Source organism: Lotus japonicus, chromosome 4 (genome assembly GCF_012489685.1).
Source record: "Lotus japonicus ecotype B-129 chromosome 4, LjGifu_v1.2".
Taxonomy (NCBI): Eukaryota; Viridiplantae; Streptophyta; class Magnoliopsida; order Fabales; family Fabaceae; genus Lotus; species Lotus japonicus.
Genome location: NC_080044.1, coordinates 20,035,338 through 20,107,426, shown reverse-complemented (window position 1 = coordinate 20,107,426; position 72,089 = coordinate 20,035,338). Strand labels below are relative to the sequence as shown.

At 39.2% G+C, this 72,089-nt stretch overlaps 2 protein-coding genes and 1 pseudogene across 2 annotated transcripts; 2 read left to right on the top strand and 1 right to left on the bottom strand.

Moving 5' to 3' along the window:
* Positions 1–18,122: 18,122 nt before the first annotated feature.
* LOC130712439 (probable histone H2A variant 3) lies at positions 18,123–18,701 on the top strand (annotated as a pseudogene).
* Positions 18,702–21,449: 2,748 nt separating this feature from the next.
* Positions 21,450–25,070, bottom strand: LOC130709873 (G2/mitotic-specific cyclin-2-like). The gene is made up of 11 exons (XM_057559004.1): positions 24,856–25,070; positions 24,604–24,730; positions 24,437–24,493; positions 23,832–23,877; positions 23,640–23,741; positions 23,433–23,558; positions 22,938–23,027; positions 22,610–22,831; positions 22,428–22,526; positions 21,991–22,169; positions 21,450–21,896 (listed from the first exon to the last, which is right to left on the bottom strand). Exons 1-11 carry the CDS (start codon positions 24,911–24,913, stop codon positions 21,749–21,751), a joined length of 1,254 nt encoding a protein of 417 aa, XP_057414987.1. The 5' UTR covers positions 24,914–25,070; the 3' UTR covers positions 21,450–21,748.
* Positions 25,071–41,961: 16,891 nt separating this feature from the next.
* LOC130710480 (ubiquitin domain-containing protein DSK2a-like) lies at positions 41,962–48,411 on the top strand. The gene is made up of 8 exons (XM_057559763.1): positions 41,962–42,367; positions 44,111–44,851; positions 45,030–45,250; positions 45,337–45,447; positions 45,889–45,947; positions 46,807–46,835; positions 47,429–47,518; positions 47,843–48,411. The coding sequence occupies exons 1-8, from the start codon at positions 42,145–42,147 to the stop codon at positions 47,989–47,991; spliced, it is 1,623 nt and encodes a 540-aa protein (XP_057415746.1). The 5' UTR covers positions 41,962–42,144; the 3' UTR covers positions 47,992–48,411.
* Positions 48,412–72,089: the final 23,678 nt, after the last annotated feature.

Below are 72,089 nucleotides of genomic sequence, written 5' to 3'. Positions count from 1 at the left end.
ACCTTTTCTTTTTCTAACCTCCATGAATTTTCTATTAGATTCAGAGTTATTGGAGGGAGAAGAATCAGCAACATTGATTGGAAAGGATACAGGTGTAAAGGCTGTTTGAAGAGTCTGTATCTGTGGTTCTGATAGCAGGACGTTCTGATGCTCTGGGAACAGAGTGATCAGACGTTCTGGGTTGTGGTTCTGTTTGGGTTGGCTCGGGGTGGTCATGGATGATGGGTTCAGAAGATAATGGGTCGTATGGAATGGTAATGAGAGAGGTTGGATCTTCTGACCTAGAGGGTTGGTTCTGAAGTAAATTCAGAGAGGTGCTTCAGTAGGGGAAGGTTGAAAGAAGGAAGATCTTGGGGAATGTGGTGGAGTGGTGGTTTGTGCGGCTGGCTGGGATTCAGGAATAGGAGTGAGGGGATTTGAGGAGTGTTTGAGCATAGCAGAAATAGGGAGTGCATCAAATAAATTCAAATCATCATCAGAAGCAAGTGCAGGCTTACTTGAATGTGCTGATGATCTAGTCACTCTGGCAGGAGGTTCAGTCCTTCTGACTACTTCAGCAGCTGGTTCCACCCGAGTAGGCTTCACCACGATTCTGACCTTCTTCTGCTTCTTCTTAGGAGGACCATCCTCACTATCACTATCATCACCATCATCAGGCTTTCTCTTCGTCTTCTTGACCAGAGGGACATCAGATTCTTCAGAGGATTCTTCCAGAACCATCTTCCTCTGAGCTTTCTTCTTGGGAGGAGAAGGAAACTCTGGAGCTGGCGGCAGTCTGCTGAAGAAATCATCAAGATCAATTTCGAAGCCTTGAGCCCTTAGGTCTTCGACATAGCACCGGATGGCTTCAGGATTGTCTGCCTGAGTCCACAGTGGGTAGTCATTCAGAGGCATCCGTCTGCTTCTGATCTCAGAGGATGTGTCTTCACGAGCAGGAGCAATCTTCTTCTGGACCAAACCCATCTTCTTCAGAGAGTTTGCAGTGAAGACATCACTGACAATTGTGCTCAGATCCTCTACACATCCAGCATTAACCAGATCTTGCACCAGGTTGCTTTCAATGAGAAAGTCTGAGAGCAGCCTCCCAAAAGGGATATATTTGATCGCAGACTTGATGGAGGCGGTGGTGCGAGACTTCCGGATGCATTCCTTCAAGTAGGAGAACAGGAAGTAGGGAAGGCAGATCTTCTCCTGATCTTGGATGAAGAACAACATCACCTTCTGGTTGAAGTTGATGTAGTCTGGAGAATTGCCCTTCGGTCTCTGGTTTATACAGTTGAGTAGGATCTTGTGCCAGATCCTGAGTTTGGGTTGAAGGTCCATCACCTTGTAACTCGTCTTGCCCGGTTTGAAGGTGGTGTACAGGGCCTGGTTGATTTTGTCTTTGGTGCTGGGTTTCAGCTTCGACTCTGTGAATTGGAACCGATACCCATAAGCAGTGTCTGCACCTAGCAGATTCACGAATGACTTCTCAGTGATGATGATCTTTCTTCCAAGAATGTGAGAAACCACCTAAGTATCATCGCAGTCGGCGTGCTTCCAGAATTCCTTTACCAGCTTCTCATACACCGGTCCTCGAAGTCGGTTGAAGTAATTTCCCCAACCTTGAGCTTGGACTTCAGGACGAATATCATACCCATTTGCAGCCAGGTTGTCGAGGTCGAATCTCCATTCTGCCAGGACTTGAAGTTCCTCAGGAGCAAATACGCAGTGAACGGCACAGCCCCGTTCTGCAATTGGAACGATCTGCTCTTGAGCTTGAACTTGTTCTTGTGTCGGATTCTCAGAGCCCCTTTGACCCGTTGCTAGACCAACTACCATGTGAGGGAACTGAGGTGCATCTGCAGTAGATCTTCTGGTTTGTCTCACCATTTTGAAGTGGTTGAAGGTTTGAGGTAGAAGATGAAGGTTGAAAGATGAAGAGAGATCGAGAGAGAAATCGAGAAAAGGCGGTTTTGAAAAGCAGAGAGAGCGAGAGCGAAAACCGGAAGTGAAGAGAACGTGTGTGTATAGTGGGTTTTATCAAATAACCGTTGTTGATTCAAAAGCACTTTAAGATCAACGGTTGAAAATTAAAGATAGATAGTAGCAGTAAAATACACAAATCACACACAGGAGATAAGCATATCTACACGCAATCATAACAGACTGTCACACGGGCACAAGGAACTATGCATCAGAAATTCTGACACACATGTTGTTGTCTCAGCGTCAGAGTCAGTACCAGTGGGTACACACACTCTGATTGAATTACCTTCTGGACTAGACATCTTCTGATCAAGAAGTATCATAGTCAGAGGTTCTGATCCATCTTCACTCTGGACAAAAGTCCATGTTTAGATTTTTCAGAATAAAATTAAATCTATCCTCTGCTAAGGGCTTTGTAAAGATATCTGCCCATTGATGGTCAGTATCAACAAACTTCAGAAGAAGTACGCCCTTCTGTACATAATCTCTAATAAAGTGATACTTTACCTCAATGTGCTTTGCCCTTGAATGCAAGATAGGATTCTTACTTAATGAGATTGCAGCAATGTTATCACAATAGATTGGGATATTGCTCTCAAGGATCTGATAATCCTCCAGCTGATGTTTCATCCAGAGCATCTGAGTGCTGCATATTGCTGCTGAGATATATTCTGCTTCTGCAGTTGATAGTGCAATGGTTGATTGCCTCTTGCTTGCCCATGAGACTAGATTGCTTCCCAGAAATTGACAATTTCCAGAAGTACTTTTTCTCTCTGTTCTGTCTCCAGCATAATCAGCATCACAATAACCTGAAAGCTTATACTCTGATGTTTTCTTATACATCAAGCCAAGGTTAGTGGTGCCTTTCAGATACCTTAGGATCCTCTTAACAGCAGTTAAGTGGGTTTCCCTTGGATCTGATTGGAAGCGAGCACATAAGTGAACACTAAATAATATGTCTGGCCTAGATGCAGTTAAGTATAGAAGTGAACCTATCATGCCACGATAGAGCTTCTGACATACTTTACCACTTTTATCTTCTTTCTCCAGAATGCATGTAGGATGCATTGGAGTCTTGGCCACTGTAGATTCCAGCATATTGAACTTCTTCAGAAGTTCTTTAGTGTACTTGCTCTGATGGATATATGTTCCTGCTGGTGTTTGATCAACTTGTATTCCCAGAAAGTACTTTAATTCTCCCATCATACTCATCTCGAATTCAGCCTGCATCATCTCAGAAAATTCTTTGCATAGAGATTGATTAGCAGAACCAAATATAATATCATCAACATAAATTTGCACAATTAAGATATCATCTTTATAAGTCTTGCAAAAAAGAGTTGTATCTACTTTACCCCTTACAAACTCATTCTCTAGAAGGAATGAGCTGAGTCTCTCATACCATGCTCTGGGAGCTTGTTTCAGACCATAGAGTGATTTCTTCAATTTGAACACATGGTCTGGTTTCTTCTCATCTTCAAAACCTGGGGGTTGATGAACATAGACTTCCTCTGAAATATAACCATTTAGGAAGGCACTCTTTACGTCCATCTGAAGTAGAACTATGTTGTGATTTACTGAGATAGAGATCAATAGTCTGATTGCCTCCAGTCTTGCTACTGGAGCAAATGTTTCAGTGTAGTCTATTCCTTCCTGCTGGCTGTAGCCTTGAGCAACTAGCCTTGCCTTGTTTCTGACTACATCTCCTTTCTCATTCAGCTTGTTTCTGAATACCCATTTTGTTCCAATAACATGAACATTCTCAGGCTTCTTCACTAAGCTCCAAACATCGTTCTTGGAAAATTGATTCAATTCTTCTTCCATGGCCAGAATCCACTCCTTGTCCTGAAGAGCTTCATCTATGGACTTGGGTTCAATTAAGGACACCAATCCTTTCAGACTCAGCAAGGTCTCTTCAGAGGGTCTGAAGGCAGATCTGGTTCTGACTGGTTCGTCTTTGTTGCCCAGAATCAATTCCTTAGGGTGAGCTGCAGTGATTCTGCTCTTCTTCAGAGTTTGTGAGTTAGAGGGACCAGCTTCTTCCTCTGGTTCATCTTCCTCTGGCTCAACTTCCTCTGGAGCTTTGCCTTTGTCAGAAACATTAATGCTTAAATCTGCAAACTTTTCAACTAGCTTTGACTGGTCAGAGTCAAGCTTATCATCAAATCTAACATGAATAGATTCTTCAATAGTCTTAGCATCAGTATTATAAAATCTAAAACCTTTAGATCTATCAGAGTAACCAAGTAATAGACACTTAGAAGACTTAGCATCAAATTTATGCAATCTATCCTTAGAATTGAGAACATAACAAACACAGCCAAAAGGATGAAAATAAGAAATGTTGGGTTTTATGTTCTTCCACAGTTCATAGGGAGTCTTATTCAGAATTGGTCTCACAGAGATTCTGTTCTGAATGTAACATGCTGTATTTACTGCCTCTGCCCAAAAGTGCTTAGCCATGCCAGTTTCTTGGAGCATGGTTCTAGCCATCTCCTGAAGAGTTCTGTTCTTCCTCTCAACAACACCATTTTGTTGAGGAGTTCTGGGACAAGAGAAATCATGTGCAATTCCATAGGAATCAAACAGACTCTCAAACTTGTCATTCTCAAACTCTCCACCATGGTCACTTCTGACACGCACAATCCTACAAGCCTTCTCGTTTTGCACTTGAGCAATGAAGGTAGAGAACACAGCATGAGACTCATCCTTGCGGGTTAGAAACTTTACCCATGTCCAGCGGCTATAGTCATCAACGATAACCATCCCATATCTCTTGCCACCTATAGACTCAGTTTTCACTGGTCCAAACAGGTCGATATGCAGAAGTTCCAACGGCCTTGAGGTTGAGACAACATTCTTTGCCTTGAAAGGGACTTTTGTGAATTTGCCTTTCTGACATGCTTCACAAAGAGCGTCTGAAGCGAACTTCAGATTGGGTAAGCCCCTGACAAGGTTTAGCTTGCTCAGCTGAGAAATCTTTCTCATACTGGCATGCCCTAACCGTCTATGCCATACCCACTGCTCTTCATTAACAGACAGAAGGCACTTCACATTCTGAGCCTCCAACTCAGATAATCTGATCTTATAAGTGTTGTTCTTCCTCTTGCTGTTAAACAGAACAGAGCCATCGATCTGACTTACAGCCCGGCAGGACTTTTGATTGAATATAACATCATAACCCTTGTCAGCTAATTGACTTATAGACAATAAGTTATGTGTTAAGCCGTCTACCAATAAAACATTATCAATGCATGGACTACTATCTACACAAATAGTACCAGTACCAATAATTTTACCCTTTTCATTTCCTCCGAAGCCAACTTCGCCTCCAGGCTTAAGTTTCAGCTCTCGGAACATACGCTTTTCTCCCGTCATGTGACGCGAGCATCCACTGTCCAGATACCATGATTGGTGTTTCAGTGGAGCTATCAAGGATATCTGCAACATAGATAATCTTGTCCTTAGGTACCCACTTTCTGGGTCCTCTTTTGTTAGTTACCCCAGAGGTTCTGATCACCTTGGGTGTCTCAACATAATATTTTAAAGGAATATTTGCATGATATTTAGTCATAGAGAAAGATCCCTTTTTAAGAGGGTTTTTAGCAACCTTAGCAGGTACAGGATCAGGCAATATGGTACCAGAGGGAACAAAGCATTCATATAAAGATTTAGCTTTAGACACAGAGGGCTCATTTCTAATTGGTTTAGAATAGCCAATGCCATGCATTCCATTTCTGCTTACGCCATAGATCATTGAAGCCATTAGGCTTCTATCCACGCTTTTAGCTAGGAATCTTTGAAAAGACTTTTCATACTTAGATTCATTTCTACAATCAGAGGCATCACAGGCAACAATTTCTTCTAACTTCGCAATCTGGTTCTTAAGCACAGAGTTAGAATTTACCAAAGCATGATTTTCATTTTTCAAATCAGAAATAATTTTCTCATGTTCAGAAGGAGTCTTGGAAACAGCAGATAAGTTCTTTTTCAACTTTTTATGCTTAGACAATAAAGAGTTATACTTATCCATGATATCAGACAAAGCATGTTTCAGTTCAGAGGTAGAGAAAGAAGCGAATACCTCATTTTCATCGTCTGAGTTAGGATCTCCTTCTGATTCTGAGTCAGAGTCAACAGCTTCCTTTGACTCTGCTCCTTTGTCTTTGACAATGGCCATGAGTCCTTGGACTTCACCATCAGAGTCAACATCCTCTGACTCTAATTCATCAAATGTCACCATCAGACTCTTCTTGGTCTTGAAGTGCTTCTTTGGCTTCTTGTCCTTCTTCAATTTTGGACAGTCACTTTTGTAGTGCCCTGATTCTTTGCACTCAAAGCAAGTGACTTCCTTGATTGATGACTTCTTCTGACCTGAGGATTCAGACTTTCCTCTTGCCTTTCCAGAGCCTTTGAACTTGCTCTGCCTGTGCTTCCAGATGCGGTTGAGTCTCTTGGAGATCAGAGTCAGCTCATCTTCATCAGAATCTTCTGATGCTTCTTCAGATTCTTCTTCTTCAGCTTGAAGAGCCTTTGACTTCTCAACCTTAGCCTTTTCAGATTTGGATTTCAAGGCTATGGACTTTTTCCTCAGATCTTGCATCTCTGAGCGCTTCAGCTCATGGCATTTCAAAATGCTGATGAGTTCTTCTAAACTCATATTCTCAACGTCTCTCGTGAGCTCTATTGAAGTCACCAAAGGCATCCAACTTTCAGGAAGACACCTGATGACCCTTATGACATGATCTTTTGTTGTGTAGCTCTTGCTGAGAGGTCGTATGCCAGCTACAAGCAATTGAAATCTGGAGAACATTTCTTCAATGGACTCATTTGGCTCCATGATGAAGGATTCATACTTTTGGATCAAAGACAATGCCTTTGATTCTTTGACTTTCTTGTTTCCTTCATGAGACATCTTCAGAGATTCAAAAATGCCTTTAGCAAACTCACGATCTGTAATCTTCTGGTACTCTTCATAGGAAATAGTACTTAGAAGAATTGCTCTTGCTTTGTGATGTTGTGAGTACAGCTTCTTTTGATCTGCAGTCATCTCTGACCTTGGGATCTTCTTGCCATCTGCATCAACTGGACGCTCGTAGCCATCCACAATAATATCCCAGAGATCTGCATCGAAACCCAGAAAGAAACTTTCCAGTCTATCTTTCCAATATTCGAACCTTTGACCGTCGAACATAGGAGGCTTTGCATTGTAACCATCTCTTTGAGTTTCACTGGTGGTGGCAGCCATTGGTTTTCACACCGGCCCGGATCACTGAACACTGTTAGGTGTGGTAATCAGAACTTGCGCTCTGATACCAATTGAAGGTATGAAAAACGGTAGAAAGGGGGGGTTTGAATAACGTTTTCAGAACAAAACTTCCACCTTAAAGATTTAGACAAATCTTTCGAGAACTTAAGTGCTAAAGATAAGAGATAGAAAAGCACACAAGGATTTTATCCTGGTTCACTTGATAAATCACTCAAGCTACTCCAGTCCACCCGTTAAGGTGATTTCTTCCTTCTTCGAATGAAGGCAATCCACTAATCAGGTAAGAGTTACAACTGCACTTGAAACCTACAAGTGACTAACAATTACACTGACTTAGCTCACACTAAGATTCACTCTCTTAGTCTTCTCTAGGATCCGATCAACCTTGATCTCCTAAAGGAACTAAACAAACTGTTTATCAAAGAATTGTTTACAAGAGATTTGCTTCTAAAAAGCTAATTGTAAACTCAATGAATTTCAGATGAAAGAAAGCTTAGAATATTTTGAATATGTCTAGCGCGTGTGTATTACTTCTTCTCTTTCTTTCTAGCCGCTTCTTTCAATCTTCAGCCTCTATATATACTCCAAGGATTAGGGTTGAGCGTTGCATGGGAAATGCTACCATTGGAGGGCAGTTCTGGAAAATCCAGCTTCTGCTGTGGCTGAGAACGTTAGGTAGGTCGTCAGGAAGGTACACTTGCTTTTGTACTTGAATAGCGACTTGACCTTTTAACCTAGGAGACTTCTGATCGGAGGAATACTTCATATTGGAACTTGTGAAGCCGGTTGATCAGAGTCAGAGGGAAAGCACAGATCCTCTGACCATTGTATCTTCTGATTCTGAACTCAGACGGAAGAACATGGCCTTCAGAGTTTCTTGCTTCTGGACTTCAGAGTTTCCACTATTCAGCTTCTGCAACTTCAGAGTCTTCTACACCATCAGAACATCTGAACCTTCAGTGTTTCTTGGTTATCAGAACTTCTGGATCTTCAGAGCTTTTAGTGACTGATTCCTCATCAGAGTTTGTATAACTTCAGAACTTCTGAAGCTTTTCCACTGTTCATACTGAACATGGTGAATGCGAAAGCGTTGCTTGGGTTACTCTTTATACACAGTGCTTCTGATTTGTGTGAGATTGAGTTGAGGTCAGAGCCTGTAAATAGCACACTCAGAGAAACACGTTAGAGTACCACAATTGTTCATATCAAAAGGTTAACTTGTAATCATCAAAACATAGAGTTGTACTACTAGATCAAAACTTGATCTTACACATGTTTCAGTTCAGAGGTAGAGAAAGAAGCGAATACCTCATTTTCATCGTCTGAGTTAGGATCTCCTTCTGATTCTGAGTCAGAGTCAACAGCTTCCTTTGACTCTGCTTCCTTGTCTTTGACAATAGCCATGAGTCCTTGGACTTCACCATCAGAGTCAACATCCTCTGACTCTGATTCATCAAATGTCACCATCAGACTCTTCTTTGTCTTGAAGTGCTTCTTTGGCTTCTTGTCCTTCTTCAACTTTGGACAGTCACTTTTGTAGTGCCCTGATTCTTTGCACTCAAAGCATGTGACTTCCTTAAGTGAGGACTTCTTCTGACCTGAGGATTCAGACTTTCCTTTTGCCTTTCCAGAGCCTTTGTATTTGCTCTGCCTGTGCTTCCAGATGCGGTTGAGTCTCTTGGAGATCAGAGTCAGCTCATCTTCATCAGAATCTTCTGATGCTTCTTCAGATTCCTCTTCTTTAGCTTGAAGAGCTTTTGACTTCTCAGCCTTAGCCTTTTCAGATTTAGATTTCAAGGCTATGGACTTTTTCCTCAGATCTTGCATCTCTGAGCGCTTCAGCTCATGGCATTTCAAAATGCTGATGAGTTCTTCAAAACTCATATTCTCAACATCTCTCGTGAGCTCTATTGAAGTCACTAAAGGCATCCAACTTTCAGGAAGACACCTGATGACCCTTATGACATGATCTTTTGTTGTGTAGCTCTTGTTGAGAGGTCGTATGCCAGCTACAAGCAACTGAAATCTGGAGAACATTTCTTCAATGGACTCATTTGGCTCCATGATGAAGGATTCATACTTTTGGATCAAAGACAATGCCTTTGATTCTTTGACTTTCTTGTTTCCTTCATGAGACATCTTCAGAGATTCGAAAATGCCTTTTGCAAACTCACGATCTGTAATCTTCTGGTACTCTTCATAGGAAATAGCACTTAGAAGAATTGCTCTTGCTTTGTGATGTTGTGAGTACAGCTTCTTTTGATCTGTAGTCATCTCTGACCTTGGGATCTTCTTGCCATCTGCATCAACTGGACGCTCATAGCCATCCACAATAATATCCCAGAGATCTGCATCGAAACCCAGAAAGAAACTTTCCAGTCTATCTTTCCAATATTCGAACCTTTGACCGTCGAACATAGGAGGCTTTGCATTGTAACCATCTCTTTGAGTTTCACTGGTGGTGGCAGCCATTGTTTTTCACACCGGCCCGGATCACTGAACACTGTTAGGTGTGGTAATCAGAACTTGCGCTCTGATACCAATTGAAGGTATGAAAAACGGTAGAAAGGGGGGGGTTTGAATAACGTTTTCAGTATAAAACTTCCACCTTAAAGATTTTGACAAATCTTTCGAGAACTTAAGTGCTAAAGATAAGAGATAGAAAAGCACACAAGGATTTTATCCTGGTTCACTTGATGAATCACTCAAGCTACTCCAGTCCACCCGTTAAGGTGATTTCTTCCTTCTTAGAATGAAGGCAATCCACTAATCAGGTAAGATTTACAACTGCACTTGAAACCTACAAGTGACTAACAATTACACTGACTTAGCTCACACTAAGATTCACTCTCTTAGTCTTCTCTAGGATCCGATCAACCTTGATCTCCTAAAGGAACTAAACAAACTGTTTATCAAAGAATTGTTTACAAGAGATTTGCTTCTAAAAAGCTAATAGTAAACTCAATGAATTTCAGATGAAAGAAAGCTTAGAAGAATTTGAATATGTCTTGCGCGTATATGAATGCTTCTAGCTGCTTCTCTCAGTCTTCAGTCTCTATATATACTCCAAGGATTAGGGTTGAGCGATGCATGGAAAATGCTACCGTTGGAGGGCAGTTCTGGAAAATCCAGCTTCTGCTATGTCTGAGACTGTTAGGTAGGTCGTCAGGAAGGTACAGTTGTTTTTGTACTTGGATAGCGACTTGACCTTTAAACCTAGGAGACTTCTGATCAGGGGAATGCTTCATATTGGAACTTGTGAAGCCGGTTGATTAGAGTCAGAGGGAAAGCCCAGATCCTCTGACCATTGTTTCTTCTGATTCTGAACTCAGAGGGAAGAACATGGTCTTCAGAGTATCTTGCTTCTGGACATCAGAACTTCACTAATCAGCTTCTGGATCTTCAGAGTCTTCTACACCATCAGAATATCTGAGCCTTCAGTGTTTCTTGGTTATCAGACTTTCTGGATCTTCAGAACTTCTAGTGACTGAGTCCACATCAGAGTTTGTATAACTTCAGAACTTCTGAAGCTTTTCCACTGTTCATACTGAACATGGTGAATGCGAAAGCGTTGCTTGGGTCGCTCTTTAACACAGTGCTTCTGATTTGTGTGAGATTGAGTTGAGGTCAGAGCCTGTAAATAGCACACTCAGAAAAACACGTTAGAATACCACAATTGTTCATATCAAAAGGTTAACTTGTAATCATCAAAACATAGAGTTGTACTACTAGATCAAAACTTGATCTTACACCTACTGTAAGAAAAGTTTAATTCATTTGACAAGGCTCGGGAAACAGGAAATCTTATTCCATCAACAAAGTTTATATTTTTTTCTCGGAAGAACACTGCAGGGTGTTTATTAACACCGCGCGATGATCATGTAAAGTTTTAGTTTTAGAATTTAAATGACTTACCAAGGGTATGAATTTGTACCGCATAATTAAGAACAAAAGAAAAATTTTAAATTTCACTATCAATAATATACAAAGCATTAATAATACAAATATGAATTTCTCTTATTAAAATTTACTTTTCCCAATTTTCTACACATAAAAGTCACTTTTTTCATTTTTTTTGTTCAAGGTTTTTTCAAAAAATCATTTTTTTTTAAATATGAAGGCAGATTACTTCAAAAAGCTACTTTAGAGTGTTTGTTTTAACTTTTATTTTAGAAAAATCACTTTTACATTTTTATGTTAGGTGAATGATGACTCAAGAAAGATTGAAATATCATCTTATATCAACCCCTCTGAAACTGAAACTGTGTTTGTTTTGCATCGGTGTTTCGTGTTGTTTGATTGGTCAAAAATATCATGGAAAAGAGCAAAGGGATTGATAACAGGGAAGACCCCCGCTTTCGCCAAAGACAAGGACAAGAAGAAAGTCGTTTCTAGCTCCTCCAGAGCTGGTCTTCAGGTCTCTCTCGCTCTATACATCATCGTTTTGATTAGGGTTTTTCCGAATCCATTTGATTTACAATTACTCTATCTCATATAAATTTATGGTGTTTTTGCCTCAAAACTTGATGAAATACACCATGTATGTGTTTTGATGCAGTTTCCTGTTGGACGAATTCATCGTCTTCTGAAATCGAGGGTCACCGCCAGCGGAAGAGTTTGGGCCACGACTGCGGTGTACGCTGCTACTATCCTTGAATATTTGACGGCGGAGGTTTTGGAGCTGGCTGGTAATGAGAGCAAGGATCTAAAGAAGAAGAGAATTACCCCTAGACATATGCAACTAGCGATTCATGGAGATGAAGAACTCGATATGCTCATCAAAGGGACGATTGTCGGTGGCGGTGTTATTCCTTATATCCATAAGGCTCTTATCAACAAATCCTCCAAGGATGATGGTTTATGAATTAAGAAGATCAATTAACCTTGCAGATGAGTTATTCAAAATTCGGTCATGTTTTGCATATCATTAAGTGTGTGTTTAGATTTCATTTTTCAAAACAAAGTTTGGATGAATGTGAGTTTGCAGAACATAGTTTAAATCAAAGTGAGTTGATTGTAATGTAATTTATGTTTGGATACTTTTATTCTCAAATAGAGTTTGATATCATGAATCATGTTTGGATAATATTAATGAAAAGCACTTTTAAGTTGTATAATTACTAAAAAGGGTATGAGTGTTATAATAGAATTAATATAAAAAAATTAATTCATGATTTTTTAACTACATTTTATTATATTAAGCCAAAAAAAAGTTAATTTAAAATAAAAAAATGCAAATAGTTAAAATTTGTTAACTTAAAACTAATAAAAATTTAAATAAACTAAAAATTAAATAAGTTGTAGCAAAAGATAACAACAGATCTTAAAATAACATATATATGTTCCATGTACCAAAAAAATGTAAGACCAAGATTTGGTCAGGTGATACAAATCTATGTTTTGATGATAACAAGTTTCTTATTATGTATGAACAATTATGGTACTCTAACGTTTGTCTTTTAAGTTGTGACAAACAGGCTCTGACTCTGACTCAAAGACCATATATATCAGAAGTTGAAGAACCAAGAGTAACCAATGTAACGCTTCTGCAATCACTACGTTCTTCTGAACGGTAGCAAACGCTTTAGATGTTCTGAAGATTAAAGCTCTGATGTGGACTCTGAAAGACACAAGCGCTGAAGCTCTGAGGACCAGATGTTCGGAGGAACGGTCCAGAAGCTGAAGACTTGAAAGTTCCGAAGTCCAAGAGTAAGCTGGCTCACACGACCAGAAGTACTTCATGTTCTGAAGACCAGAAGTTCAGGTGAACGATCCAGAAGCAGAAGTTCTGAAGGTCAGAGGATCCAAGCTTCCTTCTGACTCTGATCACGTAGCTTCACAAATTCCAACATGAAGCGTCGCCAAAGATCTAGAGTCAACTAGGCTAAGGCAATGTCATTGTCATTCGTACAAAAGCAAGTGTACTATTCTGACCGCCTTACCTACGCCGTTCAGCCCCAATAGGTTCTGGAAAATCCAGAATTGCCCTCCATCTGATGGATTCTTTCAACGGATACAAACCCTAAACCTTGGAGTATTTAAAGGCTGAAGATAGAAGAAATTGACTAAGAAACTATTGTGCTATACAAGTGAAAAACCTACAAGCGAATACCTTAGCAATATTTCTTCATTGTTCTTATAGTGTTTACTACTGCTTGTTTTAGAAGCATCTCTTTGTAAACCAAACCTTTTACAAAGTTTGTTTGTTGTTCCTTGAGAGACCAGTGAGGTAAGTATTCTTGAGAAGACTAAGATAAGGTTGTCTTGGTGTTGCTAGTTCTTAGATTTGTTAGTCAGTGAGCAAGGTGTGCTAGTGTAGTTGTAACAATCTTTGAATAGTGGATTGCCTTCATTCTAAGAAGGAAGAAATCACTTTAACGGGTGGACTGAATTAGCTTGAGTGATTCATCAAGTGAACAAGGATAAAATCTTTGTGTGCTTTTCTCTATTCCTTATCTCTTGCACCTTGTGATTTTTATACCGAAAAGATTTACCAAAATCTTAGAGGGAAAGCTTTAAACTTCAAAACCCTATTCAAACCCCCCCCCCCTTTATAGTGTTTTTCATACCTTCAAAAAACATATATATGTTCCAAATTAAAATACAAATAAACTGGAATAGAGAAGTTCAATTACGGCACTGTAAAGCTAGTTGATGTTTTTCAATTAAACTTTAATTATTCCAACTGCTCAAAGATATTATTTTCGTGATTTTTATTTGGCTTAATTGCACTTTTGGTCCCCCAACTATTGCCTTCCTGCGAAAAATGTCCCCAAACTTTAAAATTAGCAAAAAACGTCCTCCAACTATACATGTCGTTGCACTTTTGGTCTGTCGTTTGCCTTCCGTGAGAAAATTAACGTGAGAAGCTGATGTGACTCCCTCACGCGTGTCTCACGTGACTTTCTTCAGAGAGCTTGATGACTGGACAAGTCACGTGACTCTAAAAGGCTCCAACAGTCATCTCCCTCCTTCATCGTCTTCTTCACCATGGAACCGTTAAAAGAGGGGTTTTTCATTCCTTGCCTCTCCCTTTGAAGCATGTGACTTGTCCAATCATCAAGCTCTCTGAAGAAAGTCACGTGAGACACGCGTGAGGGAGCCACATCAGCTTCTCATGTTAGTTTTCTCACGGAAGGCAAACGACATACCAAAAGTGCAACAACATGTATAGTTGGAGGACTTTTTTGCTAATTTTGAAGTTTAGGGACGATTTTCGCAGGAAGGCAATAGTTAGGGGACCAAAAGTGCAATTAAGCCTTTTTATTTTCATGATAGTTACTCCTTTCGTGGGTAAATACCCTAACAGTTATGGGTAACATTGATGAATAACAAACATTATTTTTAGTGGATCTATGTCTAATTAACATCTGTACGTATCAGCCAAATATTGACACCAAATGTAATGTTCCATGAGTGTGTTTGGTGGGCGCGTTTTTAAATTGATAAAAGTAACTCTTAAAATTTTAATCCAGCTATGAATAGTTGAGATTAAACCACAGTTACATCGCCTTCCTCTTATAACAAAAAATAATAATATAATTACATCTTATGACTTTTTTAAAAAGTTACATTAGATTTTTCATGTGAGAATTGTATAGTTTTTTTTAACCATATATGTATGATCTTATTTGATCATGAATTATCTCAATCTCATATATAAAAAAGAGTTTTTTCACTTGATAGTGCATTAAAAAAGTATATAATAAAAAAAGTAAAAACTTACAAAAAGAGTTAATTCTGTTTTTCATCCTATAAAATGATCCCAATTTTATTTTTGTTCTTATTAAACAAAACAAGATCTAGAGTAACCTCCTCCACCTAAATAGTATTAGAATAAGTTAAAGAATACGAGCTAAATAGTTTGCGGCATAATTACCATTTTAATGAATGAAAGTAAAATTTAAAGAGTTAAATGTTAAAAGCTAAGTCCCGACAATCATGAACGTACCAAGATAAGATGAGTTACTACTAGACTCCCTCCATAACTCAAATAAAGGCAAATAATTTGTCTCAAAACAAACTGAGCGGAAACAAATATCACTAGCTAGTGATAAGAATCCCAATAAAAACTCAAATCCTCAACAATTACGAGTCATAAAAATGTCAAACAAAAATTATCTCAATAATTGATGCTATTGGGTAATGGTCATATGAATGATTATATATTTTTATTTCTAATAGGTCCCTTCACACAAGACTTCATTTTAGGTGAGAGCGACAAACTATGATATCATATCAAACAACCAATTATCTCAAATGGATAAAGATCTTATGAGTGATTTTATGTTATTATTTCTTACATAACGTCAAATGAACTTGCGGTAGCTGCCACGCTAAAACCTCCTCATCATAGTCCCAAGTGAAACAATCAGCCCTCTACATTAGTTATAGTGGAATAATATAATGTGGTAGAGTTATGATAAGGTTCATTTGGAGACAATTAAATAAATGTGTTTATTAAATTGGCACAAATGACGATGGTAACCGTTGGAGTGGATGCCATGTTCCAAGTATGGTTGCTAAAGTCAAAGAAAGTCCAAAAGACAAAATGAAGCCATATTTATAAGTTGATATTTAAAATTTAACCAAGAACATACCAAAATGCATAAGTAAAGTTGGAGTGAAGCTCTCGTTCCCCCACCATAACATGTAGTACCAACTATTAATACATGAATTATCAAAATATTCAACTCCGTGAACTTGTTTTTGTTCAATAAAATTGATTTTATAGGGGTTTAACAAGATGAAACATTCGAGAAGAAAAGACTTGAACAACATGCACAGAAAACAATTAAACATGTACTTGTTGAAGAAATGAAATATTTTATAAAATGTTTTTTTTTTAGTTAGATCAAACTATTAATACATGTATTATCAAACTATTCAACTATGTGCACTTGTTGAAATTATTTTTCTCTAAAGTCACATCATTCCGGTCTTGCTAAAAAATATCTTTCCTCTAAGTGCACATTTGGAATTTGGTGTTAAACCTTAAAATTATTCTAATCTATAAGCTTAACAACAATTGACCTTATCCTCTAATATGGTTTGGAGTTTGTGTGAACACATATCCGAACATGCACTAAAATGAGATGCATCTTTTTCATCTATTAACTAGTCTAAGAAGATATTTTTCATCTAACTTAAACAATATTTTATAAAATATATCATTTCTTCAACAAATGCATATTGAATCATTTGTTGTGCATGTTGTTCAAGTATTTGTTTTTTCTCGAATATTTTATCTTGGTAAACCTCTATAAAATCAATTTCGAAATGTGGTTTTGGTTTGTGGTTTTTAGTTTCGAAATGTGAATTTAGAAACAAAACCCGCGCGGGAAAATTTGTTGTGATTTTAATTTTAACCTCATTTCAAAGGTGTTGTTGTTTTTAGTTTTAAAATCACATCTTACTTGTACTACGTTACCTCCATAAAATTCGGAGATTGTGGATAGTGGCCACATGTTATTACTTGTTTAAGTAACCTCCATTCTCTCAATCCATGTTTGCAACTTATGTAAAATTTAAAACCAAGAAAACATAAACTAAAAAGTGATTTTATTTTTTAAAAATTTGAAAACTTAAATCTTACAACCACCATGAACATGGCTTAATGTACCGCATCTAAATTTTTCCCTATTGTAAGAAAAGTTTAATTCATTTGATAGGGCTCGGGAAATAGGAAATCTTCTACCGAATAGTTAAGAGCAAAAGAAAAATTTTAAATTTTTCTATCAATAATATATTAAGCATTAATAATACAAATATGAATTTCTCTTATTAAAATTTAGTTTTTCCAATTTTCTACACATAATAGTCACTTTTTTTTTCATTTTTACGTTTGTTTCAGCTTTTCAAAAAATCATGTTTTTTAAGATGAGGGCAGATTACTTGAAAAAGCTACTTTAGAGTGTTTATTTTATCTTTTATTTTAGAAAAATCACTTTTTCATTTTTATGATTGTTTTTGCTTAATCAATAATTAGGTATTTAGGATCTATATATTATCATCCACATCACCCACGTGTACAACACCAGCCACCCCACCATTAACTTTCGCGACTCCTTCCCCCACGCATTCAAATTGTCTCTCAAGATTAGTTGTGGGCCCCCAACACATTCCAATGGGCTTTCATGATTGGGAGTGAGGCCTATAAATGATTCCTCAATCATATCCCCATTACTGCGCACAACTCCCGTAGTCAAACCGTTAGTGTCCTGTTCCGTGTTAGAACATAGAGAGGGAAGGTAGTACCCAAAGTATGAGGAAGATGATGAGAATGCTTAGAGAGAGAAACTCTAACCGCTTAGAGAGAGAAAGTATAACTGAATTTCAATGCTATTATTATTCAAATGAGTTAAGAGTCCCTTACAATTTGTATTTCCCTCCTATTTATAGAGGTGGAGTTGGGCTTTGGCGCCTCTTTCCTATTCAAATGGGCCAGTTGGGCCCCGGGAAGGGAGGCCCAAGGTCATGGTGCGTCCCCCGCCCAGGGTCAAGTCTCCTGGGCGAGGGACCCAGGGGTCTCGCCCAGTCCATGTCCCTAATGGAAGAAGTAATTGTGGCTTGATATGAATTTCCATCGGCGTGGGGCATAACGATGGTGGTGCACATATTAAGGAGAGGATATTTCACTCATTAATATTTATGAAGATAAATGAATATAAATGGAAATGAGTGAAACGTAAGAATTCCCTCTCTCACGGAGGAGGAGGTTTCACTTTCACAGATTAAGGAGGTTCGGCTGGAGCATGGTGTGCGACGGCTGTGAAGGGTGAATGATGACTCAAGAAAGACTGAAATATCATCTTATACCAACCCCTCTGAAACTGAAACTGTGTTTGTTTTGCGGTGGTGTTTCGTGTTGTTTGATCGGTAAAAAATATCAGGGAAAGGCGCAAAGGGATTGATAACATGGAAGACTCCCACTTTCGCCCAAAGACAATGACAAGAAGAAAGTCGTTTCTAGCTCCTCCAGAGCTGGTCTTCAAGTCTCTCTCTCTCTCTCGCTCTATACATCATCGTTTTGTTTAGGGTTTTTCCGTATCCATTTGATTTACAATTACTCTATCTCATAGAAATTTATGGCATTTTTGCCTCAAAACTTGATGAAATACACCATATATGTGTTTTGATGCAGTTCCCTGTTGGACGAATTCACCGTCTTCTGAAATCGACGGCCACCGCCAGCAGAAGAGTTTGGGCCACGACTGCGGTGTACGCTACTATTATCCTTGAATATTTGACGGCGGAGGTTTTGGAGCTGGCTGGTAATGAGAGCAAGGATCTAAAGAAGAAGAGAATTACCCCTAGACATATGTAGCCAGCGATTCACGGAGATGAACAACTCGATATGCTCATCAAAGGGATGATTGCCGGTGGCGGTGTTATTCCTTATACCTATAAGGCTCTTATCAACAAATCCTCCCAGGATGATGGTTTATTAATTAAGATCTATTAACCTTGCAAATGAGTTATTCAAAATTCGGTCATGTTTTGCATATCATTAAGTGTGTGTTTAGATTTCATTTTGTAAAACAAAGTTTGGATGAATGTGGGTTTGCAAAACATAGTTTAAATCAAAGTGGGTTGATTGTAATGTGGTTTAGGTTTGGATACATTTATTCTCAAATAGAGTTTGATATCATGAATCATGTTTGGATAATATTAATGAAAAGCACTTTTAAGTTGTATAATTACTAAAAAGGGTATTAGTTTTATAATAGAATTAATATACAAAAAAATTCATTCATGATTTTTTAACTACATTTTATTATTTAAAGAAAAAAAAATTAATTGAAAATAAAAAAATGCAAATAGTTAAAATTTGTAAACTTAAAACTAATAAAAATTTAAAAAAACTCAAAATTAAATAAGTTGTAGCAAAAGATAACAACAGATCTTAAAATAACATATATATGTTTCCTGTACCGAAAAAACATATATATGTTCGAAATTAAAATACAAACAAACTGGAAGAGAGAAGGTCAATTACGACACTGTGAAGCTAGTTAATGTTTTTCAATTCAACTTTAATTATTTCAACTTCTCAAAGATATTATTTTCGTGATTTTTATTTTCATGATAACTACTCATTTCATGGGTAAATACCCTAAGAGTTATGGGTATTATATATGAATATCAAACATTATTTTTTGTGGCTCCATGTCTAATTAACATCTATACATATCAACAAAATATTGACATCAATTTTAATGATCCATGAGTGTGTTTGGTGGGCGCGTTTTGAAATTGATAAAGGTAACTCTTAACAATTTTATCCAACTATGAATAGTTGAGATTAAACCATTGGTACATCATCTTCCTCTTATAACAAAAAAAAATAACATAATTACATCTTATGACTTTTTTAAAAAGTTACATTAGATTTTTCATGTGAGAATTGTATAGTTTATTTTTAACCATACATCTATGATCTTAGTTGATCATTAATTATCTCAATCTCATACACAAAAAAGAGTTTTTTCACTTGATAGTGCATTAAAAAAGTATATAGTAAAAAAAGTACAAACTTAAAAAAAAGTTAATTGTGTTTTTCATCCTATAAAATGATCACAATTTTATTTTTGTTCTTGTTAAACAAAACAAGATATAGAATAACCTCCTTCACCTAAATAGTATTAGAATAAGTTAAAGAATACGAGCTAAATAGTTTGCGGCATAATTTCCATTTCAATGAATGAAAGTAAAATTTAAAGAGTTAAATGTTAAAAGCTAGGTCCTGACAATCATGAACGTACCAAGATAAGATGAGTTACTACTAGACTCCCTCCATAACTCAAATAAAAGTAAATAATTTGTCTCAAAACAAACTGAGCAGAAACAAATATCACTAGCTAGTGATAAAGCCTAATAAAAACTTAAAGCCTCAATAATTACGAGTGATAAAACATGTCAAACAAAAATTATCTCAATAATTGATGTTATTGGGCAATGGTCATATGAATGATTATATATTTTTATTTCTAACACATTCCCTCACGCAAGACCTCATTTTATGTGAGAGCTGCGAACTATGATACCATATCACACAACCAATTATCTCAAATTGATAAAGATCGTATGAGTGGTTTTATGTTATTATTTCTAACAGAATGTCAAATGAACTTGCGGTAGCTGCCACGCTAAAACCTCCTCATCATAGTCCCAAGTCAAACAACCAATCCTCTACATTAGTTACAGTGGAATAATATAATTCGGTAGAGTTATGATAAGGTTCATTTGGAGACAATTAAATAAATGTGTTTATTCAATTAGCACAAATAACGATGGTAACTGTTGTAGTGGATGCCATGTTCCTAGTATGGTGCTAAAGTTAAAGAAAGTTCAAAAGTAAAAATGAAGCCATATTTTTATAAGTTGAAATTTAAGATTTAACCAAGAACATACCAATATGCATAAGTAAAGTTGAAGTGAAGCTCCTCCTCCCCCACATAACTTGCAGCACCAACTATTAATACATGTCTTATCAAACTATTCAACTACGTGAACTTGTTTTTGTTCAATAAAATTGATTTTATAGGGGTTTAACAAGATGAAACATCTGAGAAGAAAATACTTGAACAACATGCACAGAAAACTATTAAACATGCACTTATTGAAGACATGAAATATTTTATAAAATGTTTTTTTAAGTTAGATCAAACTATTAATACATGTATTATCAAACTATTCAACTATGTGCACTTGTTTTTGTTCAATAAAATTGATTTTATAGAGGCTTAACTAGATAAAATATTCGTGAAGAAACAAATACTTGAACAACATGTACAACAAATGATTCAATATGAATTTGTTGAAGAAATGAAATATTTTATAAAATGTTGTTTAAGTTAGATGAAAAATATCTTCTTAGACTAGTTAATAAATGAAAAAGATGCATCTCATTTTAATCCGTGTTCGGATATGTGTTGCACACAAACTCCAAACCATATTAGAGGATAAGCTCAATTGCTTTTAAGCTTATAGATAGCACAATTTTAAGGTATAACACCAAATTCCAATTGTGCACTTAGAGGAAAGAGATTTTTTAACAAGACATGAATGATGTGGCTTTAGAGAAAAATAATTTCAAATAATAAAATTAAGTCGAGGTTTTGTTTGGGTTGCATCAAATCAATTTAAGCTCATAATCACAACATCACAAAAAATTTCTACTTGCAAATACCAAAGAATAAAAAGTATATGAAATCAAGAAAAATAAACAAATACTAAGAATCAAATGGTTCAAAATGTATCATAGTTTCCATAATATTTTGTTCAATGAGAACCAAAAACACTTAGATGTTCTAAATATATTTCCCCTTGAGAAAGGGAAATGACCAAAAATAAATGAGAAGGTAAAGTAACTTGACATAAAGATAAGTGCCTGACTCAGAAATAAACAACTTCAGTGCCAACTGCAACCCAAGTTGCTCTTATGTTCATTTTAAAAATCCCAACCACATTTATGAAAGTATAGCCAGTAGCTATACATGGCCCTGCCGCTCACAATTCGTTCTCCAGAAGAAAATAAGCCGGGTTATAACATTTCGCAGCAAAGCCGAATTTTGATGAGCAGTATTTCCTATACACTCCAGTGAGTTTCCCTAACCTAGCCCTCTGGTGGAACCCAACTATCAAAGTAGAGCACTCTCTACAAGTCAGAAAGAAGATAAAAAAAAAAATCAGAATTTAACAACATGTCAAAACTAGTGGATAATTGAGTTCAGAAATGAAAATGTGCTTACAATAGCTGAGCCTCTGAGTACTTTGTGTGCCATTCACAAGTCTTGCTCCATTCTTTGAAGCCATTGACAGTGCATTGAGCTGTGTAGACAGCAGCAGCAGCCACCATAGATGGTGGGAATTTCAACATCTCATATTCCACCAGAGATAGCTCCACCAAGAAGAAAACTAGCAGCTCAAGCTGTTCAATGGGAAAGTAAAGCAATAAATGAGTAACTATAAATTTCTAGTTATGCTTGGGAATTCCTAGCAAGAAATGAGTATGGTTTTCATGTTAGTGTAAAATAGTCTGACTTTGGATGTTTGTGTAATCAATTGGATTAGATGTTTATGTTTAAACCTTAAACCCTAAACAAAATTTACACACACACATTTAATCCTAGATATAATAACATAGTTAGTATATGCTTGGAAATGATTGAAAGAAATATATACTAACTGTTTTATCTGCTTGAGCTGCCTTCAGAAATCTTCTCAGAAAAACATACACAGTTGGCACCGACATGTTATACTGCAATGTGTTTAGCATCATCTTCTCCTGCAGTATTTCAAAAAATCTCAGATAAGTCAGTTTGACGAATGTGAAAGGGACATAATATAGATAAGAAAATAAGATGTTACCATTTCTAGCACTTGGCTCCTTGTGTATGCCTTGTCTGAGAGTTGCACCATATCCGAAACTATAGGCACAGAAACCTCCTCATATTTGCATGCCAAAAGCATGGCAACTAGACCAACCAATTGAAGCTTGTTTCTCACCAATTCTTGTTTTGCCAAGAATCTGTCTATGAGATTGATTGTAAGAAACAATGTCTCTTGCAGGAGATCGAATTTGTCATGCACCTGATTGTCGAAACACGTAATTAATAGTAGAATGAGATACTAAATGGAAACATAATCAATAATTTGAACTAGGCCATAGAGTAGGGAACAACATTTATTTTAATACCTCAATAAGCCAGTCAATTAGTATAGCCCTCATATTTGGGTTAATGTCCATCTGTTGCTCCATATAATTTGGTGAAACACGGCTAATGGTCTGCAGGAAGCTAATGCTATCAGTAATCATAAAAATCATTTTTTGTCATAACTAATGGTATCAAAACATATTTGGTATCCTATTCTTGTTCTCAAGACTTTCCACGTTATAATCCTTAAATTGGAATCGATAGAGATCCATATATCTTATAATTATTCGCAATCCATAACTTAAATTAGGGTGTTGAAAAGATTTGGACAATGAAAATTAGAAGCGCATTCAATTTGAAGTTCAAAATCAATAGATGGATATATCTTATAGTTATTCAAAATCTATAACTTAAATTAGGGTATTAGAAAGATTTTGGCAATGCAAACTAGAAGCGCATTCAATTTGAAGTTAATGTCCAACTAGAACTTCTAACAGTTTCCCACTTCAAGTAAAATAATTGTCACAATCAGATACCTCAATTTTTCTGTAAAAAGAATAGATATCCTCAATATACTCCACTGCTTCACGAGGGTTATCTGCATCACAACCATCAATGTCCATAATAGACTCTTCTTTTATGTCCTCCATCTCAACTTCTTCCTAAAGAGTTCAAGGTCACACAAATTAAACATTAAAATAGATGCAAGAGAAAACAAAAAGGACTCAAACACAAACAAATACCATAGGATCTGGACCACTATGCAATGTTTTAGTTTTCTCCAAAGACATTGTCACTGGTTCATCATTGATGGACTTGGACTCAGCAGATCCCTTCTTGGTTATCTATTCGAAACCACACCATTCAAAATTTTAGTCTAACAGTGAAGGATTACACATCAATATCACCAAATTAAAAAGAGAAAGAGGACACACCTCAGCTAAAGATATTTTAGCGCTAGCCAATTGTGCAGCAAACCTCCTACAAAACAATACATAAAGTTTCAATAATTCTTCAATTGATGAACCATGTAGATTGTGGGTGATACATAAAGTTTCAATAATTCTACAATTACCATGTAGATTGTGGGCAATAACTAGAAGAAAAGAAAGAACAAGAACCATGTAGGTTGTGGGTAATAGCCAGAAGAAAAGAAAGCACAAGGCTTTTAGTTCCTTCCTCCAATCACCAAAATTTGAATAAACACCAATCAGCAGCTTTGCTTTTATTATTCCTTCCCCCAATTACCAGAATTTAAAGAAACACCAAAGGCACCAATGCTTACACAATTCCTTACCCCCATTCAGCAGAATTTAAATAAACACCAATCAACACCTTAATATTAGTTTGAAAACACCAAAATTTCCTACCCCCAATTTATATACCAGAATTTAAATACACATTCAGCACCCTAACATCAAAATTTCCTTTGAACATAAATAGCCAGGACATTCAATTTCAAAATTGTATCTACAATTCAAACATCTTGTTACCTAACAACAAAAAAGAAAAAAGGAAAAATTGCAGTCAAAGTTTGTACCTTGTGATGGGTCGATGCGCTAGATCAGCCTGCTTCTTTTCAACAATCTCATGCTTACTGGAAAAATCACAAAAAGAAAATCAGACACAAAATTAACGCTAAAGAGACCGTAAAGAATGAACTAGAGTCATAAGAAATACAAAGAGAAGATAAGAGAAGAGAATTACCCAGACAACGCCCTCTTGTTATTGACAACGCAAGGGTAAGATCGACCTTGAACCAGATTTTCATTAATAGCGCTCAAAGCTCTCCGATTTTGTCCAGCCGCTTTGGTACCCATTCGATTCACCCCTCCTACAATTCAAACAAGAAAAAAAAAGAAAAGAAAAGAGGAAACCAAAAACCAACCCATGTTAAATCTTCACGTGTATAAGCCATAATCAACATTGGAATTTATTTTAATCCCAGAAAGTTTGTACCTTGGAGATTTTTGGGCATGGTGGTCGCCTTGGAATTGTTCTCCTTCAAATTCACCATTTTTTCACACACACACACAGAGAAAAATTGCAAAGAAAACCCAAAATTCCCACCACCCACTCAAGAGAGAATAAGAATTCTCAGTAACCCAGTCTTAAAAGAGTATATATGCAAACACTGTAGAGGTGAAGGTTGTGTGTGACCAATAGTCAACTCATATTTGTCTATGTGGAGATAATGCATATGAAACAATACCTATAAGAATAAAAGAAATAAAAAATAATAAAACTTAACTTAATGGCTAATGGTTTTTGATCGTTGGATCATTGATCTTGCAAAAAAGACCCCACTATTTTCATGTTTTTGTTTTTGTCCAAACAACAACAACTTTGGTAACATGTGTGAAGATATAGCAGATTTTTTAAATAAAAATGAAGTTTAATAATATCCTATTTTTGTTTACTATATTTATATTGATTTTCAATATTTCCAATGATTTACTTTATTTTCATATTATTTTTAGTTTGAAAATATTAATTGTAATTTATTTGGATTTAATGAATTCCTATAATTGGAAAATTTTCAACCTCTTTCCAAATATTTTTTATTAATTTACTAATTTTAGAAAATACTAATAAATAAATTTATTAAATTTAAATTTATTAATTTAATAAATTTATTTATTTATAATTATAATTTTATGGTTTGATAATTTATTTTTTTGATAAAAGTCAATATTATGGTTTGTTTTACTTACGGATGCGTCCTTTCATTTTTCTGTGGAAAGCACATGTGTGATCCACTCTACCGCACTTTTTTTTTGTTTTCCTAATTTCAAGACCTTCTTTTTATTTTATTTTTTTTTGAAAGTAAGACCTTCTTTTTATTTGATTTTGGATAAGCCTTGTTTAGATTTATTTATTATTGTTTTTAGAGTAAAACAAGAATATACCTTTCGTTAATTTAATTTAGATTGTATATCTTTATGACACGTCAAGATTTAAGGTTGAATGTCCAGTTTACTTTCTTATCTCAGAAATAAACTTACTTTGAAAAACTAAAAATTTATGTGTATGCAGAAAATCTAAACCGCATATATATTACAGATTTAATGTTTGTGTATTGTTGATGTGAAACATTTTTACACACATCCAATTATTTTTCAACACATTAAAAAATAAAATTTTAATTTGATTAAAAACGTGCAACCGGTTATTCTACGTGATATAAAATAATTATAAAATAATTGGATATTTGACACACAAATTATCCTCATATATTACTAACAACTTTGTGAAAACACATGCGACAATTAGAAAACTTATTGTAAGAGATACATCAACTAACAAATTAAATATTATTCACTCCTATTGTTACCAAAAATATTTAATTTTTGTTGAATAAAATTATTTATTTTATTTTATTTTAATATGTAACAATAATTGAAATATTTTATAATGTTTATTTGTTTATTTATGTGAGATATCTTTTATAATGTTAGCGTATCTTATTTTTTTTATATTTGTTGATAGTGTAAAAAATATTTGATAATATTAGTATATCAATTTTTTTTGGAAACCTAGTATATCAAAATTACACCTTGAGTATAAGTTTCAATTTCAATACAGACAATTGTTGGGAGAGACATATAACAGTTTTCTAAATGAGCGACGACATCCGTTAAAAATACTTGTGAAAATCAATTAAATATTTGTGTAAACAAATAATTTACACTAACATTACATTGCATAGAACTTGAATTCTAGTTATGAATAAATATTTAATTATACAAAAATTGATTCACAACATAATTTTTTTTACCGCAACCCGTGCATTCCGCGTACCTGGCTAGTAAACTCACTGTTCCATCCATGAACATTGAGATGAGGTATAGTACCTAGAGTGTAAGGAACGTGATGTGAGATTCCTAGAGAGAACGAGAGCGTAACCGCTTTAGAGAGAGAAAGTAACTGAATTTCAATCTTGTTATTTCCCAAATGAGCTAAGAGTCCTTTACAATTGGTATTCATCCCCTATTTATAGATGTGGAGTTGGGCTTGGCGCCTTCAACCATTCCTAATGGGCCGGTTGGGCCTCTGGGAGGAGGCCCAAGTCCTCGGTCCGCTCGTCGCCCTAAGCTGGCTGTCCTGGGCGAGGGACTCGAGGGTCTCGCCCAGTCCACAAGTCCACAAGACACCGAGCTCGAAGCATGAGAGCTAAGTGTGTCTTTAAGTTGAAAAACTAAGGTGACGGTCATGAAAAGCTAATTAGTGCTAAAACTTAGGGTCTAATAACGAAGAACAATGGCCAACATGACTTGGTAATTAAAACTTTAAAAATTAACATTTTGAATTTCTTGCTACGTTCCCCTGGCGGCTTGAGTCCACAAGTGGGCTTGAGGCGATGGCGCTTAGTTTGCTCGCCTTCTCACCGTTACGTGCGTACTCTGGCTTGTGATATTCTGATGCGCATAGGGCTTATGACACGTGGCAGTCGAGGTCTGCAAAATCTCAACTGTCCTACCAAAACGTCCCCTCGAATCCCTATAAAGCCTGTCAGTTTGGATACTGAACATATTATCTTCAACCGTTGTAGTTTTCCACTTACTATGTCGTTCCCACTTCCCGAAATCTCGCAACTGCAATCATTTTCCTCTGTTATGGGACACGATCTCCCACCTTTCCTCCGCATCTCCCAACAACTGCCCCCAGCTTCCCTTCACACGTTTCCCCTTAATCATCACTCCCTGCTTATAAAGACGCTGCTCCCCTTACCCTTTAATCATTTCATAACCACGACCTTTTGCTTCCTCTTTCACGCGCGAGCCCCCTTTCATAGATCATTACCTCTGCCTTCACAGCTTCCCACGCGCCACCCTCTTTTCCGGCGAGCTTTCCCAGCGTCAAAATAACCTCTACTTCTTATCCCTTTTTCGAAATGACATCGAAACGCCAAACCAGAAACTCCAATCGCAACGTCACCATCGCCACCCCTTTACTGTGTGTTCGTCCTGTTGACCCGCCCCCTCCCCCTGGGGGAGCTCCACTCGAAGAAAAAGACATTGTTCCCTTCCAAACGAGGACCTAGGAGTGCTTGCCATTTCCCACAGTAAGAGCCCTTCTTGCCGGGACGATGCCTAACCAACCGTCTAGCTTGGAGGAGTGGTCATCCATTTGTGAAATTTCTTCGGAATCCGGTGGATTTTGTCACGAGAAACCCCTTGACAACCTTATGTACTACGGAATTTGCTCATCCTTTGAGCTCCCTTGGCTACGTCCTCAAGACAATCACGTGGGTGATTCCCACTTCTTCTATGTGTATGGGTACATGTTCACAAGTTTGGGAATTAGGTTTCCCTTTTCTCCTTTTATTTGATCTGTGCTCCATAGTATCAATGTCGCTCCTAGTCAACTTTACCCCAACAGTTAGGCCTTTCTGCGATGCTTCGAAATCATCTGCGACGCGATCCAGCAAGAGCCTGAACCCTCCCACTTCTTCTATTTCTATCGCGTGTCCGCCCAGCTATCGCCGCCACGCAGTTGGGTCTCCCTGGAAGCTAGACCTGGACGTCAGCGCTTCAACCCTTTTTGGTCCAACATCACCGTTGATCTGGCCTGAAAGTACTTCAGGGTCATAGTGTCCCATAAGTATCCCGAGGTTTTTACCCAGAGGGACGGCACAGCCGATTCCCCTTCTACTGGACCCGAGAAGTGCTCCAGGTAGTTGATCCACCTGAGGATTCCTTAACCCCCGAGGACAAAGTTGTCATCAGCTTCCGAGCTAGACTCCCTATTTTAGACTGCGCTCATGTGATTGGTAAATTTTTCCCTTGTTTACTTCGTATTTCATATTTCCTATTAACTCATCCTTGCTGTTCTTTGCTTCAGGAAAAATGCGCCATGTCAGTGAAGATCTTCTGGACGCCTTTGGGAAGAAAAGAAAAATCTCATTTCCTCCTCAGGTTAATCTGAAGGGCGACAAGACGTCTTTGTCGAAGGTCCAAGCGAGTGGGGGACGACATCCCGGTGAGGAGACCCCTCGCCCTTCCCCCAAGAAACCGCACCTCGCTACGGTTGCATCACCCCCTGGCAGGGAGAGTACTCCCGCTACCTCCACAACTTTCTATGAGCCTGAGGAGACTCTCGAGGCGAACCAGCCCGACGGGCCTCCAAAGGTGACTCCAGTTTCTTCGCCCAACACCCGGGGTGATCCTGCTGACAGATCTTTCCCTGGCACGAAGGTCATCTCGCCATCTCCTGGTCAAAACTTATTTCCATCTGCCAGTGTACCACCGCCGAGTCATAATCCCGCCTCGCCCTCGAGCTCTGCAAACCAGGAATTGCCATATTCCCTATCCTTGATGCCATCGCAAGTTGTGAGGATGGATGAAGTGGTCAAGCAACAGGGTTTGGACAGAGTTTCAGAAAGCGCGTTGGCTACAATGCTCCATGCTTTTCACCGCTACAAGCCGTCCGCCTAGGATGCCGGGGCGTTGCGATCAGAGGTGGTGCGCCTCCGCGCCCTCAACGCTGAATTCGTTGAGGAGCGCAAAGCGCTCCTTGCCCAGCTAAATTCCAAAGAAGCCTCGTTTTCTAAGGAGCTGGCCGAGTAGACTAACCGTGCTGAGGTTAGCTTGGAGTTTCAAGCCAAGAAGATTTCGGAACTGGAAAGGGCCCTTGCAAAACTCCAGCAGGAGGCGAAATTGGAGTCTGACGCGAAGGAAGATTTGGTGGCCTCCAAGGATCAAGCCATTTCTTCAATGGGCGATGAACTTGAAACCCTCCGTGCCGAATTGGCGAAGAAAAATGAGGCTCTGTCTGCAACAAAGGCCCAGGCCCAGTCTGACGCGAAGGCCTTAGAAGAGAAGATGAGGTCAGATGTCGTTGTCACCGCTGTCTTCGAGCGTGGTCGTGGATTCTTCCTCGCCAAAAACCAAGTTCAACGCCTCCATCCCTAAATTGATCTCAGCCAGATGGGAGCATTCAAGAAGGTGACTCCCGCCGGATTGGTCAGTCCCGGTGATCCTCCCGGTTTTGTCGCCGAGCGTTTCCTGAATGAAGAAGATGTAGAGGGGAACGAAGAATGTTAGCAATTTTTAAGTTGATGTTGTAGTAACGATCTATTTTCCTGCTATCTTTTAATGAAAATTCCAAGTTCCCTTTATGTTTTGCCTTGCTATGTTTCTCTCTTCCCCCCTTTCTTTTTTTTTTCTTTTTTTTTTTAACTTCAATTGAGCTTGGGCCTTCCTTCTCCACCAACGTCGTACCCATTATGAGCCTTGGGCGCGCGTATCATACCGAGGAAACTCTTAGACTGTGAATCACGCGAGTCACCCTTCCTATAGAGTCCCAAACTCCCACGGAGGTTTATCGTTGACCACCGGCCAGGAGCACTTATGACTTTATTACGATTCGCCTCATCTTTCAAGGAAAACTCCTCGAGAAACCGCTTTGGCAATAACTCCTGGAAACTAAACTTAGTGTATAAATGACAGTTAAACCATAACAGTCTTCACATCTCATTCCGTTTCTGAATTCAAGCATCACAATGTCATCCTTCGAAAGTTGCATTAGTGAGCTGAGGAAGAAGGCCTTTGACGAGGATATTTTCATCAACGTTAGACATCTAGAGAATCCGAGCGTCTATCAACTGACCAATCAGTTGCTAGGCATGGGCCCAAACCCAGAGATGGACATCAAACTCAGAGGACTCCTCGTGTTTGTGGAGGAGCTTCAGGATCTGTTCCAGCGGGAGCTGGACAATTATGCCGCTATTCGAGCGGTGGAGGCCTCGCTGGAAGCCATGGCGGAGAGTCCTATGAGGCAGGAGGTTCGCCAGAACTTGGTCCGATTGGAGTACAAACAACACCGTCTAGAGCTTGAGAAAATAGAGTTTCGTCGTCAATGTAAAGTTATGAGAAGAAATCCTCCGCTTTAAGATGTAATGCAAATGATGCGAATGATATGAATAAAAGAGTTTTTTTTATGAATGCCTCTAGATGTGTGCTAGTATGAATGCGTGAGCAGATAAATAATGAACAGAAAAAATGAAAACGGGTGAATAGATAAATGGGTGAGGCGGGCGGCCCGCTACGAATTTCGCCTTTCGTTTCTTCGTCGTTTAGCACGTGTTTTCAGTGCTTGATTCCGAGTTTTGCGTGAGTAGCTTTGAAGTGTGCCATGTATAACTAGGACTTTGCTCGGTATTGGACCGAGTCTTTTGTTCACACGCATATTTCCCGTAAGAGCAGGTGTGGCCCCACTAGCCTTATTAGGCGGGGTCTTATAGTTTCTCGGGGCCCAATGGCCATATGGGTTGCCCGAGACTTTAGCCTAGTTAAAAATGCTCGCCCGCGTTTCGGGAAGACTTGACTCGCCCATATTTCGGGGAGGTTCTTTGGATAAGAAGCTTATCCGCACACGTCACCAACGGGTGGCTACGGTCAGCGTCGGACTTTCCGGAGCGATCCCTAGACATCAAGGTCGTGTTGGGATCGCCACCTTCAGGGAATTTTTCCCACCGAGCTGCCGTCTCAGTTTAATTGTTAAGAGTATTGCTGAGAATATCCTTTTGTATTTGATTTTGTGGAAAATTTTACATCGAGGGATGCCTCGTTAAAAAACTCCCGTGACGGAGAAAAAGAGTGCATCTTTATTTTTGGTCCTAGCTTTTCAGTTGTTTCTTCGCCATGCTCCTGCTTTGTGACTGGCTCCCTTGATCAGAGTATCACGCCCAACACTCCATCCTCGTCGCCCTGTTCGACAACTCTGTAGTAGAAAGGGATTTTCCCTTGTTCACCCTCCCGCTCGGTGCAACGGGCTGACTTCGTTGGCCTCTTACTCTCAACTTCTAGCTGCTCGCATTTCCTTTTATCCTGTCGGCACTGTGACCGGTTACCCTTTCCTTCTGTCTCTCTCTTTTCCCAGGTCCGACGAATGTCTCCTTTGTCTACCTCTAGTCCCGCCCCCTTTTCCTTTTCTCTCGCCCTCCGTGGAGGTTTGCTGAATGCGGGTAGCCCCCAGGAAGTTACTTCCTTTTGCTCCCAACTAAAGAGGTCAACTTTGTCTTCTACCAACTTATCCAGGCGCCCCTCTTGCTCGGTGGTGAGCCTAGGTTCAATCGCCAGTACGCCCCTATTGGTTGCATCCATGTCCCAGTTCTCCCGACGTCGCTCATTATCAACACGAACAAAGGGTCTGTCTCGCCCTATCTCCTGGGCTCTCTCGCCCTGACTTTCCTCTTTCTTCAACCTTTTTACTTTTCCGTCGACCCGCCGTCCTCGCCTACCCGTGTTGTTCTGGCTCTGTGTAGTCGGACGCTCTTGTCCGCCTTCAGCGACCTCAATCTCATGATACCTGTGTCCGTCGCTAGCCCCCTTTCTACCATACAAGTTAAGGCAATTGTTGTAGCATTTCTTCGCCCCCTTCTGATCTACCACTATTTTCCCTATCCCTCCGCAGAGTAGTGGATATTTTACCGCGAGGTGGGTCGTTGATATCACCGCACAGAGGAGATTCAGAGTGTTTCGTCCTATGATGATGTTATATGCTGCTACAACCTGTAAGACCAGATACTTTACCCTTAGGAGCTCAGCGTCCTCGCCCACTCCAAAGACTGTGTCCAAATCCACATAGCTGCGCACCTGAACCTGCTTTCCCGAAAAACCTACTAGGTTTCCTGTATATAGGATCAAATCCCTGTCTGTTAACCCCAACTGTCCAAATGCATCTCCGTAGATGATATATGCTGAGCTGCCTTGGTCCAACAACACCCTCTGCACATTGAAACCACTAATTCTTACCATTACCACCAACGGATCATCTGTATGAGCCTTGATTCCTTCAAAATCTGCTGACAATATTACTATATCTGGGTGTTGGCACCCAAATGGAGCTGGATATTCTTGTACCGATGCTACCACCCTTACTCGCTTCCGCCTCGCCGTCGATGTATTGTCGCCCTCGTCAAAGCCCCCTGCGATTGTGTTGGTCGTTTCGACTGACGCCCCACCTTTGTCATTGACAGCTTCCTCCGCTTCCTTTCCCCTCACCGTATTCATCTTCCCTTTACCTGCAATTGGCGCTCGCCTCCGAATATCACGTCGGTCCCCGTCTAATCCGTGACCTGTCACCCGTGGTTGTCTCGCCCTGATCAGCTGCCTAACTTGGCCCTTCATTGATAAACAGTCACTGGTGTTATGGCCTTCCAAGTTGTGATATTCACACCACTGGGACCGGCCCTTGACTCCGTGCCACGGATCGATTCCGCATTTTCCATCCTCGCCCGTTTTCGCAATCGTCGCTTCCTGGAACGACTTTTCTAATTCCTCACCCGAGTGCCACCCCGGCCTCCGTCGCCGGCGAGAGTTAGTTGTCCGCCGAGGACGCTTACACTCTATGCTCTCTCTTCCCAAACAGAGTAGCTTTCCCTTGAACTTCTTAATGAATTGGCCAACTTCCTTAACCTTTCGCACATTACTTGCCTCCTTATCCTGTATCTGTTTCCTCACCAGTGACACTTTTGCCGCCCTTACGCGTTTCCTCTTATATGCATCGTCCTCCTCGTCTAGGATGTAGTCTCTTGCTCGGGCGCGAACTTCCGTCATTGAGCGCGCTGGTTTCCTACTCAGCTCACAGCTCAGCTTTCCTACCATCAAACCGCTTTTGAAAGCGCATACGCACGTTCGAGACTCCAATTCCTCGAACTTCGTGGACGCAGCACTGTACCGTTCCATGTACTGCTTCAAGGTTTCCCGCTCCCTTTGCCGAATATCGAACAGATCTTTGATCGTTCCTGCAGAGAACTTGACAAGGAATTTGGACCAAAGATCGCGAAACCTCGCTATGGATCCTTGAGGCAGAGTCATAAACCAAGCCATTGTCGCACCTCGAAATGTAAAGGGAAGCATCCTGCACTTCACAGCGTCAGAAGTCGTGCTCACCGCCATCTTCTCATTGAACTAAAGCAAATGATCTTTTGGATCGGTTCGCTCATCGTACGTTTCCAACACAAGGTTTCTCATGCCATCCGGTAGGGTCACATCTCTCACCGCTATTGAGAACGGCTCGACTTTCGCAGCAGCTTCAGCCTCCTTCGCCTCTTCATTCCACTGCCTGAGGCAGTAATACTCCAATTCTTCCTGCAAACAATCGTTTTGCAGTCTCACATCGCTAGCTTGTGACCGTCGCGCTTTTTCGCTGCACAGTCTCCCTATCCCTTCGCAGCGCGGTGAGGATTCGTGCTTCTGCTCCATTTCTTCGCGACGCCCTTGGCGGCGTGGCCTCATCAAGATCTATCAGCGGACCGAGAATCCAGACAAAGAATCGAGAACCGAAAATCCACAAGCCGAAAATAATGTTCTCCGAAAATCGAACTTCACTCAACCAGATCACAATCCACTTAGTCTGGGAATCGAAATCTACCGATCCCCACAGACGGCGCCAAATGTTCCATCCATGAACATTGAGATGAGGTATAGTACCTAGAGTGTAAGGAACGTGATGTGAGATTCCTAGAGAGAATGAGAGCGTAACCGCTTTAGAGAGAGAAAGTAACTAAATTTCAATCTTGTTATTTCTCAAATGAGCTAAGAGTTCTTTACAATTGGTATTCATCCCCTATTTATAGATGTGGAGTTGGGCTTGGCGCCTTCAACCCTTCCTAATGGGCCGGTTGGGCCTCTGGGAGGAGACCCAAGTCCTCGGTCCGCTCATCGCCCTAAGCTGGCGGTCCTGGGTGAGGGACCCGAGGGTCTCGCCCAGTCCACTCATTAAAGAATTGTTTGTAATGAAAATAGTGGAGTTCTATAGTTGAAACATTTTATTTTATAGCCCAATTTTTTTTAAAGTTGATTTAGTTCTATAGTTAAATCATGAATACCGATATATTCTACTAAAGCTAAATTAAAATGGTTTGTCATAGATACCCTATAAATATCCCTGAGGCTTTGTTTGGTTTAAGAAGAAAAGTGAGAGGAAAAGGAAAGAATGTGAAAATAAAGTGAGATGATGTTTTAGACGATGAATCACTTTCAAAGCCTAATCCACTCTTGTCATAAAGTTCTCTATTGTTACCACAGAGTTTTACAAGATTATCATGACTAAGAGTAAACGATGATAAATCTTGAATTAAGCTCTTGACTCTATTCTTTAAAACGACTACTTCTTTCGAAGTTTCATGTTCTTTTAAAAACTCATTTTCTTTAACTAAAAGATATTTTTCTTGTTGACCTAGGTCATGCTCTTTTTGAATTTAGCAATTTTTTTTTCAAATTTTTAGCATATGAATGAGTAAGTAATTCTTCATATTCTTTTTCAGAGATTTTAGATTTTACCTAATTTTCCTCTTTGTCTGATTTGTCTATTGACGCCATAAAAGCAAAGAAGGATTCTTCATCATTATCCTCTTCTTCTCCACCAGAGGATCCTTCAGAATCATCCAATCCTACCATGAGAGCTTTTTTTTGGTCAGGCTTCTTGAAGGACTTTTTGTTCAGTTTGGGACACTCTGGCTTGATGTGTCCTGGCTTTCTGCATTCGTAGCAGACGATGGGTCGGTGGATGATGAATTCTTCTTAAATTCATACTCCTTTTTGTTGTCTCCTTTGGAAACTCCTTTTCCATTTTGTCGTTTAAGCTACATTCTTTTGAAGTTTCTGTTGAATAGGCCTTGATCCTCATCTGAGTTGTCATCTGAGAACTCCAGCTCATCAGACGATGCTTCCTCGTTTTTAGCAAGTTCTATCTCATGCACCTTTAATGATCTTAACAGATCTTCTATCTTTAGGGTGCTCAAATATTTTGCTTCTTGGATTGCAGTGACTTTAGGTCTCAATCTCTTGGAGAGACATCTCAGGATCTTGGATATTTGATCTATGTTATCATATTTTTTATCCATATTTCTGAGACCATATACGATAGTTTGGAACCTTCCAAACATATCGTCTGTGCTTTCATTTTCCTTCATTTTGAAAGATTCATATTCTAATACAAGTATTTTGCTCTTGGCTTGTCTTACTTGGATGCTCCCTTATACACGACACCCAAGCCATTCCATATTTTCTTAGCAGTTGTCAGACTATCGACTTTGTCAAGTTGAGCTTTACTTATAAGGCACATTGTAGGAATAGCTTTGTCCTGAATTTTAGCTGATCTTCTTTCTTCTGGGCTTCAGTCCAATCTTCTTCATTAATTGGTTCATTCGCATCATTTTTGGGAACAATGTTTTCGTTGTTGATGATTTCCCACATTTTGTAGTTGTTGAACCTGATGATTAGTTCCATGTGATTCTTCTAGTAAGGATAGTTTGTGCCATTAAACAATGGAGGTTTGTGTGTGTGTGTCTAAGCCTGTGGGGATACATTGATCTTCTGCCGCCATGGATCATTTCTCTTCACATGTTAAGATGTTAGTTCTAGAGACTAAGCTCTCATTCCAATTGAAATGTAATAAAATAACATAAGAAAAATGGGGTTTTGAATTGTTTTCTTATAAAACTTTAGTTTTCAAATGATAATTAGTTCTTAAACACATTTTCGCAATCGTTTGGTGCAGCAGATAAAAGAGCAGACAAATAAACAATAAACACAGACGATATATCCCGGTTCACCCACAAATGACAGGGCTACGTCCAGTCCTTGGCTTAACCAATATTTCACTAAACAAGTATCAAGGACTTCTCCTACACCAAGTATTATACATGTCTTCTCCTAACCAAGTATTCGACATGACTTCTCCCAACCAAGCATGCTACATGACTTCTCCCAACCAAGTATTCTACAGGACTTCTCCTTCACCAAGTATTATATAGGACTTTTCCTAACAATATTTTTCAAGATCGTTTGCTTCTATAAAAATATATTCTCACAAGAGGGATAGTAGAAAATTCTAAGCATAGGAACTACAAAGTATTGAATAAGATTTGACTCTATGATATACTTTGAGTTTTAGATCTAGAGAGATTTGGATAAAGGTTTGACTCTTAGGAATTTCTCTCAAACGATGTGAGGACTTTTATTTCTAGCTTGATTGATGAAGATTTCTTTTTCAGAAGAGAGTTGATGCATTAATTGCAAATATAATTCTTACTACTGAAAATCTTCAAGTCCTCCTTTTATACTTCAAGTGCTTCTAGGAAAGACTTGAAGATTTTCAGTAGTAAGAATTATATTTGCAATTAATGCATCAACTCTCTTCTGAATAAGAAATCTTCATCAATCAAGTCTAATACTTGTTGCTGGGATAAGTCTTGTCGAATACTTGTTGTAGGAGAAGTCCTTGATACTTGTTTAGTGAAATCTTGGTTAAGCCAAGGACTGGACGTAGCCCCATCGTTTATGGGTGAATCAGGATATATTGTGGTGTTCTTATCGCTTACTATCTTATACTTATATATGCTGCACCAAATGATTGCGAAAACGCTTTATAAACTTATAATCGTTTGAAAACTCAAGTTTTACAGGAACACTATTCAGACCCCTCTTTCTTGTGTTACTCTATTACATTTCACCCATTTCTTGTTTATTTTATTACATTTCACGTGGGCTGGATTTTTAAAGTTTAAGGGACCAACTTGAATGTGCTTGACACTAAGTATTTTTACCATTAGACAGGGCTTCTCCCAACAAGTATTTTTTCCGGGACTCCTCTCACTAAGTATTTGAAGGACCCCTCCTTTACAAGTATTAAACAAGACTTCTCCCAAAACAATCTTTCTCAATACTGTTTTCCTCTACTCTAAAATATCTTCTTCTAAGAGAGATAATAGATCACTTAAGTTCAGAAGCAATAGAGGATTTATGAGATTTTCAACTCTGGACTTATGTTCTATGTTCGATTACATGATAGATATGTTCGATTACATGATAGAGATAGAAAATGATTTGACTCTAAATAAAATCTACTCTACATGTTGAAGCAGACGATGATCATGAAATACATCATGGATGTCTGAGGTTGAGCGCTAAGGCTTATTTTCACGCTTAAGTGATTTGAGTATAAAGCTCAATCCATGTGAGCATAAGCGCTACCTCCTCAAGTCTTCACTTCTTCCCTTTATACTTCTGAATCTTCTGTGAGTAAAAAGTAGTCGTTGCGACCCATTGGAGCGTGGAGTTAACAGAGCTTCTAGACGTTGGATCAAACAGCACAAATGTACTTTCATCATCGCGTGGTGCTGTTTGATAGAGACACTATGTCGTAAAGATGTAATCTGTCATATAGTAGGTAGCATATGTCTGTGTTTCTATCCGTTGGTGTAGACATATGGAAATCTGATAGTGACACCACGAAGCTTTTCTTCATCATAGCATTGTGTCAGCTATTTGATCTTTAATTTGAATCTTCTGCACAAAGCTTTCTTAGGCTTTATCTTCAAGGGAAAGTTTTACTTGATTTGACTTTGTAGTTTTTTGGAGTGAGACTTTGACTTCTCAGACGATCTTCTGCTTCTTTCGTCTTCATTTTGCTTCAGACGATCATTCTTCTGTTCTTCAGACGATGAATGTGATTGTGCTTTGGCTCATATGTTCTAGCACACTGACTCATGTCTTTCTTTCTGATGCAACAGTCTTCATACGATGATGGACGTTGATTATCTATAAAGTTATGCTTACCATGTTTTCCTCAGACGATGCTCTTTCTTTAGCCAATCTTCCTTTAAAAGATTTATCAGCTTGGTGCATGCTTCATTCAGTTCCTGCCATGAACATGGAGATAAGGTGCAGTACCTATAGTAGAGAGATTGCACTAAGAGAGAGAGAGAGAGAGTATCTAGAGAGAGAGTGTAATTGCTTAGAGAGAGAAAATAACTGAATCACAAGTGTGTATTGATCAAATGAGCAAAAAAATCTCTTACAAGTGGTAACCGCTCCTATTTATAGTAGGGGAGCTGGGCCTAAAGCATGTAACTACCTCTGCTGGGCCGGTTGGGCCTCGCGGGAGGAGGTCCAACTCCCAGGTTGGGCGACCGCCACTTGGCGGGTGACCACTGGGCGTAGGCCCCCTAGGGGCTCGCCTTGTCCGCATTCCTTTCTTCTGTTGGTCATTTAGTATATGATGCTTTCAGATTTGACCAAATTCTTCATTCTTCTTCAGAAATGGACTGTCTAGAATGCCTGAGTTGAATAAATGAGAGTAGGTGTAGACAATAAGTTTTGCTCCATTTCTTCATTCCCTTGATGAGAGAGAAAGAGGAAACATTGATGTAGACATGTTGCTCTAGTTTCCTTGGTCAGCATGCTTTGTAGAGTATCACGTGATTTCCTAGCACTTGACTTTCTCCTTAAGAGTGTCAGAGATATTTCCATTTGAATATGGCGTTTTTTGCTTGTACTTTGACTGGGTTGAACGTTAACTTGTCTTTTCCTCTTCATGTTGACTTTTCTCCTTGTGGGTGAGCTGTCTTCTTGTCATCTTTAAGCAACAGTTCTTCAAATATTCTTTCCTGAAGGGTATGAGAGTAATTTCCTGAAATGCAATTCATATAATATAATTAGTCAGTTCATTTGCACTCTTGAACGTTTCACTCTTGAAAATTGTTATCATTCAAAATAAGATAGATGATGCATTCAACGTTTTGAACTTAACACAAAAATCCTCCCAAAAACCTCTAAAACCCCATAACCCCCAACCAACACCTATTCAAAGAACCCTAGGCCTACACCGCTCGGAGAGATCCCCAAACAAGATCTAAACTAGCTGTGCAAACCAAAAAGCCAACATCAAACCACTCGCCGCAGGAAGCTGAGAAGTAACTCTTGAAAAGAAAAGAAAACAACAACAAAACATTAAAAAGAAACCCTAAGAGATCCATCCCAAATTGGGGCCCGAGAATAAATGGGGTCACGATCGACCAAAACATGATCCAACAACCAACATCAGATCACAAACCAAGAAGCACGGACAACAAAAACCAAATATCAAAGATCCAAAGGCATGAAGAGCCAAGAAGGAGCATCGAAGAACTGAGATCCGCCATACCAGAAGCCAAAACTAAAGGGAAGCCCCCGATCTGGTCCAAAATATATGTCCCCACCAAAACAAAACTTAGATCCTGCCAACTAGTGTTGGGAGGAGACCATGTCCCACCCAAAGACGCCGCAGCCAACCAAGATTCATGCAGTGAGGGTGAAAAGATGACCACAACACAACCATGTCCATAAATAAGAAGAGACGTGTAATATTTTCCTATTTAGAGTTAATTCTACTACTGTATAAAATTAGTAATTAACAAAGAATTTTTTACTTGTAATGAAATAAAATTTAAATTTTAATATATTAAAATGTTGGAATAGGTGGATTTTTTTTAATGAAATATCATCTTTTTGTTTTGAAATTGAACTATGAATTTCCCGATGTATAAAAAAAAAGAAATTGAACGTATGAAATATTATCTTAAACCAAACAAAATCAATTTAGTTTAAATAACCGGACAATATTATATTTTTGGCTTAATTGCACATTTGATCCCCCACTTATACCTTTTTCACGATTCTGGTCCCCAACAAAAATCAATTGCATTACACGTCCCCTACAAATACCTTCGTTTGCAGAATTGGTTTTCCGTCCAATTCCATCCATATTTTAACGGTTTCCGGGTAAATAAATTAATAAAAAATAAATACATAAACAAAAACCCAGAAAATCATCATCTTCATATATTTCTTTCATCATCTTCATGATGTTCATCTCCCAATTTCAGAAAACCCAGAAAAAGCCAAGTTGAACAAACCATGCCCAACACCACCCTTATTCTTCATCTTTAAACATATCCACCATCAATAGAGTTCTTCATCTTCATCATCTTGACAAAATCCAAAAAGTAATCACATAAAAATCATTCAAAAAATAAAACCGTTCCAAAAAAAAAAAGGAACAAAAAATGAATTGATAATAACATGATTAAGTATTAAATTGACAGCAACGTGATATATGCAAAGCAAAAATACAAGACCAATTTTGTTTAGAGAATAATTGGCAGTAACGTGATTTATGGAGAGAAAAACCCAATTTTGTACAGGTTACAAATTTGCTCTCATGTAATTGAAATAGGTATCCACCCACTCACTGGGTATTGATGGTGTCTTCTATCCAGCACACTGCATCTCCCCTCTCTTCAACCCAAGCTATCGGAACAAAGAATCAAACCAGATCCATGTCTCCCTTTTCAACCCAAGCCGCAAAAACGAAAAAAGAAGGAACCTTAGGGGTTCGATTGTTGGACGCAAGGTGAAAAATGATGAAATCACGACAAATCTGTGTCAACCATGGAACCCAGAAAGCTCTATTCTTCGACCCAACATCCCTCTTCTTTCCCTGCGCACAACCGAAACCCCTGAGTTGCTAAATCGAAGCCCTCATCGTATCAACTCACCAAGAAGCAAACCCAACAGATCTGGTGTGTTGTCTAAACGAGGATCTTCATGCATTAGAGACGAGATCAAGAGAAGAGGAAGAGGAAGAGATCCGAGATATTTGAAGATGCAAAGGGAGACAGGTTTGTGCGTTTAGGGTTGATGATAAATTGAATCTAATGCTTGCTTTTAAGAGGAATTAGAATGGTGGTATTTGGGTGTTTCATGGTAAAGAAGAAAATAGATGGGAGAATGGAGATGGAATTCGTGAATTTGAGGGAATGAGGAATAGGTTGTGATGGTTCAGTGATGTGGGGTTTGAGTGTTTGCAAAAAGCTCTTTCTGGCTATTGAGAAAGACGAGAGAGAATGGAGATAAGCTAGAGACAAAGGACGTGAATGTTAAATTATTTGAGAGGTTGGAACATATATGCTTTGATTGTTAGGTCTGAGGGGATATTGAAATTTTTATTTTCTGGGTTTTTTCTTTATTTTTCATGGAGAAGATGATGAAGAAGATGAATATTCATATGCTTCTAATTTTTTTGTTTTTATTTATTTTTTATTAATTTATTTACCCAGAAACCGTTAAAATTTGAATGGAATTGGATGGAAAACCAATTCTGCAAACAGAGGTTTTTGTAGGGGACACGTAATGCAATTGATTTTTGTTGGGGACCAAAATCGTGAAAAAAATATAAGTGGGGGACCAAATGTGCAATTAAGCCTATATTTTTCACTTTGTTTTCGTTGTCTCCCGAGTTCGTAGCTACCATACCACACCGTGTCTCCCCTTTCTGGTCTTCTTCTCATCCTTTTCGATCATCGTTCTAGGGTTAGGGTTTCGTGCCCACTGCTCCGATTCGATCAGCGAGAGCGTGGGGCATACGCGCCTCCGTGTTTGGTTAGGGACGAGTAAGAGAGAGAGAGAGAGATACGCCATGGGAGGTGACGGTGCCGGTGAGGAATCGAAAGGTGCCGAAGAGGTCAACATCAACGTTCGCTGCTCCAACGGTTCCAAGTTTTCAGTTCAGGTTTCCCTCAATTCCGCCGTCGGATCCTTCAAGGATCTCGTTGCTCGCAACTGCGACATCCCCGTCGAACAACAGCGCCTCATTTACAAGGGTCGGATCTTGAAGGACGATCAAACCCTTCAGAGCTACGGTAATTTCTACTTTCTCCATCTTGATGTTGTGAATTTCGTTTGTCCAGTGCGAATGAATGACTTGATACTGTTTGTTTGGTTTAGCTTTATGGTTGAATTAAATTGGTTTTTTATGGATTGAATGACATCGTTTATTCATGAGGTTTCTGATTATTTTTACTTTAATGCGTTGTTGGTTCGACTTCAAATGTTTAGCTTATGATGGATGGATTAGGATTGTCATGTGGAATGTGCTTGTAGGAAGAAGTTTGTTTTTTGCTGTTCTTTTGGCGATTGGGATTGTTGTGGTATGTGCTCTAGATCATGAAAAGTGATAATTTTACTTCTTGCATGGCTGCATTGGTTGAAAACTTCTGTAGAAAGAAGAATAAAAAGAAAATGAAAGATGTAGGAGAAAATTGTTGCAACCTGAGACTTCTGAGAAAGAAGATAAGTGGAAAATGAACTGGAAAGAAGGTACATGGAAGAAGAGCCTAGAACTTTTGGTTTACAACTAACATTTAAAACGAAATAGGTGTTCAGTTTATTAAGAGATACTATTGAAATGTTGGTCATCGAATCTATCAGATACTGGGAAGGAAAAGATAGCTAGCACTAAATGATATCATATAAAGAAAATTTATATAATGAAGTCCATTTAAATTGTTTAATTTACTAAAGGACTCATATTTATCAACACCTATAAATGCATTACTACTTCACTTTCAATTTTTTTGAAATTTTATGCTAAGAACACATTGATTAGTATGCGTAGCATACGATCTACTTAAATGGCATACACATGTGCCATATATTCGACAAAGTAATGTACCACATAACTGGACTTGTATTGAGAAGAATTGCGTAGATGGTAACTATGTGTTTACGTCTAGTCTCTGGTTTCAATTTAAAACATAATGCATGTCTTTCAAGTCATGACCACCTATATTTTCGAAATCATATGTAATTACACCCTATTGCAACTTTGTTTATCATTCCTTTATCAGTCCATATACAATTACTAAGTAATATATGGTAAAGCAATATTATCTGATGCTGTGATACTAGTCACCTAGCCTTTGATTGGGTTTAATTCTTTTTTCTTTTCTCAGTCATCCTCTATTTTGGCTATTGTAGCATGATTGTATTCCAGTTTTTTTCAGCATCACTGTCATATGTATTTCTATGTGGTTACCTCACTGGTAATGAACAAAGGAGGAGATGCCCTGTGTACTGTATTTGCTCTATTCTTGAATCACTTGAACCATTGTTTACAAGAAAGCAGTTGGAGAATGCCTGCTTGTTTAACATAATTGATTTCCCTGAATGTTTGACAATGCAACTAGGTTAACCTAATGATTAAAGTTGTTCAGCAGGATTTGGGATCATCCTTTATAGTAGAATGCTGTTTTGTAAGAAGGGCATATGCTGTGTGTTTCTATGTTTTTTCATTGGACACTTGGAATCTGTAAGGCTGGTCTAATGCATTGTAAAATATATAACATGTGTAGAGCATTGCAATAACCGAAGTCAAGTCACGGTACAACCAACATTTTATCTGCTATTTGAAGTTAAAATTATTTTGTTGACGATTGTTGGAACTTTTTTCTAACATGGAAAATTTGAATTTGGAAGAAAAGTAGTCTTCTTTTTTCATCGTGTTCTTAGAAAGAACAGCCTAGACTTCTTCACATTAAAACTTTTGTTCTTGAAAGTTTTCCTTAATGAGTGAATATATTAAGACTTTCTTTTTATCTTCATAGGTTTGGAGGCAGATCACACTGTCCATTTGGTACGTGGCTTTGCACCTACCAATACAACTGGTGGGACCAACAGTGGTGGCACCAATACCACAACGGATAATGCTAGAGGTGCTGGTGCTAATGATGGTGGGGGTTTAGGAGGGCTTGGTTTTGGAGCTTCCCTGTTCCCTGGACTAGGTATCAATGGCACTGGGGGAAATGGCTTATTTGGTGACGGACTTCCGAATCTTGAACAAATGCAGCAACCATTTATTTCAAATCCCAATTTGGTGAGAGAAATAATGAACACACCTGCTATGCAGAATCTAATAAATAATCCTGAGATAGTGCGGAATCTTATAATGAGTAACCCACAGATGCAAGAGCTCATGGATCGAAACCCTGAGCTAGCACACATACTTAATGACCCCAGCACTCTTCGCCAGACTCTTGAAGCTACAAGGAATCCCGAGATCATGCGTGAAATGATGAGAAATACTGACAGAGCTATGAGCAACATTGAATCTTCTCCTGAGGGATTCAACATGCTGAGGCGCATGTATGAGAATGTTCAAGAACCATTTTTAAATGCCACTACAATGGGTGGTAATGCGGGAAATAATGATACAGCAATTTCTGGGACTCAGGGTGGCCAAGTCAGGGATCAATCAACTAATCCCTCAACTGCTAATTCTGAAACAACTGGTGGTTCTCCTGTACCCAATACTAACCCGCTTCCTAATCCTTGGTCCTCTACTAGAAGTAAGTTTTGAGACAATATTTTTTCTCTTTGTAATCCTGCGACTGGGCACCTCATTTTCTCCATTGGATTTGAACATATTTTTTCTTATTGTTATTTATGGCTGTTTGAAGGCTAGTATTACAGCTTTGTTGCTTGTGTTGTTACTAATACTGTTGTAATTGGTGGGGAGCTTTGCAGCTGGACCTGCCCCACCAAATAATACTAGAAGATCAACTGCTGGCGGGGATGCTAGACAACAAACACCTACTGGCTTAGGAGGGCTTGGTATGCCGGACCTTGAAGGCATGTTGGGTGGCAGTGGTATGCCAGATGCTGCTTCATTGGCCCAGTTAATGCAAAATCCAGCTATCTCACAAATGATGCAAAGTATCCTTTCCAACCCACAAACATTGAATCAGGTATCTACTTATTGTACCCAGTACAAGTACGAGATGCTTCATGCATGTGCTCAATTTCTCTTTCTAATATCCAATTTACTTTTTAGATTCTTGGGACTAATACTGAACAGCGTGGCATGCCTGATTTAAATTCTCTTAGAGAAGTGATGCGGAATCCAGAGTTCCTTCGCATGTTTTCTTCACCTGAGACAATGCAGGTAGACAAATTTGAAGTTTTGCATCTGTTGATGAGTTTTAGTTAATATCTCCGGCATAGGGTTGAATGATGCTTGCATTAATTAGTATGTGATCTGATGCTCAAACTTTCAATTTAAAATGCTGCTACTGAAGTACAGATGTTAGCATGTACTTTCTTTGGAAGAAATTCTAATTGTTCTTAGTATGAAAAAATAATGATTATCCAGACCTAACGGGGCCAACGGCATCATCGGTCCAATGGTTGAATGAAAAACCTCCTACATAAGCAATGGGGGAGGAGGGAATTGGCTCTTTTATTTTATTTTTTTGCAGCAGAAATTTTGATTCTTTAACATGTTATCTATCATGATAATGAAAAACTTATTGCTTGGCTATGTAATTTTTCACTTCCTTGCTTTCAATTAATATTCTCACAACTTTGTCTTATTGCACATTGACAGCAACTCATGTCTCTCCAGCAATCTCTTTTGTCTCAGCTTGGTCAGCAACAACCAACACAGTAAGTAATATTGCAATCCTGGCTCTCCTCCCACCTTGCATTTTCTTACTCATCCATGGGCAGAAACAAGAACTTCAAATGTGAAGTTGTCAATGTTTTGCTGAATCACTTAGTTATTTGCTCAAGCCCAGTGACTAGGACACCCATTTCAACTTTCTTAGGCCTTAGATGCCTCATCTGACTTCCCATGAATGAGTAATTTTTTTGATGATTACTTCACAAAAAGGCATTTATTGTTACAGCTTCCCTGTACTGGCCTAGATCATGTGACATTATCCTTGAAAATCCAAGATGTTTTAATATTCCCATTGGCCATCATTTAAACTGGATGGGGTTTTTTGAATTTGTCCAAAGCCAGAAATAAAGATGGGCGATTAATGTGTAATGTTATTTCAAAATCCAAAATAAACGAGGTCCATTGATTCCATTGTTATGCATAATATCATAGGTATTTGTCAGGAATAATATTCAAAGCATTCTAATTCTATATGCTTAAAATTACCATAAAGTGAAATGCAGCTGCTTTTTGAACTTGGGAATTGGATATTCTTAGTAAACAATATGGTACTTCTTGCACTCTAAGCATCAAACAAAATCTGAATACAATTGAAGGCCTCTTGGATGTGATTTTCCTGGTGGCTAAGTAGTAAGTAGTACATGGGTTGAAATCTTGATGTGGTGGATGGCATAGTCAAAGTTTTGGATGGTTGATATTAGCTTAAAATCCAGTTTGATGGTGGTTTACGTTTTGCTTCCTAATTTGTGAAATACTGTATTGATGTACTTGTTGGCTTTTTTTTTGCTTTATTTATTGTTTGTTTCTTGCTTGATTTGCTATTAATCTGGTAAGCTTCTGCAGGGAATCAGGTCAAACTGGTGGAGGCACTGGTATGCACGATAACCCTCCATTGTCCATTCTCTTGGTTTCTGATCATTGTGTGGCTATGGAATTGCACTGGGAATTCAAATTGCTTAACCATCTGTTTAGATTACCCATCCATACTTGAGTTATATGAAATTATGAATTATAATTTAATGAATCAGTTAAAAATTTAATGGGAGTTTCGTCTTCTACTTGTTCCTCTTCATGAAGATATTCAGATCGGCAGGGGTTAGTTGCCCTGTTTTAGTAAAAATGAGAATTTGATTGAGTTGTTTGAATACCTTTACACTCAGATTTTGTTGGGTGGTTTGTAAATTATAGAACTGGGTATGGGTGAGCTTGACCAAAAGGCACTGCCTGCGATCCTTTGAAACCAAATTTAAGATTGTTCTTATGAAATCATAAGACCCATTAATTCATGTGCTATCTTTAGAAGGGTAACATGCATTTAACAAATCTTTTTGCCTGATTCATTCTGTAGCAATGAAAGGGGGAACTTTTAAGTTTGGTGGTGGCTATTTGGGATGCGACTTCCTTTTGATAGGAAACAGATTTGTAACATTTCTTTGAAATTACTTCCACATCTTTTTATTGGCAGGACCATTGAACAACTTGGGGTTGGAGATGTTATCGAGCATGTTTGGTGGACTTGGAGCTGGTAGTCTAGCTGTTCCAAATAGATCAAATGGTAAGCATTATTGTTGTCTTCTACTTCTCTCTATGAATTTTAAATTATACTAACTAAACTGTAGCTCTTATACTAAAAGGTTCCTGTTTAAAAACAATTACTGTGGGGACCAAAAATGTAATTTGGTACCTCTAATTTATATACTGTGATTTGACTCACCAGTGTAGATTTTTACCCAATCGGATAATTTTCAAACTCTAGATCCAATTATGAACTTTCAATACTTATATGTATCTAATGAATAATCCAAAAATATGGGAACTACATATGAATATGAATTTAACCTAGATTTTATGCTGCTCATTGATTTTGTTGTCGTCTCAGAGGCCCCGGAGCAATTGTATGCCACCCAGCTTTCACAGCTTCAAGAGATGGGGTTTTTTGACACTCAAGAGAACATAAGGGCACTTATTGCTACATCAGGGAATGTTCATGCAGCAGTTGAACGGCTTTTGGGAAACTCTGGTCAGTAACAGATGGTGTTGGCTGATCCCTTTCATGAAGTTCTCCTGTGTCCTCGAAGGTTGGTCACTTTGAAATCAGTAATGTTCAAGCCCATTGCTGGTTTTAATGAAATAAGGAATCTGTCTAAATTATAGTGGTTCAGAGCTGTAATGGTGTACATTATATACATTGGACTGTAACTCCCCATCCCAGCGGGTTGAGTTCTGGCTGTCCTATTTTTTTCATGTACATACATATCAAAGCTAGTTCTAGACTTGGCGCGAGAGCTTAAATATTTTCAAATGAATATATTTTATACAATTAATTTGTATTAATACTCAATAACTGCACAATTACTGATTTGGCAGGTGAGAAGGGGCATGAGGCTAGCCGTAAGTACCACATGCTTGAATGTGGTGTGAACCCTTAATTGATCGACTTAATTTCTATTTTGGTCATGTTATTTTGAGCAAATCCGTTGATTTTGTTTTATTCATTGCAATGTATGAAGTATGCTGTCTGCGTTTAATGTGACATGGAAGAAGAATTGTTTTATTTATTCATTCACCATAATATTTAATGACCTATGCTTTTTCAAAGCTAGCTTCATAGAAAATGAATATTAAAATAAGCTACAGCAATAGGACTATCTTTTGAAAATTTTACGATAACTTTAAGAGCAACAAATTCTTTATTGACACAATTTATCACATTGCAATTGAATTATTTGTATCAAATCTAACACATTTTACTTATGTTGGCATTTCAAAAAGTAATGTGTTTAAGCAACACACTCTTGGGATCCCTAAAAGAAGATGCTCAATCTTTTGTATTTATATTAGTGTTTTATATAAAAAGGTAGTTGTATTTTTTGTTTTCTATTAACAAAAATAGTGAAAAATATATTTTGGTTTGTTAAATTGCGGGTAATGGGCACGGGTACGGGCATATAGGTACCCAGAGGGTACGGGGACAGACATTCAAGTTGCTACCCACGCGGGTATGAGGACGGGTACGGGTAATTTTTTAAAACGCGGGTATGGGGATGAGTACTATAGTACCATACCCAAACCCTATCCATTACCATCCCTAATCATTTCTATGGAAGCCCAACAAATGCTACAGAGGCAATCATTTTCAATCACCACTCCCTACACCAAAAGATTCTCCTTTACTACTACCTTGTTTGCTCTAGCCAACAAAATAATAGTACTTTAGGAGGGATTATCCAAAAGATTCTCCTTTACTGCTACCTTGTTCGCTATTTCTAGCCAACAAAATAATACTTCTTCCGTTCCAAAATGGTTATTGTTTTAGCTTTTCACATATATTCTAAAATGGTTGTTGTTATAGAAATCCAAGACTATTTGTCACATCTTCTTCCATATAAACTCTCATTTAATATTGTATCTCTCATCTACCACCTTCAATTCTCACCAATCACAATGCCCACCAATCACTTAACCAATAATTATCATTCTCTCTCTTTATATAACTCAACATTAAATAGGGGTGTTTTAGTCAAATATTATATCAATTAATAAGCTCTTAAATTATGTGCATTACCTTAAACAACAATTTTGGAACGGAGGGAGTAGCAGTCTAGGAGGGATTATTTTCCTTACCTTCTTCGGGATAACCCATGATGTCTAGAATCTTCAGATCCACCATTTTATAGATCGACTTTACCAAGAGAATCCCATTTTTTTCACCTAGCCACATCAGCCCATCTTCAATTTGGCAGGGGAGAATTGAATTGATGAGGTTGAACAACCTCCTTTTTTTGTTCTAGCCCCCACCCAAACCACTGCCTTTGCAACTCCAAAGACCAACTCCAGCTACGGCCCATTGAAGAGCCCACCTCACTTATGACAAGAGTCTTTTAAACAACTAAAATAGTACTCTCTCCGTTCATTTTTAAGTATCGTTTTAGCATAAAGCTCTCAAACCAAAATAGTGGATTGTTAGAGTTTTTTCTCATTCTACCCTCTCACATTCAAGTCATAAAGTCATAAAACTCTCAAACCTTAGTTTTTTTCTCTCTCTCTCATATCATTAAAACATTTACCTCTAATTCTAGAGGTAATGGGAATGAGAGTTATTGAGAAAGGAGAATGTTATTGAAAATGTGAAGTGGAGTTATTGATAAAGTAGGACTATAATGGACAAATTGTAACCTTAAAACATCAAAATGACAGTTAAATAAGAACAAAAAAATTCTTCTAAAGCGACACTTAAAAAGGAACGGAGGGAGTAATCTCCAATTTTACGTGTTATTCAATATCAATTTAGGCCCTTATCCTACTTGTTTATTTCAATTTCATATCAACTAGACTTAGACCCGCACAACGCGCGGTTGCTAAAATTAATTTCTTTCTTATGAAGTTAAAAATGGTACATGTTAGTTTGTTAAAAATACCAATGAACCATTAAAATGTGTATATTATATTGTTTTAGTAAAAACCTCTCTTGTCGGCATGCATTTTTTGGTGAGTACAATTTGAGCTTTTCTACATTCGTTTTCCTTCTTTTCTTTTTTGGAAGATCTTAATTTAAAGCATAGATAAATTGAGCTATCATACCTTTTTCCCTTTTCCCCCACCCTAGTAAAAATACCATGTGCCTCTCTACTGCCTTGAGGTTGCTGAAGCGTCAACTCGTTTTGCAAAATGGCAAAATCTTCCTCACATTCCCCCACGATTCTTTATTTTTTTGTGTTATTAATCAATATATATTGTACGAATTAAAAAAAATGTAAGTTCACTATTGTATTGAAATTGTTAAAAAATAATTAAAAATAAAAAAAAGAGTATTTCTACTATATGGTTATGAAAAAACACTAAAATTATTTTAAATATTTTTTTCTAGTAGTTAATATCTTAATTTGGGATTCTTGTATGAGATGATTTTTCCGTGTTTTGGTTTATTTGATTTTTAATTTGTCGGGTTTTTGTTTGCAATTATCATTGCAGGCAGGGCAGGGCCGGCCCTGGGCCTGTGCAAGCAGGCCCACAGCCCAGGGCCTCTAAAAAAAGGGCCCTAAAAAAAATTCGAATACTTTTTACAGCGTTTTTACTTAAAAAAGTGCTGTAAATAGTCAATCTTTTACAGTGCTTCGTACCGCTGTATACTATTTAACAGCGGCGAGAGGTCCAAAGCGCTGTAAAAGGCCTTTTTTTGGCTTAGTGTTCCTATTAAACTTTCTCCAAAAAAAAAATTTAAGGGTCCATTTTTATTATTAACCCAGAGCCTCCAAAATGTCGGGACCAGCCCTGATTGCAGGTTGCAGTCTCATTTTAATTTATGAATAAATATATTTCTATCATCGAAAAAATACATTTGCATACTTATTTTGTTTTATTTTAGAATACAGTTACACAATTTAGAACACTTTTGTACTTATCGAGTAGATTAAGTAAAGAAAGTTTCGTAATAGAAAAGTGTTAGGTTATTTTTAAATGGTTGTAGGCTAAAGGTGGGCTTATGAGGAAGAAGTATTGACTATTCTTTATGCTTAGCTATTTTTTCCACAATTTATCTTTCAAAATGTTTTTATTGAGAATGACTCCACCTTGAGTGTTGGATGGGTTTCGAGGAAGGATCACATACCATGGAAGATGATGTAGGAATTTAATCTTGTTAATTTTTTAATGTCTAATGTTCACTCTTTAGCAGTAAAGCATAGCTTGAGGGAAGGTAATATGTTTGTTGATTACATTGAAAAAAGTGGTTGTGATCCAGTTGAACTTCTTTAGAAATTATGTGATTGTGATGAGAAGGTTGTTCTCATCTTACTTATTTCAATTCAATAAAGTCGTGCTTTCATTAAAAAATGTTTCATAAAATATGAAATTTAATTATTTGATAACTCCAATTCGATTGTATAGTTTGTTCAAATATAATTAAATGAACAATATAAAGAGGAGGGCTCAGTTTACACTCTTCTAAATATTATCAAAGTTTGAATAAATGAAGTTATTTATATTGGAGAAGGACTCAACTTACACTCTTCTAAATCTTACACTCTTACACTCAATCTAAACCGTTTACTTCATTTTAATCTAACAGCTCTAACGTGTTTCAATTATTAAAACACATCCTATACACCTTCCCCGTTCTCAATCCTTCAGTATCCTTCCACCATTTCCTTGCCCCGGCGCGCTACTTCAAGTTGCATCTGTCTCCCAATAAGGCAATAACCCTCACATAGGATTTCTTGCTTATGGAAACCTGTCATTAACTGCTGCGAGTTTCTATCTACATGTCTTTGATTCAATACTATTAGAAGTAAACAGAACATTAGAAGGATAGTGGTCAAACCGTCAAAGGATTGTTTGATCTTATTTAATCTTTGAGAAGTCATGCCCTACGCTGTTTCTCCTACGTTTTTTTTTTTCACTGAAACAACAATTATTGAGGATTAGATTAAATCATGGGAAGAATCTGAAACAAAACAAAATATGGTAGGCAACCAGAATTATATTGTTTGGAAAGCGGCATCCTATAATGCTTGGGAAAAGCCAAGAGGCTTTGATGGATCATATTTTCTAGGAGAAAATTGAGGCGTTTCAATAAAACCCAATTTGATTAATGAACTGAATTAGGATTTCAGAAACCAAACCCTAAAATCTTGGACCACAGAGATGTAGAATGCGAGCATGGTGCTGCACGAGGATGTGTTTTAATAATTGTGACATATTAGAGCCGTTAGATTAAGATGAACTCAACGGTTTAGATTGAGTGTAAGAGTGTAAGATTAGAAGAGTGTAAACTGAGCCTTCCTCTATAAATCCCCTCAAATTCTGAAGCGCCTTCATTATTCTCCTCCTCACTTTCAGCCACCCTCTCCATCTCTAAACTTTTATTCTCAACTGGTTCAAACCCCCTTCCCAGAGATGTAACCAAAGAGTCCTAAATTAGTAAAGGAAGAGCTCACCAAGGAACCCCGAGTACGAATCAAATCGGAAAAAGAAGGATGGTCCTACGGATAACGAAGCAGCGGGAAGCGGGGACGTAAATCCAGGCAGGAGGAAGGAGATAAGCTCTTCTCCTAGCTCTATCTTCACCCTCTTTTTCAATGGTATCTTAGATTTCATCGGCTATCAGGTTCGTGGGTTGTTTGCACAATTTGGGAGGGTTGTTAAACTTTTCGTCCAAATTCAAAGGAAGATTGGAAGGATGTATAGGTTCAGGCTTGTTTGATTTTTTTTTTCTGCAGAGGTGGAATCTTAGACGATCAATCATCTCAACGGGTTTCACCTGTTTATCTAGGCTGGTTGTTTGCGTGTTTGGAGTTGTTTTTTGGTGTTGTTTCTTTTTTATTCCCCTTTAAGGAGGGTGTAAATCCGGACTATTTCCTCAATCTTGTATTATAGATTTATATATATGTACATATGTGTATATATATATATATACATACATATAGACATACACTGACCTCTGTCAAGGTTTGAAAAAATGACACTCCACCTTATTCTTATAAAAAATCTACACTCGACCCCATAATATATAGAGGCAAAATTTAGAGACAAAAAATATCGCCACTATTACTAATTAGTTAAAATTTTAATAAATTTAAATTTAATGCATATACAATATTACACATTAACTTTTGTTCTCTTTAGAACGATTTTAAACCACAAATGACCACCACCAAGCCTTGTTATCTTTAGCGCGACGACCACCGTCGTAGAACACGAAATCCCATATCTCAAAGTTGTGTTGCGACCAAAACCCCATAAAATCTGACCAAACCCCATCTTGCACCACTGGTGACGTCGCTCCTTCTCCATGAATTGCACATCCCAAAGTCACTTGTTCTTCTACTTCTTGTGAACTTCGTCTCATTGATGTTGTTAGGCAACATTTTGTTAGTTTAAGAAGCTGCTGGATTTTTTAAAACGGTACCCCACCACATATTTGGGTTGTAGTAGCATTAGATCCACATTATATTTCTTAGTTTTATTTCTCTTTCTTCTTCGACAATTTGTGTTCTCTCATTAAAAAATAATTTGTCACCACCATTGTTTTTGTGGGTCTACAATCCAGTTTTAAAAATTGGACGTAGAAGGAGAGTTTTTTTTTTTTTTTTGGAATGCCAGAATGAATTAAAGAATGGTAACACTTTGGGGTGTTACAACCCACAATACACAAAACAAAAATAGAAAACAAAAAAAGAGTCAAACCAAAGCAAACACAGTGGCTAATTTAAGGCATTAAAAAACTGCAACACAAGTGCAAGGCCAGTAATCCGTCCTAGTTAGCTCGATGCAGGCCAGGATAAAAAGAATTGGTAAGCCAAGGGCCTTATGACAAAGAACCAGTAGAAAAATTTCCTACATAAGTCATGAAACATAAGCAGCAAACCAGCCAACGCACTGCCACCTATTGTCAAAGGAACTGACTTGGAATGGATCAGAAAAACCATTAAGTAAGCCACAGACCTACTGACTCACTGTACAGCTCACGACGAGCCAAAAACGCTCCAAAATGCAGCTGCTACTGATACCAGGAGCTGCTCTCTCCCAAGCAAATAGCAGGGTTGCAAGACCAATCATAGAAATTGGAATTAAAGTCCTTCTTTTTACCTTTTAACCATTTCAATGATCTGAATTTGATCAAGTCTAATGTCTTTTCTCCACAAGCTGTTCCAGAGTTGAATACAATATCATTCCTTTGGAGCCAAATGGACCAAGCTGTGGCAACCCACACTGCCCACCACCCCTGTTTTGAACCCGAGGACAAGTTATGCACATGATGAAGTAAATGAGCTCTAGGATAGTATTTTAATTAAAATTGAACTATTACTAGATACAAAGATGGAAATGAAAACAAAAGCATGTTTGACTATGTTCGAGAAACGGTTTGTCTGCCGGTATAGTGTGATATTGCAAAATTTGTAGAAATTGTATTGTGAGTTCACGGAGGAAGAACGCGATTAAGGGAAAGAGGAGATTAAGTTGTTTTTTTTTTAATTTATTGGATTATATTGAAGATAATTTTTGAAGTTATTGATGAAGAATATTTTTTCGTCACCAAAGTTTGTCTCTATATAAAATGCGGTGGAGTGTAGATTTTAGATAGAAATGAGGTGAAGTGTAATTCTTACAAACTTTAAGGGGATGAGTTTACTTTACTTTATCTATCTATATCATATATATATATAATTTTTTTTTTGGTCAAAGGTGATCGGAATAAATACCCAAAGGGTTACCCAGCGGCACTTACATCATGTGAGAATAAATCTCAAGGAGCATTATGCAATGCACATACATAAGAAAATAAAGCACATGCATGCCTACTCAAATTAACAAGCTGAAACATTCAGCGAAAGCATGATGCAAAACCCTAAAGGTCATACAAAAGATCCTTAAAACCCTAACATTAACAGATAATCAATTGACTTCTAAGCGACAATTAAAATCTATTCTTCATTTTTACGCTGCGCTTCCATAAGCAAAACAACCGACTCTGCCGGAGTTGCAAAACGTGCAACTATTAGTGAAGCTCAAATCAAGGCTTCAACAACACAAAATGGGGTCAATCTTGTAGATCTGAGAATCTGGGGAGAAACAGGAAACTTTTGAAGATTCCAAAACACCCGCAGCAAAGCTGCAATACTGAGAACGAAGAGAGAGATGGAGGGGTAAGACTGGAAGCAGCAGCGGTGAGAACGGCGGCAGCGGCGAGACTCATCGGCTTAGACGGTTGTAGAAGGGCGGCTCTAGTGTTCACAGAGCGGATGAGACGGATGCAGGAGGGCAGATCTGACGGTCATGGAAGCAAGAGGGGGAAGACGTGGTGGCAGTCATGTGACAAGGGCCGACGAGGAGGAAACACGATGGCAGGCATGTGAAAAGGGCGAGCGATGGTAAAGGCAGTGGTGGGTGGAGCCGGTGGCCTCGCCGCAGAAGGTGGCTCGGTGGTCAGAGTGATGGTAGCAGCAGGGGCATGGTGGACGAAGAATAGGGCAAACAACACATAGAGAAAAAAGAAAAACCCACTTATTTGGGTAGGAGATCCACCTAGAGTGGAAGGAAACCCACATATTATGGGAGAAAGCATCTACCAAGCAGAAGAAAAGGTCTCCCTAGAGGAGAAGGGGATCCCCCCATGAGGGAGGAGACCCCCCAAAGGGGGTGGCGGCTGCTCTTTGGGTTGTGCCCTAGCAGAGCAAAACAAGAGGGATGAATATTGATTTCGTGGGTCACTCCTCTATATCATATATATATATATATATATATTATTTATGGAAAAACCAAATATATATTAAAAGGAGGGCAAAGCCCAAGATACAGAGTACAAAGATACAAAATAAAAAAACCAAGAGAAACAGTACAGAGCTACAAAGAGAAATATCAAGAGAAACAAACAACAAAAAAGAAAAACAAACACTGCCAATAAAATCTAACAGCCCAGTCAAAACAAAAGGCTGTAGCAAAACAGAAAAAACAGCTTGCAAAGCAACATCAAGAACAAAGTAGCGAAGGCAACAACATAGGTCCCAGGCCCATCCAGTTAATCACCCACTACAACACATGTAGAGAGCATAACACCAAAGAAACTCCCAAAGAACAAGATAACAAAAACTCATGACAGCAGCAAGGTGTCCACACAGCCCCAAGAAAGCAACAGCAGTAGGGGACGAAACTGAAATGAGACTAGGAAGTGACACACACAGGAATTATCAAAATAAACCCATAAATCCTCGAGCCTATAACAGCCTTCTTAAGCCAGATTATATGTCTTCTCATTTGCTTCCCAAGTGAGGATCTGCTAACCCATTCGAGCGTGACCTTTCCCCTAAATTTAGAGTTGCAAAGAAGACTCCTCCCATCACTAGAGGCCCGCTCCACTGATTTATCCGCCGCTTAAGCACATTAAAAAAACTCAGTTTTTTTCAGCAATGAGACCATAAATAATGACTATTAGGCATGGTTGATCGTCCCTTGATAGTTTCCTCTTTGAATACAACCTCCACCTTCAACCCAGAAACTTTCCTCATCGTAATGAGACCCCCCGCTGTCCCTTCAACCGGCACAAAATCACACACACAAATCAGCGAATTGGCGAAATTAGCAATTTCCTTCTCTTTCACTCTCGGAACAGGGTTCACCTTTTTAATAGCCTCCTTGACCGCAAACTGATTGTCTGCACCTCCTAAACCTCTTATGTTCCACGACACCAGCCTACCCCTTGCATCATGAGTTAGGAAGCAAAAGAGGGTGAAATTTGTAGTAGTTCCTCCACTAAACCATCCTCAGCTTGGTTGTCTGAACCTTCAAATTGTAGCCCCAACAATTTCCACAACGCTTAGGCTTTCTTGGCCCTTGTACGATAACTTCAGGGCAAAGGCTAGGAGCGCTAGGAGCACCGGAGACGTTACTGGTTGCGGGATTTGAGATCGAACTTTGCTGTGCTGAGTTTCTGAGGACAAGAGGAGAAGAAATTGGTGTCTTTCGAGGCCTGCCTCTACCTCTCTTTTGAACACGAGATTGGATAGGAATGATAGAATTAACTATAGAGGCCAATTCATTATCTGGTATAGTGGTGTGAGACGAAATTGCTGATAAGTCTTCAGAATTGTGACAAAAATTCTCCCCTAAGTCAATAAGACCATGGCCCAGTTTGCAAGTTTTCCCACCATAGGAAATAAAGCCTCCAGGACTGGATAGAAACCAGGGCTCCAACGGCTTGAAGTTGGGACAACCCCAGATAAATTAATAGCTATAGCCATTGACTTCTAGATATTACTGTTGAGCTCATTCACACGTTATTGCCACAAACCTCTGGGTACAAACACCTTATTGATGTCAAGATAAACCCGAAACAGGGTATCTCTGTCCAAACAAACTGAAACATAGTAGATGTTCCTTGGGTTGTCTGCCTTGTCCTCAACATCTGACATAAATTTGAAAAGTTTGTTGGGAAAGGATAAGCTATCTCTTTGACTTGAAAAGGTTATTGACGTTTCTTGCTCAAATATCACCACCGCTGAAGAGTCATCAACGATAACAGAGCCGCCATGAGATCCCACTAAACCACCATCTTCTGAGGTGTGTCCACCACCCACCCCGTCGCCCAAGAACTCTGTAGGGGGAGATTCCACAGAGTCCCAAGAATTGGCCACCACTGTTGAGCAGGTGGGCATGACCGCTTCAGATGATTCATTCACAGAGTAAGAAGATAAGGTAAATCCAGATCGAGAGAGATGTTCTCCAGGAATCAAGAAGTCATAGTAAGGATTAAATTCCACTTCTATCAACACACTTTCGTCGTCCAACATAGCTTTCATAGACCGCCCATGAAAGTCAGGCAAGGAAAAAACTATCAATATCCTTGCGATGTCATACTGTTTCCTCTCCTTGGTATCTTGATCCATACACACAAACTCTCCAAACAGCCCTGATAATGACCTGAAGAATGATTCGTCCCAAGCGCCAATGGGGATATTACGAAAGGTTAGCCAGAAAAAAATGTTTACAAGATGAGGAACTAGTTTTTGCCGGTCGAAAAAAGGAAAACTTATAGCTTAGATAAGCCTTTTCACTAGTGAGAAAGCTTCTCAGTTCTTCCCTGCTTGGGATCTCCAATGCAACTTAGTAAGGCCCCAATGCAATCACTTTGACTGTGCTTAGGCCTTTAGCAATCAAGAAGTCAGTAATGTCCTTGGTGTTGTATGTATCAATGAGAGACGCAATAGCCGTTCTCTCTACTCGATCTCTGACCTCTTCTGTTACAAGCACACACAACTCAAGGCACCTTACCTCTTCAACTTTTTTCTTTGGTTGCCACACCAGATTGTTGAGTTTATACACCTGATTAGCGTCCCTACTCCTCTTGTAATTAGCTTTCTTGGACAATAGAGGGAATCTAGCCGCACTTAGTTTGATAGTAGCACCATTAAGCATCTTACCATCAAGTTCATGGATAGCTAAATCTGCATCCCTAATACTCTTGAATCGAACGAACCCAAACTTGGATCTCCTATTAATTTTCTTCCTCTTCTGAACATAAACTCCCTCAATATTGCCAATCTTTGCGCATAAATTTTTGAGGTGATGATACTGAGTCCTTTCGTTTAAACCATCAACAAAAATGGTACTCCTCCTTGCTGAATGATTGTTGGCAGGTATACCTCTAGCTCCACTTGGTCCTCTCTTGTGCCTCCCATGTTTGCGTTGAAAGCTTGTTCTAGCAGCACTGGGTAACCATCGCTTTGCTCTATCTAGAGAATGCGACCCCTTTGGTATGTACCGATGTCTTGACGGTTCAGCCGCCATGTCCTTTCACCATAGTTCGCCACTCCGGGCACCACCAATGATCAGGGGACTCCAATTTGACCACTTTTCTAGAGAGAAGTTGGAGACCTTCTCTCTAGAAACCCCCATGGGACATATATATATATATATATATATATATATATATATATATTTACTTATATATGTGTGTGTGTAAGATAAGATTTGTTGCGTTCTAAGGTAAGCTTAAGTAAGAAAGGTATAAAAAGCAAACTCTAGCAGAGCACTAAAATAGCAAAGACGTAATAAAAGGGAATATTCTCATTAATGGTCATAAAGGTCTCCGGTACAAGGTGATGACCTACCCTTTTATAGAGGGGTATGGTCATGACATGGACTTTTCCTACATTTGGGCCTGACAACCAGGGCCCAAATCCCTATGCACATAAGACAAATCCAAGAGAATCTTCCAGCTGGCTTACAGGACCACTTAAAGGGGGCGAGAATCCTCGGTATTTCGCCTGTTCCCGCCATGTCTTCCTTCGTCTAGCTGATTGTTTGTTTTGGGCGAGCATAGAGGTCTTTACGTCCCGCCCAGTCCACATGCCCCCAAGACATGAGGCTCAGGTAGATTGAGTCGAAATGTCTTCAGTATGCTATTTCATCGCCTGCCTTCATTACTCATTGGGTGATTTTTGGTGAAGTCGTTTGTAAATGTATTGGTTATTCTACATCGCCCCTTTCACGTTTGTTGTTATATCGCCACTTTCCGTACTTGTTGATATGCCGCCACTTTTTATGTTTGTTAATATGTCGCCAATTTTGTGTTTATTGATATGTCGCCATTTTTTGCCCAATTGGTTTTCTCAAACGTCAATCAAGTCTTTTCCACTGACACACGCAATCCTCGTTTCCCGGGATTCGTCATCATTTGCAATGAATGCAGTTTCCATTTGCGTGTCTCGAGGAGTTGCTTCGTTTGGTGGAAACCTAGGATGTTATGATACCTTTTCACTTCACACCTTTTCAAAATTTTCAAAATTTCAAATCTCACGTCGCTTCGCTACTTACCCCACTCATTCTCTCTCCTCTTTTCCCCTATAAAACCTCTTTTACCTCTCTTCACTTTTTTACTTTCAGCGATTTTCTCACTTTCTCCTCTTTGAAGTTCGGCGAATCCTCGCTTACTCCAGCCGTCGTCATTGCGCGGTGTTCTCCTTTAGCCGACGCTCTCCTCACCCAATCTCTCATCCCTTCCTCCAGTGAGTTCTTTACATCCTTTTCTCTCATTTTATTTTCTTTCTCTTTCTTGACGTTGTTCATCTTCCTCTTTTAACCTTTCATGAAATTACCCAGTATGTCATTGAATAGTGTTAGCGTTTCTTCCTTAGAGCTTTCTTCACCTTCAACGGACGGGGAAATTTCTACCCCCTCTGTTATTGAAATTCACTCCTCGCCTTCCATTCACGAGGATTCCGGGCCATCCGGTTCTGTTGATTCTGTCTTTTCTTCCAATGAAGGTTTATCCTCGCCTGAATGGCGAACATACGCACATTTAGTTGAAGATAAGTGTTTGTGGCGCTCTATCTGAGGTAGTATTGGGAGTATTAATTCGCTTCCAATATCAGCTCAATGGTTCACGAAAGTAAATCCCGCCCCCTCATGTAATGATGACCTTCAGCTAAATGTTCTTCCTTGTGGCGAGGATGACTGCGTTCTTTTGCGAAAAGACTCGTCAGATGAGTCGCCCGACTTCTTTTACGTCTATGGTTATTTTTTTTCACTGATTTGAACATTAAACTTCCTTTTTCGCCTTTCATATGTCATGTTTTGTCTCTTTTGAATGTGGCGCCTTGCCAACTGCAGCCCAATGCCTGGGGCTTCATCTGTTGCTTTGAAATCTTGTGTGATCATCTGAGCTTCACGCCCACCTACCCTTTGTTTTTTATTTTCTATAAATCTGTTACTAAAAAACCTACTTCCGTGAAGTGGGTTCCTCTCCTAGCCCGCAAGAAAATGAGTCGGTTCACTGCTCTTAAGAGTCATTAAGAAGTGTGGCAGAAAAAGTATTTTAAAGTTGTTGAGTCGCCTGAAGTAAAGAACTTGTTCCGGGATTCCAACAATTGCCCTCTCTTCCCATTTTATTGGACAAAAAATCCTCGCCGAAAAATCTCTGTTTTGTATGATGCCTTAGACGATTCCGAGCGAGGGGTTGTTGATTATCTTCGGTCATTGCCGGTATTCTCTGGTCATGAGTTGATTGAGGCGTCAAAAACTGGCACCTTAAATCAATTTTTTAGTAAGTTAATGATCTTTACACATAACTTGCTCTTTCATTCATTCATCACTTTTAACTGTGATACTGTCTTGTGCAGCCACAATGGGTAAAGGTAAGGTTGATGCCAGCCCTTTGAAGATGAAAGAGTATCTCGCCCAATCTGCTGAGGCGGCGAGAAAAAGAGCTGCTGATGCTGAGCAGAAGAAAAAACTTGAAGGTACCTCAGACTCAGATAACATCAGAGACCCTAAGCGCCATAAAACTTCAGGCGTCGTTGAAAAAGCTGCTGGTGACAAACCCTTGCACCAGACGACTCTAAATCAATCCGGTTTGGCCTCAAGAGGTAAACCGGTAGAGAAAAATAAGGGACATGATAATGTCCCGCCACCCCGGGAGATCCGAATGCTCTGATTAACCGCCCGTTGACACCGTTTGCCCATGTTGGCTCTAGTTCAGCTGTTGGAGGCGAGGCCCTCCCTACCTTGATGAGTTTGTCTGATCCTCATTTTAACGGTTTGGATTTTATGAACCGAACTTTTGACAACAGGCTCCACAAAGACATTTCTGGTCAAGGTCCCCCCAACATTGCTTCCACGGCCATTCATCATGCTCTTTCTGCCGCCAGTACTGTGGCGGGCATAGCTCATTATGTGAAGGACATGCATTCAGCCAAGAATCGCCTTGAAAAGAAGGCGACTGATTGGAAGGCTACGTATGAGCGAGCGAAGGTCGATGCCGAAACCGCCAACAAGCACCTGAAGTCGTCCGAGGAAAAATGTGCTAAGTTAACTGAGGACTTGGCGACTTCTGACTTACTCCTGCAAAAAACTAAGTCTTTGAAGGAAGCCATTAATGTCAAACATACTGCTGCTCAGGCTAAGTGCCGGAAGATGGAAGAGAAGTTTGAACGTCTGAAGGCTTCCATTCTTGGGCGTGCATCCATTCAATTTGCTCAAGGCTTTCTCATAGCTAAAGAGCAAATCAGTGCTGTCGAACCTGTCTTTGATCTTTCCCGTATCGGGTTTTTGAAGGAGATTAAGGATGGGCAAGTAGTCGGTGATGACGATGTTGATATCGACCTCCTTCCTCAATTCAACTCTAAGAGTGAATCTGAGGAAGAGAATGGTGAAGATGGTCATGGCGAAAACAAGAATGAGGATGAAGAGGAAAAGGACCCCAAAGCTACTGTAAGCCAAGACAGCAACGCCAACAATGAAAACCTGGCTTGATCTCGTTTATTGTTTATTTTGATTATGGGCCAAGCCTTGTTTTGGGCTTCGCCCCTTTTTGTTATTTGAAGCATGTATGGGCCACGCCCTTTTCTATCTTTAATGAAGTTCATTTCAGTTTAATTCTGTTGTTACTTTGAAGTTGTTATTTACTGAGCTTTATCAACGCTTAGGTTTATATACCTTAGCCGTTTTTTCGACGAGGCTTGGTTTCTAGTGGCCACTAGAATTGCCAAGGCTTTTAATACTCAGTGGCGATACTTTCTTATTCCGAAAGGATTACTCGCGGTATTTTATACCTTGATACGACTTACGCCGCATAAATTTATAATATGAATAAAAAATAAACAATCTCTTGGAATGATCTTTTCATTGCTTTTCAAAACGTGGGAACTATTGTCCCTTCATTTTCACATATACCGCTTCATTAAAAACCTTTCCTATGAAAGGGAAAAAGAGTGGGGCTTCATTCATTCTTGTTGTTCCACTTAACTAAAGTACTGCTTCAAATGTGAGGCGTTCCATGTTCGTGGAATCTTCTGACCATTAAGTTGTTCCAATTTATAGGCTCCACCTCCAACATCGCCAATTATCCTGTAAGGCCCGCCCCAATTGGGCGAGAGTTTGTTATGCTTGTCAGGTATAGTCTTCTTTCGAAGCACTAAGTCTCCTACCCTCATGGTTCTTGGGACCACCTTTGTTGCAAACTTCCTTGCAATCTTCACCTTTCCCGCCTCATTCCTTAAGTGCGCCTCCCGTTGTTCCTCAGGCAGCATGATTAAGTTTGCTATCAAATTCTCCCCATTGTCGTCCTCATTAAACCGAGCTACTCGCCAACTTTGGTTTTCAATTTCCACTGGGAGCATTGCATCAGTTCCATAAGTTAGACGATATGGGGTTTCCTTCGTGCTTGTCTGTTCAGTCGTGTTGTATGCCCATAGGACGCCTGGCAGCTCCTCCGCCCAGAGACCTTTCGCCTCATCTAATTTTTTCTTTAAGCCTTTCAAAATGACCTTGTTGGCTGATTCTGCCTGCCCGTTTGTCTGAGGGTGCTCTACTGATGCAAATCGCATTTCAATTCCCAAATCTGCACAAAATTCTCTGGTTACATTGCTTGTGAATTGAGTCCCATTATCCATTACCAAGGCCATGGGGACCCCAAACCTACACACAATCCGTCGCCATAGAAAGTTCCTGACTTTAGCGGCCGTAATAGTCGCCACTGCTTCCGCCTCTATCCACTTGGTAAAGTAATCAACCGCCACAATTATATACTTCATTTGTGCCTTTGCTACTGGGAATGGTCCTAAAATGTCAGTCCCCCACATAGCAAACGGCCAAGGTGCCAGCATGGTTGACAACTCTTCAGGCGGGGCTTTGTGTAAGTCAGAGAAAACTTGACACTTTTCACACTTCTTGACGTATTCCAGGCAGTCCTTCTTCATTGTTGGCCAGTAAAATCCTGCTCTCAATACCTTTACTGCCAATGATCGCCCTCCAATATGACTAGAACACACTCCTTCATGAACTTTTGCCATGATTCCCTGAGCATCTCCCACGTCAACACATTTGAGCATATGAGACATAATTCCCCGCCGATATAACTCATCTCCTACCAGCGTGTAAAAACTAGCCTCCCTACGCTTTTCTTTTGTGTTCAAATCATCATCCTTTGGAGGGTTTTGGAGAAAAGTTTTGATTGATTCCATCCACGAAGACTCGCCTTCCGTTACCGCTTTTACCGCCTTTAACTTAACTTCCACCAAGTCAATACTGGGGCGAGGAAGGGTTTCCTGGATGACTGTTCAATAATTGCCCAATCGCCCCGTACTGGCCAATTTTGCTAGCACATCCGCCCTTTCATTTTGACTTCTTGGAATATGTTCTATCCTGATCTTCTCTATTTCCATCATTAGCCTATGCACCACTTCCAGGTATTTGGAAAGTTGTGGGTCCTTCACCTGATACTCTCCTTTTACCTGTTTAACAACCAGTTGTGAGTCGCCTTTGATGAACAATTTCTGAATGCCTAATTCAATGGCGAGCCTTAAACCAGCGATCAATGCCTCGTATTCTGATTGGTTGTTGCTCGCCTTAAACTCGAATTTCAGAGATTGCTCGATGACCATCTTGTCCGGGCTTTCAATAGTTATTCCTGCCCCACTTCCCGTATCATTGGAGGATCCATCAACAGACATGACCCACTCTCCCTGAGTTTTCTCGCCTTCCTTGGGTGTTAATTCCGCCACGAAATCAATCAAGCTTTGGATTGTAACTTGCCCCCTTGGCTCATACTGTATATCATATTCAGACAACTCGACTGACCAACTGACCAATCGCCCTGACAGATCAGGTTTCTGGAGTACTTGTCGTAAGGGAACGTCAGTTTTAACTTTGATTTGGAAACTTTGGAAGTATGGCCTGAGACGTCTCGCCGTTTTTAGAATTGCCAAAGCCGCCTTCTCGATTTTTTGGTATCGCAATTCAGCACCTTGTAGAGTATGACTCACAAAATAGATAGCCTTATGCTTTTTCCCATCTTCTTGAAGCAATACCGTACTGACCGCCCTATCTGTAACTGCCAAGTAGAGCATCAAAGGAACGCCTGGCGTGGGTTTGGATAGTACTGATAATGTTGCTAATGATTTTTTCAATTCAGTAAAAGCTTGTTCACACGCCTCAGTCCATTAAAACATCGAATTCTTCTTCAAACAAGTGAAGAACGGAGCTGCTTTGTCGCATGCCATTGGCAAGAAACGTGCTAAGGCAGCCATGCGTCCTGTTAACCGTTGTACTTCCTTGACATTTGTTGGACTTTTCATCTCCAAGATCGCCTTGCCTTTATCTAGATTTACTTCTATCCCTCTTGATGTTATCATGAACCCCAGAAATTTCCCCCCTTGAATCCCAAATGAACATTTCTCGGGATTTAACCTCATACGGTATTTTCTTAGCTGAGCAAATGCTTCCTTAAGATCATCGCCATGGTCACTGGACTTGGCGGATTTGACAATCATATCATCCACATATACTTTCATGTTCCTTCCCACTTGGTTCGCAAAATTTTTATCCATGAGGCGTTGGTAAGTAGCTCCTGCATTTTTTAAACCAAAAGGCATAGTTTTGTAACAATAATTTGCCTGATTAGTCATGAACGCCGTACTTTCCTCGTTTGAAGGATGCATCATGATTTGATTATACCCAGAATATGCATCCATGAGACTTAAAAGTTCATTTCCGGAAGCCTCATCCACCAATTTATCAACATTGGGAAGAGGGTATGAATCTTTAGGACACACTTTGTTCAGGCTTGTGTAATCCATACACATTCTCCACTTCCCATTAGCTTTCTTGACCATCACTACGTTCGCGAGCCAGGTTGGGTACTGCACTTCGCGAATGAATTGGGCCTTGATTAACTTTTCATTTTCTACTTGCACCGCCTTGTTTTTTTCACCACTCATCCTTCGCCTTGTCTGAATGATTGGTTTCGCTCCTGGCCGTATAGCCAGTTTATGAGTGATTACATTGGGGTCAATCCCTGGTCCATCATTAATTGTCCAAGCAAATAGATCTAGATTATCGCCCAAAAGGGCGATCAACCTTTCCTCCTGTTCTTTTGTCAAACTGCTGCCGATTTTTAAAACCTTATCCTTGATTTGCGTTGATTTAGTTTCTTCCAAAGGTTGTGGGCGGAAATCGTCAGCATCATCCCTTGGGTCCAAAGTCAACCCTTCTTGTGGAAAAATTTCTGTGATATGGTGGCTTTCCTTGGCGGCCTTTCGCCCGTAGAGCGCCACACTTCTTAGGTAACATTCTCTCGCCGCATTCTGATCCACGCGAAGGACGCCAATCTTCCCGTTGCAGGCTGGGTACTTAATAGTTAAATGAGCGGTTGAAATCACAGCGTATAACTTGTTAAGAGTGTCCCGCCCCAAAAGTACATTGTAATTAGCTCTACACGCCAATACTAGGTATTTGACTTGAAATTTCTTGACAAATTCCCCTTCACCGAGGGCTGTTGGTATTTCCACGTATCCTCGCACATTGACACGATCCCCTGTGAATCCCACCAGGGTTCCTTTATATGGTTTCAAGTCTGAATCCTTTAGCCCCATGCGATCAAAAACATCACCATAAATAATGTCCGCCGAAGATCCCTGATCTAAGAACACTTTCTTCGTCATGTAATTGTTAACTCTGATTGTTACAACAATCGGGTCATTGTCATGAGGAATTACATGTGAAAAATCTTGAGGGGTGAATGTGATTGGAGAGTGATTCAACCAACATTCGCCTTCGTATGCTTCGTGCACGGAATGTACTGTCGCCACATAACGCTTTCTGGCCTTGCTAGAAATCGCGCCTTCTCCAAACCCTCCTGCAATGGATGAGCATTCCCCTATAGGATCGCCCAATTCTTCTACGACCTCCTTTCCTTTTCCTTTGTCCGCTTGAGTTACCTTGGCGGCCTCTGGTGTTGCTGTATCTTTAACAAAATTTGCCAGATGTCCAGCCTTAATTAGTCGGTCGATCTCCCGCCGCAAGTTCCATCAATTATCTGTGGTGTCACCCAACGTTTTGTGGTACTCACACCATCTGTTTGTGTCTACATTAGTTGGAGGTCATCGAGGTGGTGGCGGATATTGCACAACATTTGTCTGTCCTACTGCCCTCAATATGGTGCTTAGGGGTGCATTTAGTTTAGTAAGTGGAACTGTATTTGGCGAGGCAACATGTTGACCAGCCGGAGCTGTGGTGGTGCCTTGGGGATTTCTATGCCCCGTATTATGGAATCCAGGTTTAGAGTTATGATATGGGCCATGCCTTGGTGTGCGTGGAGTTTGAGCTAGCCTTGTATCTTTTCTAGCCTTGGGTTTGTCCTGCGCAACCACGCCGGGCTGGAGGTCTTTTCTTCCCTCTTCCCTTTCTTGCTTTTTCTGATTATCTTGCTCAATTAAGATGAATTCCTGAACTCGAGCGCGAAGATCCATCATATCACGCGCTGGGCGTCTTGTTAAATCTCGATTCAAATCTCCCGCCCTGAGGCCATTTTTGAAAGACACTAAACATACATCCGGGTTATCCTCCTACAATTGAACAACCATCTTGCTGAAGCGCGCCATGTAGGTCTTTAGCTTCTCTCCTGGCTGCTGATGTATACTGATGAGATCAAACATAGTTGCTTTTGTGGTTTTGTTGGCAGAGAATTGAGTTAAGAACTTAGTGGACAAGTCCGTAAAATTGTCGATTGAGAAAGGCGGTTGTCTAATAAACCACTGCATCGCCCTTCCCTTGAATGTTGATGGCAACAGTCTGCACTTCACCTCATCCGTCGCCCCACCAATAACCATTTTGGTGTTAAAGTACCTCAAATGCTCCATGGGATCAGAATCGCCCGAGAAGGCGTCTAATGCCATTGTTTGCAAATGTTTTGGTATGTCCACCTTTGTGATGGCGGGAACAAAAGGTTGAAATTCAACGACGTCCTCAGCTTCGAGACGTTGTCCCTACTTAAAATCTCGCATCTGGTTTAAATATTCCACCTGGGCTTGTAACTGTTCATTCTAGCATTGTACCTTTTGCAAGGTGTCCAACATTTGCTTCAAAGCCACTGGAGTGATACCTGTTATCACCTCCTGCGCTTTCCTCGGAGCACTGTTCTGAAGATCTTCTAAGTTTATGTACTCAGGCGGCGTTGATCGTCGCCTGACACCTGGATCTGATTGGGCTATCAGATCTGAGAGCTTGCCCGGAGCTAGTTTTACTGGCAACGTGGGTGACTGCGCCACCGAGTGAACACCGTCCGAGGAAGCCTCCTGCTCTTGTTCTTGAAGTACTGAACGATTGTTGTCTCGACCGCCGCCGCGTCCGCCATGATGACCACCACCTCTCCGGCGATGGTCACGACGACCCACACCGCACGAACGAGTTTCCATGAATCGTAACTCTCACCTTCTACGTCACTTGTAGATCTAGGTTAGAGCCACAGACGGCGTCAATGTTGCGTTCTAAGGTAAGCTTAAGTAAGAAAGGTACAAAAAGCAAACCCTAGCAGAGCACTAAAATAGCAAAGACGTAATAAGAGGGAATATTCTCATTAATGGTCATAAAAGTCTCCGGTACAAGGTGATGACCTTCCCTTTTATAGAGGGGTATGGTCATGACATGAACTTTTCCTACATTTGGGCCATACAACCAGGGCCCAAATCCCTATGCACATAAGACAAATCCAAGAGAATCTTCCAGCTGGCTTATGGGACCACTTAAAGGGGGCGAGAATCCTCGGTATTTCGCCTGTTCCCGCCATGTCTTCCTTCGTCCAGCTGATTGTTTGTTTTGGGCGAGCATAGAGGTCTTTACGTCCCGCCCAGTCCAAGATTCAACATACATATAATCAGCATTACATATTAATTAATTAATTTTATTTTGTACTTTATGTTCTATCCACGAACATAGAGATGAGGTACGGTACCTATAGTGAGAGGATCGTGATGTGAGAATCTAGAGTGAGTTTAGAGCGTAACCGCTTAGAAAGAGAAAGTAACTAAATTTCAAGCTTTAATTTCTCAAATGAGCTAAAAGTCCCTTACAATTGGTAACTGTCCCCTATTTATAGATTTGGGGGTTGGGCTTGGCGCCCCTAATTTCTCCTAATGGGCCAGTTGGGCCTCCCGGGTGAAAGCCCTATTTCCCGCCTTGTACGTCACCCCGGGCTGGCACGCCTGGGCGAGGGACCCTAGTGTCTCGCCCACTCCACTTTACATTAATTACAATTAAAATAGTAGTTTTATATTTAAAAGTTATGATTTTAATATATTTTATCTTTTACATAATGATACTAATATTATAATATTAATATATATTATGGTAATGCAATTATATTGTTATAATGTAAAATTTCCAATAAATATTTTAATAATAAACATTATTATAATATATTTAAAAATTATCATAATAATAGTTTAACATAAAGATATTAAAATTTTATTTGTTTAATAATAGATTAACTATGTTATAATTTAATTTATTATTCATCCATAATTTAAATAATAAATAAATAATTTTAAATTTTTATGTTTATACTATCTTAAAACTATTTTAGAATGTGCAGATAGTAAAAAAAAATAATTGATTTCAATTAAAATCATTCATGGGAAAGTTCAAAAAAAGTTATTATTTATGGTCATCTAGGAAGCTGGTGGTCTTGGGCTTGGTTTCATAGGGTGGAAAAATAGGGCTCTTCTCCTCAAATGGGTGTGGAGATTTGGGGTAGAACGGAAAAGCCTATGGAGGAAAATTCTAAGTCACAAATATGATTTAAATGAAGAGGGCCTATTACTTCACTCTGTAATTTCTCAAAGAGGTGGGTGGTCCCCAATTTTGCAAGATATCATAAAGGTAATTCAAGAAGGCTGTATGTTGGCTAAGGGGGTGGAAGAAGGGATCATGTGTAAGGTGGGGAATGGGAGTTCCATTAACTTATGGGCTGATCCTTGGGCGGGGCAGATGCAGCTTCGCAACGTTTTCCCTCGCATCTTTTCCATCTCTAATGACAAGACGACAAAGCTTGCAGACGTTGGTATTTTTACGAGGGGATGGTGGTCGTGGGATTTCAACTTCAGGAGACAATTTTTTGGCTAGGAGCAAGAGATTTATGGAGAATTCCTTCGCTGTATCAATTCTGTTTTTCCATCACCTAACTCCCCTGATTCTCTCATTTGGTGCCTTGATAATACCGGTTGCTTCTCGGTTAAGGGTCTTTGCAAATGGGCTGAGAATAAAGCTTTTGATACTACTACTCCCCACATTTCTGCACATGTCCAGAAAGTTATTCCTCCAAAGGTAAATCTCCTTCTCTGGCAAGTTTCTAATAATAAGCTAGCAACCAAAGATAATATCTTGAAGCGGAATGTGGTAGTTAGTGAGCTTTGCCATTTGTGTGAGTCATCTCTGGAAACAGCTCCACATCTCTTCCTCCACTGCGTGAAAGTTTGGCCTTTGTGGTGTGCTGTTATGCTTCGTGAAGGTATCCTTTGGGTAATACCTGGGGCTGTTTCCACGCTGCTAGATGAATGGGAAAATCTAGCTATTGTCACTGATAAATTGCTGTGGAAAATCATACCAGCGTCCTTGGTTTGCTCCTTATGGCTTGGTAGAAATGATAATCTGTTTAAGGACAAGCGTTTTTCCACTCAAGAGGTTTGGGATATGCATCTTTTGAGGGTAGCTTGGTGGGTGAAGGGTGCGTGGCCTGATTGTCCTTATGACATCTCTCAGCTACTGTCCAACTACTGCAATATCAAGATTAAGAAAAAGCTTCCTGGTCCTCGCGTGGCTCTTTGGGACCCTCCTCTACTGGGTACTCTCAAATTTAATGTCGACGGTTCATCTTTTGGTAACCCAGGACCGTGTGGTGTTGGAGGTCTTGTGCGCAATGCGAATCAAGAAATTTTGGGAATATTTTCTAAAAATATTGGGGAAGGGTGGGCTTATGCAGCGGAGGTTAAGGCCATATTGATGGCACTTCTTTTCTGCCAACAATTCCTGCTGTGTAATATTACAATAGAAAGCGACTCCGCCTTGGCTATGGGGTGGGTTAATCTAAAAAACAATAAACCTTGGGCTTTGCCTTTGATTAATGATCTCAATCAGATAGATTACCTCATTCCCCAAGTTAATTGCCTTAGTATCCAACACATTTTTCGCGAAGCCAATGATCAAGCTGATCAGCTTGCTAAGGAAGGTGTTGCTCGAGCTACTCCTCTGTGGATTTGTAATGTTTCCAATCCCAGTGTTCAGGAAAGTGGTGATAACTTCTGAGCTTTGTGGCCTGGCTTTGTCCCTGCTCCTAGTCCCCGTCTTGAGATTATTGCTGCGGCTTCCCCAGCCTTGGTGCTCTATCGCGTTGTTGCTATCTCTGCTTGCGCCCTCCTTGCCAAGCTTTGTGGTGGTTGCGGTTTCCTTCTATTCTCTGTGTGCTGGGGCTCCTGTCTGGTTTCTTTTGTTAACTGCTGCCTTGTTTTTTCCTGTTAGTTAGTTATTGTTTTTTGTTTTTAGTCTGTTGTAGTTCTTTCTTTTCCTTGTTTTAGCTTTAGCTCTTCTTTTCTTTTGCTCTTTCTCTGTACTGGTTCTCTTTGCGGTTGGGTTTTTCCAATCTTGCCTATCTATATATTCTCTTTTGGTTTTCCAAAAAAAATAAATGAATAAAGGTGAATTCTGTGGTACCCACAATTTTTTTTGGGTGTGATACGCACATTAGGTGATTTAGAAGATTAATAGCATGCGGTAATTGAAATTATAATTCTCAATGTTATAATTTTAGTCTAATAGTGCTCTCGTTCACTAGGGCAACTCAATTGTCCCCAAACGACCTTTAT

Excerpts from the sequence above, each read along its gene's own strand:
- LOC130709873 (XM_057559004.1), bottom strand. The coding sequence starts at position 24,913 with ATGGTGAATTTGAAGGAGAACAATTCCAAGGCGACCACCATGCCCAAA. Across the intron at positions 24,494-24,603 it reads AACAAGAGGGCGTTGTCTGG|TAAGCATGAGATTGTTGAAA; the intron begins GTAATTCTCTTC and ends TGATTTTTCCAG. Across the intron at positions 22,527-22,609 it reads GGAGCCAAGTGCTAGAAATG|GAGAAGATGATGCTAAACAC; the intron begins GTAACATCTTAT and ends GAAATACTGCAG.
- LOC130710480 (XM_057559763.1), top strand. The coding sequence starts at position 42,145 with ATGGGAGGTGACGGTGCCGGTGAGGAATCGAAAGGTGCCGAAGAGGTC. Across the intron at positions 42,368-44,110 it reads TCAAACCCTTCAGAGCTACG|GTTTGGAGGCAGATCACACT; the intron begins GTAATTTCTACT and ends TTATCTTCATAG. Across the intron at positions 46,836-47,428 it reads TCAAACTGGTGGAGGCACTG|GACCATTGAACAACTTGGGG; the intron begins GTATGCACGATA and ends TTTTATTGGCAG.